At 43.3% G+C, this 72089-nt stretch overlaps 1 protein-coding gene and 1 pseudogene across 2 annotated transcripts; both read left to right on the top strand.

Annotated features, from left to right (window-relative positions):
- Positions 1–25689: 25689 nt before the first annotated feature.
- On the top strand, positions 25690–43841 carry PRSS23 (serine protease 23). Of its 2 annotated transcripts, none has more exons than XM_019739594.3 (2): positions 25690–25832; positions 40186–43841. In XM_019739594.3, the coding sequence occupies exon 2, from the start codon at positions 40199–40201 to the stop codon at positions 41339–41341; it is 1143 nt and encodes a 380-aa protein (XP_019595153.1). In that variant the 5' UTR covers positions 25690–25832; positions 40186–40198; the 3' UTR covers positions 41342–43841. The 2 variants fall into 2 exon arrangements, with proteins under 2 accessions (XP_019595153.1, XP_019595152.1); XM_019739593.3 differs by having other exon boundaries at positions 25752–26074.
- Positions 43842–62251: 18410 nt separating this feature from the next.
- On the top strand, positions 62252–63226 carry LOC109451398 (small ribosomal subunit protein eS24 pseudogene; annotated as a pseudogene).
- Positions 63227–72089: the final 8863 nt, after the last annotated feature.

Genomic DNA, 72089 nt, shown 5'->3' with positions numbered 1-72089 from the left:
CAAAGAGACCAGGACATTTCCCTGGGGGTTCCAAAGTGACCCAGGAGATTCATGAATCCACTGAAGTTGTATGCCAATGTTTGTGATTGCGTATTTTTCTGGGAAAAAACAACAACATAGCTTTTATAAAATTTTTAAAGGGGTCTGGGACCCAAGAAAAGATTCAGAGCCATTTCCATGGACAGTCTACTACCGTGGGTTTTCCTCAAGTGGCCTTATGGAGCTCATGGTTTAGAGAAGGAGAAAGTCAAGTAACCTAGCAATTACCAACCAACCTGACAGATGCAATGATGTCATGAGGTACCTGAGAGATTCTTCAGGGAGATACACAGGAGCCACTGAACACTGCCCTTTGGGCAGCTAAGAATAACAGTGGGGAGGAGGTGTGGGCAAGTTAAGCGGAGATGCAGCTGCTTTCCATGACCTGAATTCATCCTTTAACCTGTTTTCCCAACCCTCTCCTATGCTGCTCTGCCTCAGCTTCTCCCAAAACTACCTCTAGCTCTCCAATACCCAGGAAGCCAGCAGAGTACATGATGAGGGGCCCCCCTCCAGCTGTACCCCAAAGCACAGAAGTTTGTGACAACTGGAAATTTGCACATGTGGGAAACAGTGCTCAGACCAGCGACCACATTTCACTTTCAATATGATTTCCTTCTACTCTGTCTATTGCAGGCCTCTTAAATCATGTTGCCTACATCCAGACCTCCTTATCTTAGTGACTATCTATGTTTTGAATTCCTTGCTCCCGCCCACCACCCCCCGCCCGCCCCAAGTTTAATTGGAAATATTTCCTGTTAACATTTCTTCTATCTGTCCTTTCTGGTGACTCCGCCAGCCATTTTGTTATCTTGAGTGCATTTCATTAAAAAAAGATGATGAGCCTGTGTTCCAAGATCACTAATGGAGATATTAAATGAACTAAGATTGACCCTCAGGCTCCATCAGGTTCCCTGGAGACCTCCCAAAACCCAGTCTAATAACTGCTTGTATTTCTGTTTAGTCCATGGTCGTAGTTCCACACTGCGCCTAGACGGACCACATTGGATTCCTTCCAAAAATACGATTTCTTGCGACCAGTTCAATGTCCCGTTAAAATTTTAATCTGCCTCTTGTTACCCATAAATATTTCTAACCCATGTTTTCCAAATACCATTCAATCTTCCACAGAGTATCTATATTTTAGACATTTTCTCCCCGCGTAATTACATGGAGCTCTGCTGTACACAAGAGAGGATCCACGCATCTCCCTCTGGCATTCACGGCCCCACAACGTGCTGTCTTTTCCTTCAAGATGCATGTCCTCCCCAGGGACTTGAACTCTGGACTTAGATGACCTACATTCAAATTCTGGCTCTTATATTTTCTAACTGACTTGGGCAAGCTGAATGATGTCTCTGGGTCTGTTTTCTCTGTCATAGAGTGACTGACAGAATTAAATCGGGTAGAGTTATTGAGTGGATTAAATGCGATAACACATGGGAAGCATTTAGCAAAGTGCCCGGTGGATAGAAAGTGCTGTGGTAGGGAGAATGTCCCCCCCACCAAAAAAAAAAAAAAAAAAATGTCCATGCCCTAATCCGGGATAACTGAGAAACAAATAGTACAGATATAATTAAGATTAAGAACCTTCTAATGGGGAGATTATCTTGGATTATCTGTGTGGGACAAATCTAATTATATGAGCCATTAAAAGCAGGGAACTTTCTCTGGCTAGAGGCAGAAGAGGTACAGCAGGAGAACATGAGAAAGACCCACCATTGTGACTTGAAGAATGGAGTGAGCCACCTGTGAGGATTACCTGAGATTCTCCATTGCACCTGCGTTCTTCTGCCTCCAGTCCAGAGAAAGTTCCTTCCCTCAAGCAGCCACCTTCAAAGCCACCTCCATCATCATGCCTTTTACGATTCTCCCATGAGAACCAATCACCCTTGCTCTTCCAGAAAACAATATTATATGCTTATTCCTTCCAAAACCAGCTATGTTTTAGAGCTATTTACCTACTTGTCTTCCCAACAACACGGTGAGTACTGGAGGAAAGACTCCAGGCCCTGGCATCTATAGTTTGCCCTACGTATTTATCACAGACTCCTTCCTGAGATACAGGGGAGAAGAAAGGAAACTAACACTCATTGAGGGTTTTTTCTCTGTCAGGCCCTGAGCACATGGATCATTTCACTTAATTCTTACAAGAATTCTGATAAGGTAAATAGATAAATACCTCTTTTTATAGGTGTCTCAGTGACACAAACTTGCCCAAAGTCCAATAGCTGCTAAAATAAAAGCTATGATTTGCCTTTCAGTGAATTCAGGCCTGCCTGATCCAATTTGTTGTTCTTTCTACTGTCTTACGATGTTTTGCATAAATACCGCCTTTGCCGTCCTCACAAAGGACATCCTTATGGTCCCTTAGAAAGCACTTCATGTTTACAGCAACACTTTGAGGAAGGTTTTATTATCCTGATTTTAAAGATGAGAACATTGAAGCCCAGGGAAGCTTAAGTGATCTGCCCAAGTTCACACAGTCCCTGAGAGACACAATTAGGACTGGAGCTCAGGATTTCTGACTGCAAAAACACTTAAGTGTTCTTTCCACCAGACCACAGCTAGTGCCAATCAACGTTTACGAATTAAATGTTGTACGCTCTCAGGCTTGCTCTTTCTCTTTTCTAAAATTACTTATTGTGAGACAGTATTTCTAGCATCTCTGAGTCAGATTTCTGTTGTTTCTCTGTCTTAATGATACATGCCACACCTCCCAATGCTGGGCCAGCTGCAAATTACATTTGTGTCACACTGACTTCTTCCAGATTACACACCCAGATCAGAGATCGGGGAATAAAATAGATTCTGACGCCAGCTTCTGAAGCTTCTGGGCCCCACCTTCTCCTCCAACACAGGCAAACCAGCTCGAATTCCCCTTTGTGTAGGGTCTTTTGGTCAATTTTTAATCGACATGACTTTTTACAAGTGAAATAACACAGTAAGTGTTATTTTTTAACTGTTTTAACCAACTATTAAAAAAAAATTAAACATCACATTTAATCCCCCCGCTCAGAAAACCAAAGGAGATTTACCTTTAAACCGAATTGTTCCTAAAGTTACTTTAAGGATTCTATATCTAATACTGTAAATATGAATCCTTTAAATGAATAATGATGTTCTCCTTTGTCTACTTAGGGAACTAATATTTTAAAAGTAATTTCTTTTGTTTGATATCCTTTCTTTAAAAACAGGGGAAAAAAAGAAAACTTCTTCACGGAATTTTGCTTATTGTTTTTCCTCAAAGTGTCTAGGTTTCCTTTATAAGTTTCATAGTGGTTTCATTAATTTTGCTACTTGATGAAACAGGATCTACATTCCTCCTTGAATGTAAATCACCTTTCTGACTGTGACCTCTAGAACTGCCTGGTTTTCTTTACTTTATACACAGTAATGCAAATACCCACTTCTAAGGCCCCTGAGAACATACACATAGCTCTGCGGATTCTGCAAAGTTCTCTTTCCTAAGTTCTCCCCAGCCTGTTTTCCATCAAAAGTTACAACAGTGTTTTCATTACTTTCTAATTCTCTATACTACTGGGCTCTGGGTTCCTTGTGAGTGGAAGCAAATAATCAGTGCAATGGTGTTTTCTGTTATTTCTACTCTTCAGCTATAGAGTTTGACTTAATGCAGCATTTTCTGTTATTGTAATTATATATAATAAACATTTTCTCAAAGCTCTCAGCTCATGCTATTCACGCCCTCATTTTTTGGCAATCCCTGATCCTATTTCAGTATGCCTTAACCTAGGTGTGGGGACAGAGCCAGGAGTGCAGTTTCCAGGCTCTTGGCCTCACACAGAAAGGTGCTGGCTCAGGCAGTAAATGGCCATCAACTGTGATTGGATGGCCATCAGCTGTGGCTAGTTGGCCGTCAGCTGTAACCAGTGAGCCATTGGCCACTAATATAACTGCCATGGCTACGCTAGCAGAAAATGGGGGCTAGCAAGAAGATGGTGGCTGAGCTAGCAAGCACAGATTGCAGTTAGCACGGCGGATTGCAGCTAACAAGTGAGGTTGGTTGGCAGAGAGAAGCCGACAGCAGGTTGCAGATCGTGTGGCTCTTGCTTCCTGTATCTCCAACCCAGCCGCCAGTGAGACTATAGTGGTATGATCCCCATCTATGGCTCTGTGGGTGTTCCTTTTTGGCCTCACCATATCCTGCATTCTTATGTGGGGAGTGGGACTAGAGACCCCGCATGACACCCTGCATGACACTAGGTTACTAGGTTTTTCACGTTTCTCCTTTTTATAAAGTGAGGGCATTGCTTTTTCTACGTTAACTTCACAAATACGGTCCTGCTTTAATTACCTAAAAAGTGAACCGTTTAATCAAATTTTACTTGCAGAGGGTGTGCCTAACTGTTCAGTCACAAGAGTCTATTGAATAGACCTACTGATATTTATTGATGATCCAGCTTGTTCTTTATCATTTATTAAAGTATTCCATGAATATGTACTATATGCCTAATAACAACATTTTCTGAGTGTTTATTATGTGCCAGGTATTAGTCTAAGCACTCTACATATTTGAATTTTTTCATCACAAAGAATTTGTGATAATGGTCTTTAGTTTATAAACAAGGGCACTGAGATGCAGACATATGAAGTGTCTTACCCAAGGTCACACAGCTAGGAAGGAACACAGCCACAATTGGTATCCAGGCATCTGTTATGTTAGGTGTTGGTTCATGTCAATGGCTGTCTAAAAATATACACACATTTTCAAATAAGTATTATTTCAAGAATTCATTAGAGAATATATCAATTTGTTAAACAAAACAAAAAAACACTTACTGAGTACTGACTCTATGCCTTTACTGTCATAAACACTATGGAGAACAGAATTAGCAAACCACTATCTACTATTAAGGGAATTTAAATCTGAGGAGATCCAAGATACAGATATGACACAACTAAATAACAACAAAATCAACATTTGAGTAAAATACTATGTAGAACAGCTTATCTGTGATACTGGAAATTATAAAATGGAAAAATAATTGTGGGATCCATTTTGTCAAAGCAGTAGAATGGACATGCTGTAATTTACTACATCATGGGTAAAATTAAAAAGATAAAAAGAAAATATTGATACTATGAATTCATTCAATTAATTCAAACGATATTTATTGGGCACCTACTATGTGTCAGGCACTGTTCTTGGTACTGATTGCTAAACCACAGAATGCATTATTGAGAGAAATTATAAAATTACTTTCTCTTGGAGAACTTAAAAAGGTAGGACAATCTACATTTAGTTATGCCAAGGAGCAGGGAGATGAGCTGGGTGGTGATAATGGTACCTAATAATCCCAGGCTGATCTGAAAGAGGGATACTTCATAGCCCTCTCTCTTGCTGTCCCACTGAGGTCTACAGGAAAATGAGTCATTGGGTCATCTCAGGAGCTCACAGAAGTTCAAGGCTGATGCTATCGCGTGTTTCCCCAAAAATAAGACCTAGCTGGACAATCAGCTCTCATGCGTCTTTTGGAGCAAAAATTAATATAAGACCTGGTATTATATTATATTATATTATATTATACCCAGTCTTATATTATTGTATAATAAGACCGGGTCTTAAATTAATATTAGTTTTGCTCCAAAAGATGTATTAGAGCTGATTGTCTGGTTAGGTCTTGTTTTTGGGGGAAACAATGTATATATAAAATTTTCAATCATCCAACCCAATCTTTCACCCCTTACTTTCCTCCCAAATCCATTTCTAGAGCCCTCTGGAACTAGATCTGTGATCAACAAACTTCCATATGTCCTCATTGCTCTGATTGCTTCTTCTTCTCCTGGCTTTGTTGCAACCTGAGACCACTGTTTCCCTCCAGCCTCTCAAAGCCCTGTTCTCTCTCACACCACTTGTATCTCAGGGCTGGGGGTGGGATGAGTATTCTCTTTGCACCTATTGCAGTTTAAACAATTTATCTCCCTTCCTTTCTTAAAAACTACAGCTTCCTGCCTTCAGATTACACAAATGCCTTATAGCTGTCAAATATCTGCCCTCCAGTCACCAATCACTCGTCATCCTTCTTTCATTGAAGGCTTAGGTCATGGGCTCTAGGTCTTATTCTCCTGCCACACCTCTGTCATCTTCTTGATGTCTTCAACATACACATGAATGGACTATCCAAATCCCTGGCCTCTCTCTGTCCCTTGCCTTTCTCACCTTCCTCAGTCACAAACATCCACTGCCATGGTCACACCCTAGACCCAGCCTTGGTGGCAGCTCCACACTGATTCCAAACATCCTACTCTTGGACAACCACCTTATCAGAACTTCCAATCTACTGGCCCCGTTGCTTTTCTGCTACTATCCCCCACCCCGCCCCCATCCTCACCTTCTTCTACTCAGTTTAAACATTCCCTTGCAATCACCCTCAACTGCTTTGTTCAACTCTCTCTCTCTCTGTCCCTCTCTTCCTCCCTCCTTCCCTTCCTCTTTCCCTCCCTCCTCCCCTCCCTCTGTCTTCATCATACTAACCTAGGAAAACTTCAGCAATCATTGAACCAAGGTATCTGCCTTTTCTGTGCCTGTACTCAAGCAGCTGAATATTCCTGGGAATAAAAGCATAAAAACTAAGCCAATTGGTTTCTCTTTAAATCTGAACCCACAACCCTCAAATGATCACTGCCAGGAAAACACACTGTGCTTCGGCAGCAAATTCATTCCCTACTTTTAAAGCCAAAAGGCTCACACCTTTTCTTTCTCCTAAAACTTCCTGTATCCATCCTTCCTGTATCCGTCCTTCCTGTATCCGTCCTTCCTGTATCCGTCCTTCCTGTATCCGTCCTTCTTGTATCCGTCCTTACCACTTTTCCTTCTTAATCAGAGACCTTGACTTATACTTCACTGAGGAAGTACATGCTGTCAGAGAAGAACTGCCTCAAATCATTTCCAATAAAGCGTTTACTAATCTTCTTGCCTCCTCTCTTATTAAAATGGGAAAACCGTCACTTTTCTATCAGTGCTCAACCCTTCTGTGCGTACTCTCCACCTCATTCCCTCTGGCCCTCTTAAGGATCTCACTCTTGTTATTCTCCACAACCCCTACACCAGCAGTTCTCAAAGTGCGATCTGCAAGCCTGTGGTCCCGGAGACTCTCAATCCTGTTCTCCCCCCACACTCCCCCACCCTCCCATCAGTTGTCAGTGAGCAGCACCAAGCTAAAACCTCGGCCTTATCCTTGATTCTTCCCGTTCCATCTCCCCATTTCAAATCTGCTGCTACCTCTTGTCAGTGCTTCCATCAAAATAGGGCATGTGACCCCGCCTCTTTCTCTCCTGTCTAAGTCACTGTCATCCCTCCCCTGCACTGGCTTAACAGTCACCTCACAAGCTTCACTGTTTCTGTTCCTATCGCCTATAATCCATTCTCCACGCAACAGCAACAGAGTTATCTCCACAGTGATCTCCTGTTTCACTGGCTGAGCACAGACATTCTTCCTTCCCTTCTTTGGAGCTCTCCGAGCCCTTTCCACCTCCTGGATTTTGAGCTTCTTTTCTCTGCGTGAATCCTTGTCCAGCAGCTCCTCAGATGATTGGCATATTCTGATTCTTTTGGTCTCATTTCAAATATCTTGCACAGAGAGACCTTCCCTGACAACCCTATCTTAAGTGGCCTCCTCAGATTACTTTCTGTCCGATCATCTGATTATTTCCTTTGAGACATTTATTGTAACACATAATTATGTATTTCCTAATTTATCATCTGCCTCCCAAATTAGACTGTGAGCTCCATGAGGGCAGAGACCTTGTTTCTTTTGGTCAGCCCTGGATTTCCAGCATCCAGAACAATACTTGGCAGAAAGTAGGTACTCAATCAACATGTGTTAAATAAACAGTGTGAATGAGTGAGTTTTTTAACATTTATGTACTGGTCCCTTGGCAATGTTCCTCAAATGCATTATCTCATTTAATAACCATTACAGTCCTATGAGGTAGGAGTACTATTATCTACATTTGACAGATGACAAAACTGTGGTTCAGAAGAATATTTGCTCAGTCACATAGCTAATACCAAGTGTCTTAGCTCATGCGGCCATAACAAAATACCAAAGACTGGGTGGCTTAAACAACAGAAATTTATTTTCTCACAGTTCTGGAAGCTAGAAGTTCAACATCAAGTTTCCAGCTGATTCAGTTTCTGATGCGGCCTTTCTTCCTGGCTTGAAGACAGCCGCACGGAGACAGAGTGGAAGCTCTATGGTATCTCTTCTTCTAAGGACACGAATCCTATTAGATTGGCGCCCCCCCCCCCCATGACCTCATTTAACTATTTCCTTAGTAGTTAGTAGATCCCATCTCCAAATACACTTACGCAGGGAATTAGGGCTTCCACATAGGAATCTGAGTGGCAGGGAGACACAAGCATTTAGTCTATACCCCGACAGAGTCAGTATTCAAACCCACACTTGTCGAATTCCAAAGCTCATACTCTTAATTACGGAATCATATTGTCTCTGGGTCCCTAGCCCTGCCCTCATGCTGAACCTCTCCACACCAGGATTCATCCATAGCCAGAGGTTGCTTGTCTGGTTCTCTCATGATGCACACCTTCCTTGGAGTTAGGAGCCAAGGATGCAAAGCCTGGCTTCCCTCGTCACTGCCTTTGTGACCTGAAGCCAATAGCCTAACAACCCTGAATGTGCCTCAGTTTCCCCATCAATGAAATATGGATAGTCACAGAAGGTACATCTCCAAAGTTCCTTAAGGTGGTGAGAGAAGAAAATAATCCTTCTATGAATCTACTGGATGTACGTGATTCCAATGTTTGCTGTTATGACTATTTCCCTGAGTAACAGTAACAACTGCATGGTCAGGCTGTGAGAAAGCTGCCTCCACCCCAGCATGGTGATACAGCCTGTGGGAAGGGCCCTTACATGGCTGTGACCCATGTTTTCTTCTTCCTCCTCACACTGAATCATCCAGCTTTTGTTTTCTTTGAATTTAGTATTTTTCTGTTTGGCTCATTTGCTCTATAGCCTAAGAGGAATTGCCCCCAGGGGATGATTCCAACAGATAGCCTAATCCGGCTGAGACGGGTGTCACCCTAACTGGAAGTTCTCAGGAATGTAATTTACCCACTTAAGGTGATGGTTATCTGATGGCCGACTAAATACCAACCGTAACAATGATCATAGCTAACACACAGCACTAACTGTATACAGGCACTGTTCTAAGCACTACGTAGATATGAATCCACTTACTTTCGACAATGATCTAGAAGGAGATGACACTACTGTAATAACCATGCCCACAGCTAGTAAGCGGCCGGGGTGGGGTGGGGGTGTGGGGGGCTCTGGGGCTAGAGCCTGTGCTCTGAACCATAACAACACAAGGCCTCTCCTGACACCCGGTTCCTCCCCACCTGACCTGTAACCCCCAATCCTGGGCGAGGACAGGGAAAGGAAGCACAGGGCTCTATGGAAGAGGAGAAAGCCAGAGGGCACCATTCTGGGATTAGAAGTGAAGCAAGAAGTCTGTGGGATCTGCAGTCACCACCTAGGAGGGTTGGGGGTTGGTGGCTCTCTGGGGCTCCCGGGTCGCCCTGTACTTTCCCCCTCTCAGCACTAAGCAGCCTGCATCTGGACTATTATTAGCTCAGTATCTCTTCCAGGAGGTAGTAAGTTCCTCCAGGGCAGGGATGGTGTCTAGATCAGCTCAGTGGTCCCTCAGCAGCAGGAGGGCAGAGACCTGGTGAGTCCATCACTGAATGACTGATTCTGGGTCTAAAATAGTGCACTACGGGACAGGCATTCACGGATAAGTAGATGCGGAAGGCCAGCAGATACCACAATGACTACTGGTATAAAAGTTTTCAATGCTTATGGTTTCTTTATCTTTTGTTTATTTCCACTTAGTGCAAAAGCCCTGAAACTTGAATCAGCTGTGGAGTTCAGTAAGAATGCATATTCTTAGGCCTCAGACCCGTGAGATTCTGATTCATTTAGTTCATGTGGTTTTTTAAAACATTTTGCTGGAATATAATGTACAACTAGGAAAGTATACAGAAGTAGTGCACAGCTTGTTGGATTTTCATAAATTGAATATACCTAAGCACCCAGCACCTACATCAAGATACAAAACATTATTAGACTAGTTTGGGGAGTTTTAAACAAAAATCCTGATCATTCTCATCCAGGTCCCCAAACACTGAGAAACACTGGAGTGTGATGAGCAGCAAAACTCTTAAAATGGAAACAGCTTGTGTATATGTCCTTGAGAAAAACAAGGACAAGAGAACTAGGAAGGGTTCCCGGGTGACCAGAGCCCCAGGGACACAGTGGGTGGTACGGTCCTGGGGGTGGGGAGTGGAGAAGGTCAAATAAGTCACCAGCTGGCCTTCTGGATATAGGAGCAGAGTTCATAAACTCCCAATACCTGATGGGAGAGAAGTCCAAGGATGCAGGTGCAGGTCTTCCAGTTATTAAACCATTAAAGCAAACAAGCTTTCAGAGCAAAGACAGAGGGGCCTCATGGACCGTAATCATTGAGTTTCTCATTTCCAAAAGGATGAGTGACCTTCTTACAAATTCCATCTGAACCAGACTGGAAGGAGGCCTTCAGAAATTCAGTCTCAATCTCTCTCTCTCTCTCTCTCTCTCTCTCTCTCTCTCTCTCTCTCTCTCTCTCTCTCTCTCTCTCTCTCTCTCTCTCGCACACACACACCCAAGACTTACTTTGGAATGTTCTTTCCCAAGCTCCAACTATAAGGTCTTTCATTAGGGTCAGATTCATTTTGATTCTTGAAATACCTCTGTCTTTTTCTTATTTTTCCTTTTCTCAAAAATTTTTTGACTCCTGGTGTTCAGACCAAATGAGAAAACTAGAAGTTGTAAACCTCCACAAAAATAAAAATAGTGGGTGGTAGGAAAAGAAGAGAAGGCATTATCCTGATTACCTCTTGATCACCCATCTACACGTTCTCAGAGGTCTGAAATGAGCCTGGGTATCCAAGCCGAGTCTAAAGCTTTCCTCCCGTTTTTTACGTCCTCTAGAGCCCAGCCTTTTAACTGGTACAGATATAGACGGGGGTGAGGGGAGGAAAGTCCTGTTGGCATTAGACCTTAAACAGTTTCTCTACCTTCTGTTGTTAATCACTAACAATTTTTTCAACTTCTAAAAATTTTTAAGTGTTGTATATTCAACAGAGGGTTGGACCATTTTGTGGTTGTTTTGTTTACTGGGTTTGGCTCCTGAATTCTTTTCCTAAAATTCTCTTTTCTGTGGGAAAAGAGGTTGAAGCATTTCAAGATAAGTTTGGAAAGGAGCTGCCTGGGTCCTGTAAAGATTTAAGATGAGTAAGATAAGTAAGTTTTCTGCATAACTCCCTGTCTCCCAGCCAACCAGTAACCAAAACGACAGTCTCCATCCTGTGGGCCTACAAAAAGTTCAAGTATAGCCCACTCCCAGAAGGAACTTTTCACATTCTACTATCCATTCACCCAATCATTCATCCATTCACTCATTCATTCAACAGATTGGTACTGAGTGTGGACGATGTGTCAGACACTATGCTCGGTGCAGATCACCAAGTGCAAGCTCCCTTCTCTGGTCCCTCCTTGTTATTTCTTGGTGGGGGCACTCAAATAAAAGGGAATACAGATCCCTTCCAGCTGCCTCCAGTCTTCCCAGTCCCCAGCTAGAAAGCTGCATAATTCAGGAAAAAGGATTCCCTCCCAGCCTGGGGCTTCTCTCAGTGTCGTTGTTAATACCTGTGCTTGTTTCAGGGTGACTTTTAAGAGCCTAATGAGGGCCACTAGTCTTCCAGGTTTGCAAATCGAGCTGACACATTATAGCAGGCCCATAGGCTCCCAGGACCTGTTGATTGTTAGCGGGACGACCAGCTTTGGCTAGACCAGTGCACCTACCTACTTTGCAGAATCAAAAATCAAGGGTTCCACCCAGATCGTCTTTCCTAATTTTCCAACTTTTGATCTCATACCAAATCTCATGTTACAGCAATTCACATCAGCAGGATGACGTTCATTCTGGAAAGCTGGAAGAGCAGCTCGGCCATGTGTCTAAAAATGTGCACATGGCGGTGTGATTTTTGCATAATGACTTGATTCAGGCTCCATTTGTGCCTTTAACACTCACATTGACATTTTCTCCTTCATAAAACAGACCCCGAACTTAAAAGTCTCATAAAGGAATTCAACAGTTTTCCTTAATGCTGTTCAGGTACGTGTACCTGGCTTTAAAGCAAACCCAGTAACGTGAGAATGGATGTGCACCCGTCAATCAGAGGGCAAGAGATTCACTTTACAGGCTGATACATTCACGTCACAGAATGATTCTTTTCTTCACCAAAGGAACGTCCATAGGGTCCTTGGAAGGGATAGTCTTTCCTAGTATACTTGAACACTTTGCAAAGTTTTAACCTAAAACGCTGTTTAGACATCACAAGTACTGCGGAAAGAGAAGAGTTCTCAGATCAGGCAGATGGCCCTAGGTTATTTTTAGCCATTGCCCCCTTTCAAAGGGAATCCAAATGACTTGTCAACATCTGGTTGGCATTCGGTGCCCTGCCTAGGGCAAAACTCAAGTTCTGAAGCAAAGCTTATACTTGGATCAAGACTTAGGTCAGTAGCTACTCCTTTCCTTTGTCCAGCTCTCTCAGACAACCCTCACCGCTTTCCCAGACTTGAAATCTTTCTGGGACTTATGTAGCATTTTGTACTGCCCAATTTGAATACTGCCTTAGACATGGTCTTGATTTTATTCATTCTATGAGTTCAGCTATGTGCCAGGTCTTCAAGAAATTTGCCTAAAAAAATAATAGCAGTCGAGGAAATGGAGTGAGAAGGAGCCATCACTGTGTTGAATCAGTGTCTTTCAGTTAGCAAGAATTTATCAGAATGAGAACTGATTTTGGTCACAAAGCAATGTTTCATAGTGGCCCACAGTTAGGCTGTCTTCATGGAAACATTATTAAAATAATAATAGAAAATAAAAGACCACATATAGATCTCAGCCAATCAGCAATAATGTCTTGCAGCCAGAGGGACTGCTTAAGGAATCTGCAATGGGAAACAGACCCGGGATGTTTGTTGGAACTGATGGGGAGACAAGCTCTCTCTTCCACTGGATTTAACCCTCAGAAAATATAAATTGGCAGGTTCTGGGGGTTGCCCTAAAGTGAAATCAACACAGAAGAAAACCTGAGCAGTAGAGAAGCCCAAGTCCTGATGGTATCATTTGAGCCCTGGCATCCACCAGTTCCTGAGGCTACACCTATTTTCAAGAGTTTTTAGTTAAGTGAATAGGCAAATTCACAGTATTTATTTAGACAAGTTTGGGTTGACTTTTTGTCATTTGCGAATGAAAGACTCCTGACTCCCCCCTCCCCAAATGGTCTTTATATCAATTACCAAGATCTATGGTTTTTCCATCCAAAATATCTCACATTTATTGGCTCATCTCCATTCCAATGACTGTAATTTAGTGCAGAGTTCTCATGACTTTTTGTTTGAACATGCAAACTCTGAGTTTGTCTTTCAACCTCCACTTTCTCCCCTCCTGTCTATCTTCCCAGAAGCTACTCACTTAATCCTCACAAAGCACAGATATAATAAAGGTATTCACTCCACTGCCCAAAAACTTTCACTGACACCCCGTTGCCTAATGAATGCAAAATCCTACAGTCTTTCCCTCCTGTGTGTCTCCTTTACTACATACAGAACGCTTTACTTCTGACACTTTCGGTAACCAAATGTGGGGTTGGGGGTTCCCCACACAGAGCAATTTTCCATGGCACCAGTCTACTATCGTAAAATTTATTTCATTTCTGACACTGTCTACCTAGAAATGGTATCAGATCCCACAGGTTAAGGGCTCAGTCCCCAAAACTGACCCCTCCCACTTCAGATGCCAATGGCACATAGTAAGTCCGCAGGCTACCCATAACTTCTGTCCCATTTACCTACAAATGGGAGGTCCCCACAACACCCTCGCTAAGTTTGATTAATTTACTAGAGTGGCTCACAGAACTCGGGGAAACACTTAACTTAGGTTTACCAGTTCACTAAAGGATATTATAAAGGACACAGATAAACAGATACATAAAGGCAAGGTCTGAGAGGGTCCTGAATGCAGCAGCTTCTGTCCCCGTGAAGTTGGGGTACATCACCCTCTTGGTATGTGGATATGTTCACCAACCTGGAAGTCCCCTGAACTCCATACTTTTGGGATTTTATGGAGGCTTTATCATGTGGGCATGACCAATTATCAACTCCATTTCCAGCCCTTCCCCCTTCTCAAGAGAAATGGGGGCGGGGGCGGTGAAAATTCCAAGCTTCTAATCATGGCTTGTTCTTTCTAGTGTGAATGGCCCCTACCGAGGTGCCATCTAGAAGCCCACCCAAAATCACCATTAGAACAAAAGACACTCTTACGTATCACCCAGGAAATTACCAGTTTCAGAAGCCCTGTATCAGGAAGCAAGGTCAAAGACCAAATATTAAAACAAAAGATAGGAGTGCCTTATAATTTAGGAAATTACACGGGTTTTAGAAGCTCTGTGACAGGAACCAGGGTCATAGACCAACATATAGATTTTTTCTATTATCTCACAGCTTCTGAATTAAGTTCAAATTCCTTAGTCTGATATTTCAATCTCTCTATAATCTAGCTGCAATCTCTAGCTTTCCAACTTTTATTTTCTGCTATATCTCTCATGCAATTTATACTCAAAGTTATGCATTCTGGTTGGGTATTCAAGTCTTCAGGGCAAGTTTGATGTACAGCCAGGTGAACTCGCTATTCCTGTGTCCAAATCCTCCAATTTCCAGGTCAGATGTAGCCTTGTCTTGAAGCCTTCCCTAAATCCTACAGCTGGGGACCTCCTGCACTCTTACAGCCCCTTATCTCTTCACTCCTTGGGACTTTACATATCACTTCCTTTTGTCTTTCTACATTTTATTGTAGCTACTTGTAGATTTGTTCTATCTAGTCTGCTCTCTAGAATTCTTCCCTACTAGATAGCTACTCTCCTTCAGACAGGGTCTGTTTCAGATTTATTTTTGTGTGTATCCCATCCCCTGCCCCCAGTAATATTCCACATATGTTTATCGAATTGGTATAAATGAAGGAATCAGGAAAGTTACTTAACAGATTCTTAGGAAACTTGCCTTTTGGTGAATATTAAAAATAGAATAAATAACCTAAATGTATGTAAACAGATGCTATTGGAGTTCGTGAGGATGCTTGAAAATTGACTTTCTTAAGTACTAAATTTCATACTTTCCCCCTATTTTTGCACTACTAATTTGCCAACACAAAAGTAAAATTACGGTAAATCTTTGACAAAGCCTTAAAAATTCTATATGATGATCAAATACCACATGAGTGTAATTGAAAAAGTGTCTCGTGACTAACAGTCTTCTTTGAGCCATGTTAATAGAAGCAATAGCATGTATTTAAGTCATGTGTTAGAGTTTACAAAATACTAGTACAGACATTACTTCACTCCTGTTTCACAACCCCATGAGATCAGTAGCACAGGAATCATCAGCCTTCAATAAGGAACAGGTAAAGTTGAAGAGAGGCTAAGCAACTGGCAAGTTTCCATAACTAAGAAGATGACAGAACTAGAACTACAGCCCGAGATTTCCGACCCTAGTCCAGAGCGCTTCCCATTATTCCATGCTACTTATCTTAGGCCAACAGATAACCTCGTTCCCTTGTCACTAAGTGATTTAGGATTTATGACCATTGAATTCTGGCCATTGCCATATGAAGAGAGGCCTGGGGACTGGTATAATTCTCTTGCTCCTAAGAGAGAGACATAGGAGGAGAAGTCCTTCCCCCCACCCCGCTCTTTTTTTTCTTCCTGGATATAACTATACATCGAATTTGCCTGTTATTTCTCCTTCCATCTTGCCACAAGCCTGAGTACTTTTACAAAAAAAAACCACACTTTTTTAAAGTATAACTTTACACAAAACGGTTTTATTGGTTCACTCATCCTTTCTCCATTAGTCAGGCAAGTATTACCGTGTTTCCCCGAAAATAAGACCTAGCCAGACCATCAGCTGTAATGCGTCTTTTAGAGCAAAAATTAATATAAGACCCGGTCTTATATAAGACCGGGTATAGTATAGTATAGTATAGTATAGTATAGTATAGTATAGTATAGTATAATACTGGGTCTTACATTAATTTTTGCTCCAAAAGATGCATTAGAGCTGATGGTCCAGCTAGGTCTTATTTTCGGAGAAACGGTAATTTTCATACAAAGGTTGAGTCCTTTCAAGCTTAGATCAAGAATACCCAACCTCTGAGTGAACTTCATTTCCCTGATGCTTTGAGATCACTGGGCAGGGGATGAAAGAGTTGACATTAAAATAACGATAGAAGCTGAGGTGGGGGGGCTGCTACCAAGACTGGAGCTGGCCTTGAAGTCAGCAATCAACCCTTCAAAGTGTAGTCTAACAAATCAAAGACTTGTCATTTATTTGTTTTTAATTTTTCTGCAGAAAGGGTCTTAAGGATTTAATAGTTCAATTTTATTGCACTTTTAAACAAAGAGAGAGAGAGAGAGATTGCCATCTCTTGTCCTGAAAGATAAGATTGTTCCGATAACCTCATTTTACCAATATGCTATTTATACACCTGTGAGGTCATAGTAGTCTAGGACTGGGCTGGGCCTTCCTGGATCTTCCTGGATTCCAGCCAAATGCCCTTTTCATTTCAACATGAAAACAAAACATATCATGTCATTTTGGAATGGTGTCACATTACTAGGAGGAGCTAATTTTTATTGGCAGTATGATTCCCAGACTACCCTGCTCTCTACTCCCCCTCTGCTAGATGGAGTGGACCCACTGCTTATCTGGAGAGGATGCCCTCACCCTGGCTGCACACAGTTGTCCAGACAGGACCTCAATGGCCCTGAGTAAAGACAGACAATGTCTATGTGCAAAAGCAGGGCCCACAGAGAGTGTGACGCTTGTGGACGTAGTGACCTCAGAACCATTGCACAGTGTTGGCTTACGTCTTGATTTTCCAGGACAAGACAATAATGTGAACAACTACGTATAGACACCACAGGATCTAGTGTTCTTCTCCCTAATTTTAGTCTGCTGAAAACCCGGATAAAATGTCACTCCTCCTTGAAAGAAATCCCCACCTGCAGCTGCTGGTGTCAGTATTGGAATCTCCTCCCAGCGTGACCTTCGTTGCTCTGTCAGGGTGACAGGCTCTCCAGAGCTGTCACCCTCTGGACTTGCCCTTCCTCCAAGAGAACAAGCTACAGTGGAAGGCACCAGTGTGGCCACAAACTGTGATATCCTCTTGCCTTCATGTGGGTAAGTCCTACCTCACCCTACCCCCAGCTCCTCTGAAAGGGCTTTCTCTCAGTCTGACTTCCTGGTATCAGGGGGAGAGCTAGCCCTCCACATTGTTCTGCAGGCTTTGAAGTGAAAAGAACACGGATGATTATTCTGTGGTGTCCCTGATCTATGTACCCAGGGCATAAGGAACCGGTGATCCTGTGTTTGAACTAAAACAGGTTACTGGCCTGAGACAGCAGGAAGCAAATTGCTTCTACAGATACAAACCCTCCTGCTTTACCCTTGGGCTGGTCGTCCTTACTTTGTTTTCAAAATATGAGAAACTGGCTGCCATTCCCAGGGATGGTGGTGAGGTGCTAGTCCTGGCAAGCTGGCTTGTTTTTCAGTAACTCTCCCTTCCACCAAGGTAAAGGAAAAACCAGAGGCTTCCGACTATGTCTAAGAAGTGCCCAAGCTTCTGAAAACTAAAAATAAGTCTCAAATTTAGCTCGTTGTGTGTTTTCAAGGTCAGATTGGCTGATGGTATCAGTCAAAACAGCCAAAGTAGGCTTCCCCATTACCTCGGTTCCAAAGGACTCCCCCATTGTCTACAAAATGCTGTCCATTTGGGGCCTTGCTAGGGTGAGTGGGGTTGCGTGCTGGATGTGTCAGGGCTATAAAAAAACCAACACATGATACCTTCCTCAATTAGCTTTTATATTAGTAGCTATCCATAGAGTTGTTATAGTTAAAATAAAAAAAATAAAAAAATAATGAGTAGCTAACGTAGTTGGAGAATCAGAGAGCATATAGCATGTTAATATTTTGATACGTGTCCTAATTTAATCCTCACTATAGCCCTATGAGGAGGGTATTGTCACTACCCTATTTTGGAAATACGGAAATGGTGTGCTTGCTGGCTATTCTCCATCTGCCCCCCCTCCCAGCAGCTCTCCACCCATCACTGCCCTGCTTTGTGCCCCGGAGGCTGAGCCTCGCAGACAGCACAACCTGGCTCCCTTGTGAACTGACTTTGGCAGGCTCCAGAGAGCAGTGGGTGGAAGGAGAGGTCAGAGTATGTCTTTCCCACTCCCTCCCTCTTTGGCACCAGATTCCTCGCAGTAGCTTCATCCTTCCCTGGACTGTACAGGTCCTGGCAGCAAAACTCCTCTGTGATGCTCATTCTCACCACTTGCTTCTTTTATGGCATCTCCTCCCATCTACCTCCTGCCCTAAAAGGAGCGAGGCCTCCCTCCCCACCCCCCCACGTTGCTAGGTCCCGGGTGCTCTCTGCTTTGTTTGTTCCTTCAGCCCTGTCCTCACTTCCATAAGTAGCCACTTCATTAAAATCTCTTCATTTGAACCAGCCAAAGGCAAACTGTGTTCCTGTCAAGAGCCCAGCAGAAGAGGTGCAGCTCAGGGATTCAAACCCACAGTAAGCAGTAGTCGGGGAGAGGAAAAGTAAACTGACAATAGAAATAAAATTATTAGAGTCAAGAGAAAGTTGTCGAAAGTGTTATGGGAAATCAAAGGCCAACAAAAATACTCTGTTGAGGATGTGACATTGTTAGGCCTTTTAAAAATGAATAGAATTGAGACAAGTGGATATGGAGAAAAGAGTTTCAAATGCAAACAAAAGCATTGTGGCCAAAAAAAAGCATAAGCCACATGTTGGGAACAGAAATGGTTCAGTCCCAGAAATGGAGTAAGCTATGGATAGTGTTTCTCAAACTGCACCCTGTACAACTCTGGGGTTCTATGAAATGTTACTACCACACTGAAAAAAAAAGAGTCCACAGTCAAATAAGTTTGGGTCACTTTGAGATCAATCGGCTTAAGCAGGTTTTCCTACACAGGACTTGTCAGAGCATTTGAAGGGCTAATATGTATATTTAACTACCTTTTTTTCACAGATAATCTATTGATATCTTCCAGAGTATGGGAGGAAACAGAGTTTGGGAAACACATATTGTCCAATAGGATTCTACAATCCTTAGGAGTTCCAGCGGAGAGATTCAGAACACCCTATCACAGCCAGAACTGAGTGCGTATTCCAAAGGGTTCTGCAGAAAGTCGCTGGGAATGTCACAAGTCAGGGATAAATGATGCCTAAAATGTCATCATATAGCCATAGCATAATTAGTGAAATGTAATTAGTAGGCCAAGTGTCAAATTTGTTATTTTGACTCGACCCATAAAGAAAGAATGGTGAATGGGCATCAAACAGGAATTCTCATTTATATCCTGGAAAATACTGCAGCCCCAGTGGTAAAATTTCATACACAATGGACCCTGTTCTTGTGGCTGGCAAGCCAAGTTATTTCAGACCTGATATTTTAAGCTAATTAAAATGAGCCAGGTTCTGTGCTAGATTACAAAACCAGACAATAACCACAAAGATTTTTAAAAACTATAAAGACTAGAAAATCATAAAGACTAGAAAGAAAAACAGAGTTCCTGTAAGGAACTCTGGACCACTTGAGGTTGAACATGTAACTATATAACTACAATATAAGATATCATTTCAATACAATTTTCTGAAAACACAGAATGAACTTACATATCTAGCACTGAAGGGTTTCAGAGAAGAGTTGATATTTGAGCTTGAAGGACGAATAGAATTTGCCTGCAGAAAAAGGAGAAACTTCATGAAAAATGCCAAATTTGAATATCCAGACCCCATATTTAACCATGTAAAAGCTTACTCCTTATAAGACAGAAAAGAGAGCGTCCAATATTTATGAATAAATATAAACATAAATTAAAAACAAAAGGATTTTCAAAAAAAATGCCTTTTAAAGCATTGGAGGTATGGTAGAAAATTGTATAACGTGAATGTAAAGAGACTGCCAAAAGTTTATTGAAGTCTATTTCAAGGTCAGCAGCTCTGCTGCTTCTTAAAGAAAGAAAAAATATCTTTATTTTCTCTTTTGTTCTTGATCATGAGATCCAGTAGGCAAACAAGTACATCAGAGAAGTCCCCTGCTGGTCTCTGGAGATTTTCTGAATTTGACCAGAGAAAATGAGAAACACAGTTATTTCAAAATGTTTCTAATTTTTTAGTTTAAAATAATGCCCACAGTATACAGGAAATTGCTAATGCCAAAGCCTGTCTTTCTTCCTGATAATTTTAGATTGCTATATTCTATTAAGTAGGATTAGAGTAAAACTTTTTTTGCTGTGTAGCTTTTTTTTTAAGGTACCATATGTACCAATATGACAATTTAACTGTACAACTATTTTATATATTAAGCTTTTATATATTACACCTTCACATATTTATATTCAGAGTGTACTGACTACTTTTCTTTCTATACACTTAAAATGAGTAATCTATATTTAACAAAAACAAGAATTTTAAAAAAGTTTTAAGTGCGATACAAATACATTTGTTTTATTAAGTGCTGTAAAGATTTTTTCTAGTGGTTCTTTTTGTTAGCTTTTTATTAATGACGGGAGTTTGTTGTGGTTTCATTTTTACCACGTAATAGTTTAGATCTACCATCATAAGAAAAAAAAAATCTGGTTTTGCCCTTAAAACACTGACAAATATGTGGGTCTGACAATATTAGTTGGCTCAATAGATGTTTGTTGAATAAATAAACTGATGGCACCCAATCTCCATAGGGGAGATTAGGAGACAAGACAAAAAAATACAACCCTGGCTCCGATTTGAATCTATAGTTTTTCCTAAGTTCAATACTAAGAAACTCTTTGTTGCCTACAGACCAGACCTATGACAAGAAAGTTTGGGGACTGAATAGGAATCCCAAGATAATTTCATTTTACAAAGACTGGATTAAACTTTTTAGCAGTGATACTAAAACAACTTGATTCATTCATTCATTCAACATATTTTAAAACGTTTATTGAGCATTCACAGTAGTAGTAATAATATTAATAAGAGGCAATGCCAATTTAGAATTTATTTTGTGCTGAGTCCTGTGCTGTGTGCTTTGGACTGATTATCTCACTGAGTTCTTACAACAGCCCTGAATTAGCCCCATTGTATAGATGAGAAAAGCGAGGTACAGAAAGTTGCATAGCTTGCCCATGGTCACCCAGCAATTATATGAATTCTAAATTGAATCCAAGTCCGTCTGACTGGAGTTCCACATTCTTTGCTCCCCGAGGACCCCATGGTAGAGGTTCTCCCCCCAAAAATGTGGATGATCTTCCATAAGGATAAAAATGTCATGGACTCAAAGACTGTAACAGCAGGTCATCTAGTCTTTCTTTTTACAGATAAGAAATCAAGGCCAGGCCAGAAAATGAGGTGATTTACCCAAGGTCACAGAAATAGGTTTAAAATGCCCCTTCTCAACCCTCTGGGTTGTTTCTCAGTCCATTTCTCTTTTCACTCACTACATGGGGCTCAAAATCCCCTTACTGAGTAAACCACTAGATCCATATTATCACAGAAATAAGAAACCATATGGAAATGATTTTTAAATATGTCATTTTATCTACTTAGAAATAATCCTCATTGATAACTTTCAAACTGACAACTTATTGAAGCTGCATACGGATCCTGGCCTCAGGAAAATAAGCACTAAAACTGAGCTTAGCAGTTTAGAGTTGGCGTTGGGTCTCTCACCTCCCCGCCACCCTAAGTTTCCAATTATCTTTCGGTGCCATCTCATCTCCTGCTCTGAGACCATTTAACAGCCTGTTACTAAGTGATTGCACAATTGGAGCAAAAGCAAGATAGAATCAAAAGGATGTTTAGAGCTGCAGCAGACATCAGCAACTGATTCAACCTTGTCATCGTAAGCTCCAGAAAAGGGAGGTCTGGGAAGCAATATAACACAAAACAGAACCTGGTAAAAGAGTTGGACAGACTGAGCAGAAGTCACAACTGTGTCACTTAGTAGTAAAGCACTGAGTATCCTATTTAACCGCTTTGAACCCCAGTACTCTACAGCTCTGTCATTGCAAAATGGAAATAATCATAGTCTCTATTTTTCTGTTTGTCTCGAAGATTACTTGCAATGAAGTATATTCCACACTACCTGACAAACAGCATACATTCAATAAGCATACCTATAATTATTACAGTCTAATCCTCAGTCTATCCCTTCCATTCACTTAACTGATTTTCTTATGTCTCTAGTGTTAAGAACCCAATGAGATAATATTTGGTAAAGTCTTGCTCAGATTTTCATCCTTTGAGCTTTGGCTCAAATTCTACCACTTCGCAGAAGGCCAAAATGGGAATTAATGATACCCTCCCTCTTCTATGCCCTTTAGCTCTAGCCTGATCCAGCCTATGTCTCATTTTCTCTTCTCTTTGATTTTGCTTTGTTTATATCCATAGCAGAAATCCCTAGAGGTGAGGGATTGCTTTCTCTCTCACACAGCCCCTGTACAGTCACCTAATACATAGCACAAACTCAGTGAACGTGTGGGCCTTACCCTGAATGCATTTTTAACAACTCAATTTCTACGCAGATGAAAAGTCTTTGAGAATTACAATAATGGAGTTGAACTGAGTTCTTAAGAAGCAGTGAAGGTTTTCTGGGTTTTTCTTTTTCTTTTTTTTTTTTTCAGGGAGGGAAGAGGACAAGTACAAAAAGAAAAGCAAATATCTAGCGAGGCTCAGCCTGATGACACCTGCTCTTTACGCAGGACTTCTCTTAGAAGTCAAAGTACTCTATAGATCTGTCACTGTCCTTACAGCAATCACAGTGACAACCTAACAGCCAGGTAGTAACCTCTCATTGTACTATTGACAGCTCCAGGAAGCAAAAGAAGCTAGCGGTGCTTGTTCAAGACCTGAGCTCCCCTGGGTCATCTGTAGTTAGAACTCCTGTCTGGGTAGGGGGTGAGGGACCTGAGACTGGCTGTGGGAGTGGCCATAGGGGAGGGATGTGCTCTTTGGTCCTTCTGTGCCTCGGTTTATCTCTCTGAGTGATGGGAATAACTATCTTATTGTCTATGATTGTACATTCCCAAACAGGTTACTATGTAATTTTTAAAACTGCCAGGACAAATGAGCAATGACTATCAAAGTGGTTGAGGTGGTGCTCCAAAGCAGAGCTAAGGTACGTTCTTGTTGCCTAACAGATATAACAAGAGCTAACATTTAATAAGTCCTTACTGTGTGTTAGTCAGTGTGCAAAGCATCTTATGTGTATTATTCACTCAATTATTAACACAACCCTATGGGGCAGTCTCCATTTTACAGAGGAGGAAACTGAGGCACAGAAAGGGTAAGCCAAAGGCTACACAGCTGGTAAATGGCAGAGCCTTGAACAGTACTCACATAGTTGAACGCCACTGGCATTCTCTTAATTATGTTGCTATTCTGTCTTCCTGTGGCCATCTCTTTAGTTTGGAGCCAAGCACGATGCTTTATGTATAATATGTGCTAAATAAATATTTGTTGAGTTGGAGTAAAAGTAATAAAACTCAAGCATAATTGGGACATCTCTCCCTTTTTCCTCTCCTTCCAATTCCACCTTCGGCTCCTCTATTCAGTATTTGACTTTTAATGATGTTTCTCCAGTTGGGAGCTACAGGTCCTTGGAGGGCGATAATTTATTTATTTTTCCTATTTATGATAATAAATGAATATAAACACCTTCTCCAGTTGGGAGCTACAGGTCCTTGGAGGGCGATAATTTATTTATTTTTCCTATTTATGATAATAAATGAATATAAACACCTTCTGGACCATTGGGATAAGCTTCTGATACAAGTACTGTCTCGTGATTTCAGGGCCTGTGTGTGCTATGCCTTGGCACCAGGAGTTACCACTTCAGTCATTGTGCTAATAAGAAAGGAACAGCTCAAAGTTAATCGCTAAGTGATTTTTTAGAGTCAAGTGAAAGTGAAATTCTGTATTCCAGTGACACAGGGTATGAGGAAAGAAGGTGTGATAGCTGGAACAGGGAAAAAGGTGAGAGAGTCAGGTCATTACAGGGTACCCCACACACCATGAGAGTGGTAGGGCTACACAGAACTCAAATGTACTCAACCTAGGCAGTCAGCACCACGTGATGCTAAGTAGTAGTTGAGTAAACTACTAATTTAAAATTTATAGTTCTGGGAGGAGATTTTTATAGTTATAGATTTGTTTTGGTTTTATTCCAGAGTTGTTCAAAAGCTGTAACATAAGCTTATACGTGGTTTTACTCATATTATATACAGAGGGTGCCAACAAAATGTATACCTTTTAAGGGAGAAAAACTGTATTAATTGTAATACTCAATATATACCGATAACAAAAGATGAATACAAGTCACGGTTGACCTCTGCAGTTACAAGAGGTGCTCAAAGTGGTTACCATCAGCGTCCAGACACTTCTGATTGTGCTAGGGCTTGAGCATAGATAACCTCTCTACCTTTTTTGGGCACCCTCTGTATTACTACAACATTTAAAAAATAAACTAAGCCAATACTAAGCAAATTGCGCCCTTAAAATGGTGGAGAATAGTGGTTTCCCTCACTTTTGAGACTCACCACACAGTAACATGTATTGAGGGCTTTCCTATTTAAAGTAGATTACATACCTGGCTCTTAGGTTGTCACAAACACATTCGGCATGTCATTAAAACTTGGGTGTGAGATAGTGTGCTAGGCCCTCTTTTTGAGAGCAGGTGTTGATGGGAGAAAAGAAAGCTAAAAGGCCTGACAGTAAAAAATGTGCCCTCTGTGCTTTGGGACAAGTCATTAGACCTGTAAGACCCCTCAGGTTCCTTACCTGTAAAATAGTGGTGATCTGTACCTTCACCAGGACGGCCTATCTGCAAAGCTGGTTCACAGAAGGTGCCCAGCAAATGGTCATCTACATAAAACACTGATGTACCTGGGAAAGAATAGGAAGGTTGTAGCACTAGGTTCTGAAGTGGCACAGTCACCCGCGTGACTGGAGGAAGACCACGAATGGTGGGCCCTTGGAGTGGCTCTAGGAAGCAGGCCCACTGGCCGAGGAGGTGGCTCCACCAGCTGGTGCCTCGGTAAAGCGCTGAGGCCGATGGGCTCACCAGCCAGCCTGCCACTCAGGAGCTGCCCAGCGCCTGCCTTGCTCCGGACCCCAAGCGCCGCACTGGGTGCTGTAGTGGAGCCAAAGCACTGCTGGTCCTGTCAGCAGAACGCAGGTTTCCGGTTCCTTGGAGGCACCTGAGAGACTGGGTGAAGCGGGAAGGAACTCGGCCATCACCTAAAAACTCCCTAAGCGCTTGCAGGGGAGCGCACGGGGCTCCCCATGCACCAGGTGTGGCCTGCGTCCCCAGTTCTGTCGAACTTGGGGAAACCTGGATTTTGTGAGCCGGCAGCGGACTCCTAGGCGCGCTCAGGAGGCTGCGCCCCTGCCCCGGGGTGCGCGGTGTTGGAAGGGTGAAGGCGCGTGGGACTTGGGCAGGGCCGGCCCTCCCCGAGAACCGGCGCTGACTGGCTGCAGCCGAGAGGCCGGGACAGGAGAGTGCGATCGCGCCGCCGGGGCCCACCTGCGCGGGGCCGAGCGGCCCTCCTCGGGCCGGATGCGGACAGCGAGTGGAAGGGGTGCGAGCCGTGTGCGGGGTGGGAGTGGAAGGCGGGCGCGCGGCCTCCCCGAAGAAGGAGGCGGGGCGGGCGGGCCTCGGGAGGCGCGGGGGGCGGACCCGCTCGCTGCCGGCGCTGCTTCCCCGCCCGCTAGCACTCTGTCTCGCCGCGGGTCAGGCATGGGAGCTGCGCGCGCCCTCCCGGCGCCCACACCTGTCTGAGCGGCGCAGCGAACCCGGGCCCTGGCGGGCATCTCGGCGCGGGTGAGTGCGGGCGCGGCTGGGGCTCCTTCTCGGACGCGGGGGAGCGCGGCGCGGGGAGGAGCCGGACAAAGGGCCGGTGCGCGCGGGGTCGGGTGACCTCGCCCAGGCCGCCCTCGGAGCTCGAGGGCTGGGACCCACAGCCTGAAGGAGCTCCGCGCTGCAAGGCACTTGGATTCACGCAGTGTTACCCGCGAAGCGGATGGGGAAAGACGGTTCTGCAACTGCTATCATGGGTACTTGGTGGGAGTAGAGAAAGAGCCGGCTCTGGGCAAACCCTCTGGCTGGACGGTGGCAACTGCCCCCACCTCCTACACACAGACACACACCACCACCACCACCACTTGTTTTCCTTGAGTTTTGCATATGTGTATCCCAGCAAGATCTGAACATTAATGTTTAACCTTGGGCACGTGACTGTGAACACACATTAGCAAGCAAAGAAAGTGCAGCAAACACAGGTTGGGGAATAGGATCTTTTCTTTGGAGCCTTGATTGATGACCGTTTGTTTCCCTAGAAAGTACTGTCTGAACTATCAGTGGTTGAAAGCAAATGTTTCTTCTTCAGCCTGTGGCCATTCATCACGAGTTAACTTTTAAATAAAAGTTTGAAAAAAAAAGTTTTAAAAATGTTTTAAAAGAGGAGAAATAAGAATTGTTTAGGTGAAGGAAAACCGCCACTCCCCTCCTGAGTACAAATTAGGTTTGCTTTCCAACGTCTTATGAGAAATCCTATTTGTTTTATTGCCCTGTGGGCGACACCCACAAGACTTCAGAAACAGCCCCTAGCGGGTGGGAAGCTCCCGGTTGGTGTTGGCATGTGGCTGACTTCTCTCAGCTCCTGAAATTGAACTTGAGGGGTCCCGGAGTGCTTTTTAGGAGCAGATAGGCCAATGCCAGAATTGTTTTAACATGGCTATGTGAGAAGGAGTTGAATTTATAGTTTGAAGTCAGCTGTGGCCAAAAGCCAAATGCCAAATTAATATCAGGGTATTTATTGCACTTGTTTCAGGATTCTACTTGTGTATAAGAGCATCTAAAATAGACCTTACTTATCACTGTGTCTCTCAAGAAGTCTGTTAGATGTGAGCAGATTGGAAGTGGAGTGGGGAGAAGGAACTTAGGAAATGCCACAAAAAAGCCATCGTATTTACTTATGAAAGTGTTGTGATGATATGCACGCCATCTGCATTCGGATGAATTGTTTAACTTGTGTTTGTCCCACTTAAAGTCAGGAGATAACTTGTCATGCTTTCCTGTGCCTGAACTGGAAAGAAGCATTTTTCCAGGGTAACTAACATAGATCTTAATTTGTAACACTGACAACTTATTCAGGTAGATGGTGAATGGTGGGCACATTTTTCTGTCTGTAGCATAAGTGCCAAAGTGCCCATTAGTGGATCTGAGAACATTACAGGCCCGTCTCTGCAGTATTTAATAAGAGTCTCAGTTTCTCCTGCACATTTCTTCTCATAGATCCCTTCGGATTCAATCCACCAGGCATTATTCATGCAGAACTCCCACTGACTCCCGGGAATTTGTTTCTCATGGACTCACAATTGACAGTTTTATACACTCAGTTCTTGTTCTGCTTCCAGGTTTGTCACAGGTCCCTGGGATAGTTCATTTTGCCTAAAATCTGACAGAGAAGAAGTCAAGCTTCGTTTGACCACAGGATTATGTGCAGGGTGACTGGACTTGTAAATGCCTTGCATTTCTTTCTTGTACAAGACTATAATTTTTAAACCATTATGTGATCAGGTCCGTTTTCCTTTAACAGGTTCTGTGACTTTGGAAAATGAGAGCAAGCCTGGCTGCAGAGTATTCACAGAGCTTTGTTCATTTTTAGGTCTTTGCTTTAGGAATTAGCATGGTTTCACTCTTCAGTATCCCTGGCCACGGATTCCATGGAAAACCCTTTGTCATCCTTCCAACTGCTGTTCAAAACTTTTATCTTCACAAATTTTCCCACTGTTTCTTTCTGTCTTTGCTGTGTCTAGTGCTCAGAGGAGTTCATACATTGTACAATAGAGAATGTATGTCCTAAGGATTAGATTTCCCCTCCCAGCACTTACTTGATTTAGGAGTTAGATCAGTCTCCCAACACTTGCCCTCTTGAGGAGACTTGTGTTGTTGCAGTTTTGAAGACTAAGGTGCAGGGAGGGCTAGGAGACCGCAGTCTCGGTGCCATCTCAAGCAGAAGCGTTGATGTTTTCACATCTGATAATGTGCAATGTCCCTTCACCGTAAGGTTAGTAGAGGTCTTATGAGGTGGCACCATCCTCATAAGGTATACGTATTTTTAGATAGTGGACAGCGGAGCCGTGGCTCATATTGAGTGATGGAGCATGGAATGTGTCATCCTCTTGTGAGTCAGATGTACAGAGTTGGAAAAGGAATACAGTTTCCATATTACTACGCATGGCGAAAAAATATTTGCCTACCTTCATTTTCCATTCTGCTCTGCCCTTTAGGTGAAGGGATGCATGAAAATACTTAGTTGGGAACTTTAAAAGATAATTATGTATAGGAGGAATCCTTATCCAGTAAAGGCTTATTCCTAGAAATGAAATGTTGTAGACCCGAATTTTCTACATCAGCATTTAGATATAATGAGGATAAGACGTGGAAATCTTCATTCCTTTTTGAAAGATGGGGTTTTTCCAGACAGTTCTTTATGGATAAGGTGACTCATGTGTAAAGGCAAAAGAGAATTTAAAGTTATGTAACCCATTAGGTACCTTTCCAGTTGTGCGCTTATGAATGTTTTTATTACATCTGTTTGCATCCCAGAGTGTTTATGTTTAAATAAAGTGAAATGGGCATAGTGCAAGCTTACCTAGAGTTTATAAAAATGGAAACAATAATTATTTGTTTCCTGGGGAATTATTCTATTATCAGGTGAGTTGAGAAATTAGTGGAAAGCCACCAACCTAATTTTAAAGCATCACAGTTATTCTCGGTGTGTTATTAGTGGGGGAGGGGTCAGGAGAAGGTGGGAATTAGTGGGTAGTAGGATTGGGTCTCCCTCACACTTTCCTGGCAGCACTGACATCCAGCCATCCCATCCCTCCACTCCATTCTTAAAAGCTGCCCTCTGCTGGAGGCCTTTGTTTCCTTTGAAGACGAATCAAGGAAATCTTGTCACCCAGATAAGTGAGAGATGAACATGATAAATTTTGCTTTTCCTTTTTCCCAATGCCTCCACCCTCCATAATTTTGTGGTTAAAAGCTCCTGAGTGGCAAATGACAGTGCAGCCGCTGTCTATAAACAACATCGTGCCTGACCTGGACTTTTGTGACCCTGGGAAATGACAAAATTAGAGAATCCTGGGCCTGAAAAGACGAGAGCTGAAAAGCCGTAAGGAGATCATCTGGCTCAGGTCACTATTCATAATTTCTCAACCACCTCAAATACATATTTGACAAAGGAGTGAGCAGTTTATGAAGCTTGTAACTTTAATCCAGATGTCAGTTTAAACCCTTCTGGGGACCTGAGAACAACTTTACCTCCAATTTCTGATTAGGTACTTAAAAACCAAATCAATCTGGAATATTTTTTTTTTTTTAAGATTTTATTGGGGAAGGGGAACAGGACTTTATTGGGGAACAGTGAGTACTTCCAGGACTTTTTTCCAAGTTAAGTTCTTGTCCTTTCAATCTTAGTTGTGGAGGGCGCAACTCAGCTCCAGGTCCAGTTGCCGTTTCTAGTTGCGGGGGGCACAGCCCACCATCCCTTGCGGGAGTCGAGGAATCAAACTGGCAACCTTGTGGTTGAGAGCCTGCGCTCCAATCAGCTGAGCCATCCGGGAGACAGCTCAGCTCAAGATGCCATGTTCAATCTTAGTTTCACCATCCCTTGCGGGACTCGAGGAATTGAACTGGCAACCTTATGGTTGAGAGCTCACTGGCCCATGTGGGAATTGAACCAGCAGCCTTCGGAGTTAGGAGCATGGAGCTCTAACTGCCTGAGCCACCGAGCCAGCCCTTGATCTGGAATAATTTAACTGTACCAATTTTTAAATCTGAATTACAGTTTGTTTGTTTTTTAATGCAGTTTTATAGCTTTTGGAGTTACATAGAAACTTTAATCAAGATAGAAAATGTCAGAACACGGTTTGATCCCACAAGATAATGAATGGAGTTTAATACTACAGAGAACTTGTAAGCAATGTTTCAAATGAATAGAATTAGTGTTTTATGAGGTATTTGAAAAGTTTATTTTTAAGAGATTAGAACTTCACTCTGCCCTATGTTTTAGCAGTCCTTTACTTACCTGGCTGACTTCTTAACTGGTTAAATGACTGGAATTTAAGTTGTAAGGAATCTGAATTAGTAATATCTAATATCAGTCTAGAAGAGTAATAGTCTAGTAATATTCTGTGGTAGACTCTTCAGCGTTCTCTAATAGCATTTTGTGATTTTTAAGTGATCCTGGGGGGTCCTTGGCATAGTCATCCATCATTTTTGCTAAAAAACAAAGTTGATCCTCTATATTGAGATGTTGGAATGAAGCTTTGGCCAGTGAGAGAGCCTAGCTGACCGCCCAGCACTCACACCCAAGAAAAGGCTTGTTCTCATTTCTCCATACCCATTAACTTTCTTGAACTGGTTTCTAAAAACGTTGTTTCTTTTCGAAAGACAGACATTTAAAAACAAACAAGAAAAGCGGTAAGTCATGGTGGCACTTGTGAAATGAGGCATGCTTCAAAGCCTTTGAAAGTACTTTTTAAACAGGGGTTTGCTATACAGGCAAAGCCCTTAGAAAAATGAAATTAGAGTTAATTTTCCCTGAGAGGGAGTTCATTCATTAATACAAGGTTCCTAATACAAGGCTTTTTAAAAGTGTATTTGAACTAGTTTCAGACTCTTTCCTGCCATTCTCTTGCCTGACACCCTTGCCAATGGACTGTGGGGAGCCATGGTTACAGGAAACTCTGAGCTTTGCAGAATGGCTTGGTTTATGCTACCTGTTTCCTCCCCCTGAGGCAATTGTCTCTGCCTGCACCTGAGGGGAGCTTGAGCTTGTAAAGCTGCTGAGGAATTTGGTGGGAGCGGCCAGTTCCCGGACACAGAAGGCTGATGCCTATCAGGGCAATTGATAAGATAATTACTTGTGAGTTTCGGTGAATGTTGTATCCTCTATGTGAAAGCTAAAGAATTTACATTTGTTATGTTAATACATACTTGCACGTGCTCAAACTGCTTATATGGGTGCAGTAAAATAAACTTAGTGTCTTCAGGATCACTGAAGTCCGCGATCGCCATCATATGTGAGAGTGTCTTTTATTCATTCCCACTCCCCCATTCGGGAACCCACCGACTCGTGACGGCTGGCCCGTCGCACTTGGCGCCCAACGTGGGGCTCGAATACGGGGGTAACAGTGAGGAACACCGCGTGGAAAGGGCCCCGGCTCATTAGAGCTGAATCAGTGGATGCACGGTGAGTGAGACACGATCCCCTCGGTTGAATGAATGTGTGAATGATTGATAGTTCCACGACTTTTTGTCACGGAGCTTGATTGGGCCCCAATCCAGAAGGGCACCTGATTGTTTCTTTGTTTGAAAGAAGGACCGAGTTAGGGAAAAGAATGGGTCACGCTAGCAGCAAGGACCTGTATGTTAGAGGACTTAAGAAATTGCTTACCGCCCGTGGCTGTCGGGTGAGCAGAGAACAGTTAGATAAGTTTTTAGAATTTGTAAAAGAAGTTTGTCCGTGGTTTCCTGAAGAAGGAACTGTCAGTCTGGGAACCTGGCAGAAAGTGGGAAAACAATTAAAGGATTTTTACACTGTCCACGGACCTCAGCGGGTCCCTGTGGAAACATTTGGACTGTGGACTTTGATCCGAGACTGTTTGAACCTTAAACATGAGGAATGCAAATTAGAGAAAGTGAAACAAGCCGGTGATGAGGAGGGAGAGAGCGCAAAGTTGTTAGAGGGAGTTCTTAAGGTTAATAAAGAGCCTGTTTATCAGGAAACTCCGGTCGAGCACCGGGAAGATTTAAAACCTCAGGATCAGGAAAAATTAGAAGATGAGGGAGTCAAATATGATAGAGACAAAAACCCTCCTTTAGTGGCTGTGGCTCGGGAGGACGAGAAACTTGCAGATACTGCACTTTCTCTTGCAGATCAAATAAAAAAGATTCAGGGACAGTTGATAGAACTTAAAGTTGCTGTAGACGGAGGAAATTGTCCTCGGGGTAAAGATCCCCCCATAGTTGATCCCTCTGCACCACCTCCTGAGGAGTCCTGTAGGTGGAGACCTCCGCCGCAGTCCCCGGTTTGGGACATGCCTGCAGAGCCTTCGCCAAGTTATGTTAAGCCAGGATCGGACTCTGTTGTACTATCCCCTCTTCAAATAGCTTGTGAAGAGGCTCACAAGCAAGGGGAATCTACAGAGCAGTTTGGCGTATATCCTATTTTTGAAAGATATGATCAGGCAGGACGTAGGGTTAGGGATTGGAGGCCTTTCCAGTGGAAGCAGATAAAAGAATTGAAAGAGGCTTGTGTGCAGTATGGGCCTATTGCCCCTTTTACCCTGGCAATTTTGGATATTCTGTCTACTGAAGCCACCCCTCCAGAGGATTGGAAGCTTATTGCTCATGCTTGCCTTTCGGGAGGCGATCATCTCTTATGGAGATCTGAGTTTTATGAAAACTGCAAAAAGAAAGCTAATCAGAACAATTTGAGGCGAGTTCCCATTACTTTTGAGATGTTGGCCGGTGAAGGCATTTATGCTGAAATAAGAAACCAAATGGGCTTTGCGGCAGGAGCTTATGCTCAGACTTCTGCCGCTGCAAAGGAAGCCTGGCGTATGCTACCAGAAACTTCCCGCAAAGAGGAACATGTATCTCAGATAAGACAGGGAGCGGATGAGCCGTTCCAAGATTTTGTGTCCCGCCTTACCACTGCGGCTGGACGGATTTTTGGGGCGTCAATGGCTACCCAGTCCTTTATAACGCAGCTTGCCTATGAAAATGCCAATTCGGCATGTCAAGCCGTTATCAGGCCAATTAGGAAGAAAGGAGATTTATCTGAATACCTTCGCCTGTGTACTGATGTGGGCCCCTCTTTTACCCAGGGCATAGCAATAGCGGCAGCTATACAGGGAAAGCCTATGAGGGAAGTGCTCAATCAACAGGCAAGACTTCATACAGGGAATCGTACTGGAGCATGTTTTACTTGCGGGAAAAGGGGACATCGAGCAGCCCAATGCCCCGATAAGGGAAAAACAGGGACTGTAGCTGCTCCTGTTAAAAAACCTCCAGATATCTGTCCTAAATGTAGGAGAGGAAAGCATTGGGCTAATGAGTGTAAATCTAGGATAGATAAAGATGGAAAACCGATTCAGGGAAACTGGGTGAGGGGCCAGCCCCAGGCCCCGAATCAGCAATGTTATGGGGCTCTGCAGGTTCCCGAGCAGAAAGGGAACGAACCTCAGAAAAGAAATACATCACAGATTTATTCCGGGCCACCTCAGGCAGCGCAGGATTGGACTTGTGTTCCACCGCCGACATCGTATTAACTCCTGAAATGGGAATGCAAGCCCTACCCACAGGGGTTTTTGGGCCGCTGCCGCCAAAAACCGTTGGGCTTCTATTAGGGAGAAGTAGTACAACCATGAAGGGAATTCAAGTTTCCCCGGGAGTTATTGATGAGGATTTTACCGGAAAAATTAAGATTATGGTTCATTCACCACTGACTATTTCCAATATTCCCTCTGGAACTCGGATTGCTCAATTAATAATTTTGCCTAGGATGAAAATAGGGAAAAGTAGACAAGACCAAGAACGAGGAGATCGAGGCTTCGGTTCCTCGGATGTGTATTGGGTTCAAGAAATAAAGAAAGATCGACCTGTTTTACAGCTTAAGATTGCTGGGAAAGATTTTCAGGGGCTTTTAGATACTGGAGCCGATGTGTCTTGCATATCTGCGCAACATTGGCCATCTAATTGGCCGATGCAAAGTACGAGTACAAGCCTGCAAGGTATCGGTCAGTCTCACGCCCCACAGCAAAGTAGCAATTTGTTATCATGGCAGGATGATGATGGTCATCAAGGAACATTTCAGCCTTATATTATTCCCGGTTTGCCGGTGAATTTGTGGGGACGTGATATTATGAGCAATATGGGAGTTTATCTTTACAGCCCGAGTGTTCAAGTTACTCAGCAGATGTTTGATCAGGGGTTTCTTCCTGGGAAAGGCTTAGGGAGCGCAGGACAAGGACGTCAGGAACCTATATCGCCCAATCCCAATTTACAGAGGACAGGTTTGGGGTATTTTCCCCAGGGGTCATAGATTTACCTGTACTCCACCAAAAAACAGCAGAGGCTATTACTTGGAAATCTGATACGCCTGTGTGGATAGATCAATGGCCCCTTACTAAAGAAAAAATCTTGGCCGCTCAAGCGCTAGTACAGGAGCAGCTTGAACAAGGCAACATAACTGAATCAACCTCTCCTTGGAATTCACCCATTTTTGTAATTAAGAAAAAATCAGGGAAATGGAGATTGTTGCAGGATTTGAGAAAAGTGAATGAAACTATGGAAGTTATGGGGGCTTTGCAACCAGGATTACCTCATCCCTCTGCCATACCAAAAGACACTTATAAAATAGTCTTGGATTTGAAGGATTGTTTTTATACTATTCCCCTTCATCCGCAAGATTGTAAGAGATTTGCCTTTAGTATTCCTAGTCCAAATTTCCAGGAACCTATAAAAAGATATCAATGGCGAGTCCTCCCCCAAGGTATGGCAAACAGCCCCACTTTATGTCAAAAGTTTGTTAGTGAAGCAATTGATAACACCAGAAAACAGTTTCCTTCTGTGTATATCATTCATTATATGGATGACATCTTATTGGCTTGTAAGAAAGAAGGAATGTTGTTAGCTTGCTTTACAGATATAAAAAAGAATCTTCTAGCCTCAGGTCTTATTATTGCACCTGAGAAAGTACAGCGAAGTGAGCCTTATTCTTACTTGGGATTTCAGTTATTTGCTCAGTATTTCACTCCACAAAAAATAGAGCTTAGGAAAGATCATCTTAAGTCTCTTAATGATTTTCAGAAACTGTTGGGAGATATTAATTGGCTGCGCCCTTCTTTGGGACTAACTACTGGAGATCTTAAACCACTGTTTGAAATTTTAAAAGGAGATTCTGATCCGACCTCACCCAGGTCTCTTACTGAGCCTGCACGGAAGGCTCTTTCTAAGGTTGAGGAAGCTATTCAGCAACAGCATGTTTCTTTTTTAGATTATTCTAAACCTCTATATGTGTATGTTTTAGACACCAAGCATACACCCACAGCAGTGTTGTGGCAAGAAGGGCCACTTAGATGGATACACCTCCATGTGGCTGCAAAAAAAAATCTTACACCTTATTATGAATTTGTGGTCAGTTTAATTCAGGAGAGCCGCTTGGAAGCTCGAAAATATTATGAAAAGGAGCCAGATTCTATTGTTATTCCTTTTACAAAAGCACAGATTCAAGGCCTGATGCAGTTTATTAGACATTGTCTTGCTGCATTTGCCATGATTGGAACTCCTAAAAAACTTAAAACAGATAATGGCTCAGGTTATACCAGCAAAAAATTTGCTCTATTTTGCCAGCAATTTTCGATCAATCATGTTACTGGCATTCCTTACAATCCCCAAGGACAAGGGATTGTTGAACGTACTCATGGTACATTAAAAGTTAATTTGCAAAAAATAAAAAAGGGGGAGTTATATCCCCTGACACCTCATAATTATTTGTCTCATTCTCTCTTTATTCAAAATTTTTTGACCTTGGATGCCCATGGCAAGAGTGCTGCAGAGCGCTTTTGGCATCCTTCTACTGCCCCACAGGCTTTGGTCAAATGGAAAGACCCACTTACGGGCTCTTGGCAAGGCCCAGATCCAGTCCTCATATGGGGACGAGGACATGTATGTGTTTTTCCACAGGATGCAGAAGGCCCTCGGTGGCTGCCAGAAAGATTGGTGCGACATGTGGACCCTCAGCCCATTGATGATGCTACTGATGCTTTGCCAAGCGGAACCTGACCAGACGTATTGGGCCTATGTACCTGATCCACCAATCCTCCACCTCGCTGTGTGGGACGGTCCTGAGATTCCAGTCTATGTTAATGATACTCAGGCCTTAGGATTGCCCTCTGATGGACACATAAAACAACAACTAGAAAAGAATTTTACTTATAATGGTACAGGAACAGGTTTGCCTATTTGTATTGCAAATAATAGGTCAACATCTTGGTGCTTGCGTAGTTCTCCTGTCACTATGCACATTAATGACTCTTTAGTTGGATGGACTGTTCGTCTTAATAAAAGATTGAAATTAAATATTGAGACTGTCCCATGGAGAGACTGTCCTGGCAATGATCCTGTTCGTTATGACATCCCTGGAACAGGCAGATACATCATTAACTGGTCAAGAAGTAACCAGTCAAGATGGGACTAGAGATTAGACTACTGTTGCTAAGACTGTTAATATTTCTGCTTGTGTTCCTTCTTCTTATGCGCTGTTGATTGGAAATGTTAATGTACACTTTATAGGAAATCAATTTAGTGTATCCTGTAGTAATTGTTCTTTAGCAAATTGTATTTCTTGGGTACCATTAGGAACTCATGTTATGATACTTAAACAACCATCTTTTGTTATGCTTCCTGTTAATATTTCTGGACCTTGGTATGCTAAAAGAAGTTTGTAGGTTTTTAAAGAAATTGAGTATGCTTTGAGTAGGTTTATTGGGCTTCTGTGTCTGTTTGGTTCTGTGCCTACTCCCCATCCTCATTAGACATCCATCAGCTTGAGCTTAAGGCAAGTCTTAAGACTCTCACCCCTGTGCATTTATGAGGGACGGGTTAGTCAACGACGGGCAAATACTTGGGAGCCGCTTCAACACCTAAGACAGGGCTTGTATGATAAAATATGAGTACCAATGACGGGTAAGTTGAGGCAGGCGTCCTGGGATGCCTAAGACAGGCGCCGTCACCTCACCATCCTGACTGGATGGATTTTGTTCATATAAAATAAAAAAGGGGGAGATGTGGGGAGCCATGGTTACAGGAAACTCTGAGCTTTGCAGAATGGCTTGGTTTATGCTACCTGTTTCCTCCCCCTGAGGCAATTGTCTCTGCCTGCACCTGAGGGGAGCTTGAGCTTGTAAAGCTGCTGAGGAATTTGGTGGGAGCGGCCAGTTCCCGGACACAGAAGGCTGATGCCTATCAGGGCAATTGATAAGATAATTACTTGTGAGTTTCGGTGAATGTTGTATCCTCTATGTGAAAGCTAAAGAATTTACATTTGTTATGTTAATACATACTTGCACGTGCTCAAACTGCTTATATGGGTGCAGTAAAATAAACTTAGTGTCTTCAGGATCACTGAAGTCCGCGATCGCCATCATATGTGAGAGTGTCTTTTATTCATTCCCACTCCCCCATTCGGGAACCCACCGACTCGTGACGGCTGGCCCGTCGCAATGGACTATTTTAGTTTTTGGATAAATGGATAAAGCCAAAGGACGGCTGCCACTGGAGCTGCAGTAGATAATTCAAACTCTATGTTCCCAGGATCCAATTAACATACAGATTTCAAGTTTGGGATTTGAAAATGCATGATCTAGATAATAATGTGAGCGTACGAGTATGTTAACTGTCATGTTTGTCATGCACGTAGAAAATATTATCTACAACTTATGATGATACATAGTATAATACTATCTCATCTCCTCTCTCTCCCCAAGAATCATATTTTGAAAACAGGAATAGTTGGCTGCTTGCCCCTCTGTCTGGATTCTGTGTTTTCTTTCTTAAGATAAGCTGAAGCAAAACTTGGCTTACCACATCTGCTGCACAACGCTAGCTAGCAGGCATTAACATTCTCTGCGTTAGTCAAAGGGAGGAGGAGTGGTGTCTAAGGGTCCAAGATACAGCCCGAATGGAGATACATGATTCCTCTTAGTACACATCACATTTGGCAGGGATTCTGGTGTGTGGGGGCTTTAGTCACCTAGACAGCAACGTACATAGAGAAAAGGTAGTCCAAGCCCTAGATACATCCACGCGCTGAGTCCTCGGCCAGGAGATGTGAATAACCAGATAAAGAGCCGTCCCCCAAAGTCTCCTCAAGGGTTGACCTCACCATACCTCCCCCACCTGTAAAGTTCCCAGTGGGGAGGAGGCCTCTACTAGCATTAGCATCCCCTCCCTCCCTCAGTCTTGACAATACCCTCGACAAGCACATACAAATGTGTGTATGCACACACACTCCATGATTTCAAGGATTTAGAGAAATAATTAGATGTGTTACCTCCCCACAAAAGGGCCCAGGAACCCTTCTTATTTGGAAAAAGTGGAGAGAATCTGTTTCAAGGAATCGGGAAGTCCCAAGGAATTGGCTTTTCCAAGACCCCATTCCTTTCTTTTCCCATCCCTGTTCTCCCTGACAGCGTGGAATCAAAGAGAGAGATAAGCTAAAAGATCCCAGAGGTGCGTGGGGCACCATACATCTTAGAAATATAGTCTGTGGATGTGGGTTGGCACGCTCAGCTGGACTAGATCAGCTCAATGGGATTTTTCAGTTTTATGTAAAAGAAAACAAAGGCACCCCAAAGTTGCCAGCAAGGCTGTATTCTCAAGGAGGAAGAGGGTGAGAATAAGGAAACAGTCTCCTCCTGACTCCTGCTAGATGCCACTAGCCTCTTGAGACCGACACGCTCCTTGTCCTTGTTTTGGGATATTTGATTGTGAGTGAATTATCCCACCTGCTAAGTCAGCTTCCTTCAACAGAAGATTCAGAGCCAACTGATGCTTGAACATTTATGAAAGTACTACTTCCCATCTTTTTGTTGTTGTTGTTTTTCTTGTGGGGTGATTGATCTTGATCTTTAAACATATCTTTCAGGATAAAAATCCATAGCCCTTCATAATCTAGCTCTTGCCTGCTGCTTCCACCGCGACCTCTGTCCCACCCTTGCTCAGCAAAGCATAATTCCTGGAGGGAGTCGCACTTTTGCAGGTCTCCCTGCTCTTGCACAGACTGTTGCCCCCTCTCTCTAAGAGTTCCCTTCACTCTATCATACGCTGTATAACTTCTGTTGAACTTCAACACCCATCGCAAGCATCACCACCCCTGGAACACCCCCCTGTTCTTCCTCGTCCCCACAACTGATTTCGTGCTCTTTCTCTGAGCTACCACTCAACGAGCATCATTCAAGAAAAGTATTTTTTGAGCCACACCATTCATCCACTCCCTCTTCCACTAATACAGGCCTTCATTCACTAAATCTTTGTTGAGCGCTCGCTAGCATCGGCCCAAATTCAAGACATGTAGACTAGCTGGGAACGCAGATACAAAGAGCTGAAAAAGTCACCAACAGTAACCGTCATAATGTGATCAACCTTGGACAAAGGTCCTGGTACGATATGACAAAATCCAAAGGAAAAAGGAATCTTTTGTTAGAGGCCTGACTACTCAGAAACTAAATTTGTAATAGTTAAGGTTGTTCAAAATGCAAAGAAAAGAAATGACAGGAGTCCCAGTAAGTGGCACTGTGGAGCCATCCTTGATGCCTTGTCACTCAGTAAGCTGAGTAATTTAAATTTACCCTCTCACATGGACAAGTTGCTCTGAACATTATCCAAATAGAAGCTATAATGAGAACGAGAGAAAAGAAAGGCAGGGGGACCAAAGCGGTAGGAAAACACAAAGGTTTAGAATGAAGTACAAAAAAGGCTCAGAATTACATGGAAATTGGGGCAGGTCCTTCAGTTCATCTGGGGATCAATGAACACATTACACACACACACACACACACACACACACACACACACACACGCACTGCGCTGCAGTGGGCCGTCACCTGGGGCATCTTAAACATAGAAGCGAATGAACGCCCGATTTCATTTTGGGCACCCAGCCACAGGAATGTTCCAAGGTCAAGCCCTTGCATTGTAAGTGAGACCATTATCTAGGGATTCCTCTCTACACCCTGATTCCTGAGGAGGGTTCACAGACTTAGAAACAATGACAGGCATGCAGCCGACCTCTTCCGCGGTAAACCAGTGCCCAGTCAACCCTCGCCCTCCTGACCCGCTTGTCTTTGTTCCTACAGAGTGGTGCTCAGCATGGCGGGGATTCCAGGGCTCCTCTTCCTCCTCCTCCTCCTCTTCTTCCTCCTCCTGTGTGCTGTCGGGCAGGTGAGCCCCTCCAGTGCCCACTGGAAACCCACTTGGCCTGCTTACCGCCTCCCTGTCGTCTTGCCACAGTCCACTCTCCACTTAGCCAAGCCAGACTTTGGGGCCGAAGCCAAATTGGAAGTGTCCTCTTCATGTGGACCCCAGTGTCATAAGGGAACCCCACTGCCCACATATGAAGAGGTCAAACAGTACCTGTCTTATGAAACGCTCTATGCCAACGGCAGCCGCACAGAGACGCAGGTGGGCATCTATGTCCTCAGCAGTGGCGTGGGGGAGTCTTCAGGAAAATCTCGGAGGAAACGGCAGATTTATGGCTACGACAGCAGGTTCAGCATTTTTGGGAAGGACTTCCTGCTCAACTACCCCTTCTCAACGTCGGTGAAGTTATCTACAGGTTGTACCGGCACCCTGGTGGCCGAGAAGCACGTCCTCACCGCTGCCCACTGCATACACGATGGGAAAACCTACGTGAAAGGAACCCAGAAACTTCGAGTGGGCTTCTTGAAGCCCAAGTTTAAAGATGGTGGTCGAGGGGCCAACAACTCCAGCTCAGCCGTGCCCGAGAAGATGAAATTTCAATGGATCCGAGTGAAACGCACCCACGTGCCCAAGGGTTGGATCAAGGGCAATGCCAACGACATTGGCATGGATTATGACTATGCTCTCCTGGAACTCAAAAAACCCCACAAGAGAAAGTACATGAAGATTGGGGTGAGCCCTTCTGCCAAGCAGCTGCCCGGGGGCAGAATCCACTTCTCTGGTTATGACAACGATCGCCCGGGCAATTTGGTGTACCGTTTCTGTGATGTCAAAGACGAGACCTATGACCTGCTCTACCAGCAGTGTGATGCCCAGCCTGGGGCCAGTGGCTCAGGGGTTTATGTGAGGATGTGGAAGAGACAGCAGCAGAAGTGGGAGCGAAAAATTATTGGCATCTTTTCAGGGCACCAGTGGGTAGATATGAATGGTTCTCCACAGGATTTCAACGTAGCTGTTAGAATCACCCCTCTCAAATATGCCCAGATTTGCTATTGGATTAAAGGAAACTACCTGGATTGCAGGGAAGGGTAACACAGGATACCTTCCTGGCGGCACTTAATGGTCTTCACGTACTTATTTTAGGAGAGGCCAAATTTTGTCATTGGTGTGTGTGTGTGTGTGTGTGTGTGTGTGTGTGTGTGAGTGTAATGTGTCATAATATCTTTTACCTAATTTTTTAAAATTGCAAGATGACTGGCTTTGTTATTTGAAAATTGGTTTGTGTATCATAGCAGCATTTAAACAGTTTGAAAACATACTTTGCATAGAAATAAAAAAGCATACTGATGTTTGGGGCAATAGGGAGTATTTAGCGGTTAAGTTAATCTTTTACTTTTTGAGAACTTTGATTTTTATTTCATCTGAACTTGTCTCAAAGGTTTATATTAAATATGTGGCATACAGGAGATATAAGTTCTTATGTGTGTATGTGTGTATTTTCTCCTGAAACTCATCTTGGTTTTGTCACCTTTTTTTCCCCCTTTTTTAATGCCTAATCACTAATGTTTCCTGATGGCAGTGTTCCCTACCACATACAGCGCTTAGGAACTTTCACAATACTTCTTAGATCGGCAGTTGTAATATTTTGGATTTGGGGGTGTTTGCACAGTAGTTCTTGATCAGTAAAATAATTTGCTGACCGTGTTGGTACACATATTAAACTAGATCTTGCAGTCAGTAAGTATCAAGTTGCTTTCAGTTTTGAAATAGTTTCTCTTCTGAAGACTGTTGTTCTTCTTTTGGGGAACATTACATATGGCTCTGCCAGCTGTGCAGTCACACCAGAGCTGGCAAGATTGTTTATGCCAATCCTTCCATTTAACAGGCTTTCACTCAGATTTCTTGAACTAGCTGTTTTTCAGAAGACAATAATCAGGGCCTAATTAGAACAGGCTGTATGGCTTCCCAACTAACAGTTGTGGTCACACTAAAAACAATCATCGTATTTTACCCCCGGAGTGTAGCACATCTCATGTTTTATCATTTGGACGGAGTAATTTAAAATGAATTAAATTCCAGAGAACAATGGTTGCATTGCTCGGCAGATGTCACAACAGAATAACCACTGTTTAGAGCCTGGCACAGTCATACGGCCTAATCAAAAGTATTCCTCATGGTTTTCAATGTGCTTTTGGGGATCTGTGTACGTGAACTATTTGGAGACTTTTCTCTCCTACGTATTTTATAGTAACAATATTTGGAAGGTGCTTTAAGGAAAACCAATGTACCTTTTTTCCCACTAGCTTTAAAAGGGATACTTTTACTGGACTACTCTAAGCTACAGGCACATATAATCAAGTACACTAGTAAAAATGAAAATTGGGAGAATGAAAAATAGATCAGAATCATCACTCCCATAAATGCCTTTATGAATGTTTTATCAATGTGATAACCCCAGTATATAAAGAAAAGACTTTGACTTATTTTATGTTTTCAGTTTATGCCCCTCAGCCTGAGCACTTCTTTCAAAATGCATCAGTAGAGAAAAAAAGCCAATGAACTATAAACAGATGTACGCTGTTCTTACACCCAGGGTAATTTTGAATCTGTTTGTGAGGACATTTGAATACAGCACTGATGCTTCAACTTCCTCCAGGTGGCTTTTGGCTTGTGTTTCGTGAGCTTTTTGGAAGGCTAATCCTGATAAGGCATTCATTATGAGAAATGTATAACCATAGTGCTTTCGTCAAATCACATAAGAAATACTTTGTGTAGCAAAGAGATGCAGGGCTGCCAGGAATTTTCTGAGTTCCAGTACAATTAGCTTTGGAATCTAGCAGGAATCTAGCCTGAGGAATAAGAGAGGTCTCCATCTCTATGTCTGGTATTTGGGGTTTTTGTTTGGTTTTGCTTTTGCTTGGTGTGAAAAGAAGTTCACTGAACACCTAGATCAGAAATGATATTTTAAAGTAGATGCTCCTTTTAAAAAGCAACTTGTTTTATTTTGATTTTTTTTTTTTTTGCAAAGTTGAAACTTAATGAAACTTCCCTCAGCAAAGGTGGGCAATGGCACAAAATCAAAATAATGTCAAGGTTTAGTTCACAGGTAGCTGTAATTTACTAAAGAATTGTACCTACACGATCTATACAGCGTAACTCAGAACTGTAAAATGAAGACTGTAAAATAATTCAGTATGTCCATCTTGTCAGTGGTAATAAAAGGAAGCATGGTATTAAACTATCATGGAAGTGGAAATAAAAAAGGGCTTTTAACATTATTAATGATATTAATATGCTAATGTAATTAGTGCTTTACATGTATTAGTTATACATTGTAAGGATATATTCCCAATAAGGCGAGTAGAACGTTTCCCAAAATGTGTGCCTTAAACACTGATCCCTCCAGATTTTCTACCAAAAATAAAAAGGACACCATCATCAGGGAGGAGGGAGATGCCTCTCAGTACCCCCCTCTCTTTATCAGGGATTTACATGCTTGTTTGCACATTGAAAGCTCTAAGAAGTCCTGTAGTAAAGAGATGTGTTAATGTTTTAAAAATCTGCATTGCAATAAACATCTTTGATCACGGAACCCTTGTTTCCTCCTCTGATGCCTGTGAGCAATTTAGTGTTCTAATAAATACATTTTGGGGATCACTGTAAAAGCCTTGGGGTCAAGGCGATGATGCACAAAGTCTGACGAGCCCTGAGTGGTGTCATGTATCAGTGCCTTTGGGATTTAACCAGAACCTCGTATCCAGATTTGAAAATATGCAGAGGGTAAAACAGGAGAGAATAAACTTGAAAATCATTTGTGGGTAAGAATCAGAAGGTCGTGGCAGAATTTGGGATCCATTTTTTTCATAGACTTTATTCAGAATTTTGAATTTTAGAAAGGAGTTAGTCGCCCCCACCCCCAAAATGGGAAAATGGGATGAAAGGGGGAAGGAAATATGAGCCAGTCGGTGGCAGAGTCATACGTGTATTCTTTCTGTACTTTCATTGGACTAAAAATGGATTAGAAAACAAAACACCTAGGGAGTAATTTGGAACATTGAGATCATGCTTTTCACTGTGTACGACTCCACCTGCCTGTTCTGTGGGAGCGCAAGTCCCCAGTGACACCTGGGCCTATAAGATAGCAGTCTCTCGCTAATACCTACAGGAGCCTTCGGTTTAGAACTTGTTGAAGATGGCAAGCCTGCACTGGAAAAATGACTCTCTAGTCTGCACACCATGTGCTAACTGAAGGGTCAACAACAGCCATCCAGGGTGTCCAGAGGAATTCTGCTCATGGCCCTCAGCACTTCCTCTCTGAGGGCTGGTTGCAGCCCTGGCCAGGGAGCATCTGGACAGCCCCTGCACTGGCCTGGCTCTCCTGCATGCTTTGTCTGAGTTCTCCTGTTCATGTCTGCCTTTTCTTAGCCCTTGTCATGAACTAGCTCAAGGGTGCCTTGAAGTTGCCTCTGGCACTTAATGTCTATGGGTATTAGGTAGAGTGCCCATTTAATTTATCATCTAGAATGAAATTCTTTTGAGACGGAATGAAAGGGAATTCTATTAAAAATGAGGCTATGATGGCAGTATACCCCAGGTATGTCCTGGGACATCCAGCATGTCTGGGCACCTTCATTGGTAAACCTGCAAAGCACTGCAGGGAATGCAGACTGACAGCCATCCTTTGTAACCAAGGAACAACGGTGGGGCTGCAGCTCCCTCTGTGTCTCATCTCAGGGCTTTCACGTTGGTTCCTACTGCATACTTTCTTGGCCAGGATCAGCATTCTGTGGGCCTCCAATAGGGGAAGGGCATTTAACAATCCTTTTGATGGGGTGGGGTCTAAGGATATACGTGGTCAACAGGGACCATTTCTAGCAGGAACAACACATCTGTTTTTAGTCTGATATTTCCCCAGAGGAGGAAATAAATTAGCTTCCAGGACAAGAGTAAACAAGGCTGAGAGCTGGGGCAGCAGACTGGTATGGAAAGATGACGGCCTTGGAGCTGGGCAGACTGATGCCATAGTTTTCTGATTCTTTTTAGTGAATAAATGTCAAGACAGATTAATTTAAAACTGAAAACCCTCCTATCTGATTCAAAGATCCTCTCTTCTGGGTTCCAGCTCCTCCAGTGGGCTGGGGGTGGAGAAAGGGCAAACATCTGTGTCCTCTCCTCAGTGGTAACACCAGCTCTTTCATCCTCCTTAGCTTTTACATCTGGTGATGTAACCGTCTGTCTCCTGCTGTTGGGTCACCTTTACCTAGCAGACAGCCCTCTCGAGTAGTGAACTAGCACAATATCCCAAGGCCAGTTATCTTTTCTTCCATGCCAGCATCACCCCGTGGAAACTCACAGGCTTGCTATACTGACTGTGAGCTGCCCATTGATAATCTGAGTGGAAAATAATCCAGGCTGAGGGAGCTGCAATGCAAAGGACCCTGGCAGGATCAAAACTGGTCTATTCAAAAGGTGAAATGGGTAAAGGAGGATAAAAAGTCATGGGATATAATGTAGAATATGGTGACTTGTTAATACTGTGTTGTGCATTTAAAAGTTGCAATGATCTTAAAAGTTCTCATCACAAGAAACATTGTTTCTAACTGTATGGTAACGGATGTTAAGTAGACTTGTGGTGATCATTTTGCAATTATACAAATATCCGATCAGTATGTTGTACCCCTGAAACATAATATTATATGCCAATTGCATCTTAATTAAAAAGAAAAAGAATGACACTTAGGTTTGGGGCCTGAGCATCCAGGTAGATTCCAGGTACCATTTGCTGAGATGGGAAAGATTGAGGAAAAGAGGATTGGGGAGAATGAAAAATAAACAATTTTTGTGTTGATCACGTTAAGTTTGAAATGCCTTAGTAGACACACAAGTGGAGATGTGAAGTAAACACTCCAGTTGTGAAGTAAGGACTTCCGACTGTGGAGCTCGGTAGAAAAATCTTGAATCAGCATGTCGATATCACTTAAAGCCACATAGTGAGATAATATTATCTGGGGAGAGAATGAGTAGAATGAGTCTTGAGAAGAGGGCTGAGACAGGTTCCCGGTCCACCAGCATTTAGAGGTTGGATTCAAAGAGGAAGAGGAGGAGGAGGAGGCAGCAAAGAGGCTGAGAAGCAGCAGCTGATGAGGTTAGAAAAAAACCAGGAAAGTGTGGCCTCACAGAAACCAAGAGAAAAAAGTTTGAGGCCAAATAGGGGAGGGGGTGGGCAAAGAGCAGTACAAGATCTGGTTGTGCTGTGTTTTAGGTTGTGTTGAGAAATGTCCCTCCCTGCCGTGGGCAAGGTGCGTGGAGGGCAGGAGACCCGGACAGGTCGCTTAGTCCTCCAAGCAGAGCCTCCCCTGTGCCTCCCTGTACTCCCACTGCCTGAGCACAGGCTCTGCTCCGTCCCCGCCTGACATGACTGGTTGGTTAATGAACCGAATCCTCCTCTTGAGCCTGGGACAGCTCTGCCCACAGGAAGTGCAAGGATCCAGGGCCACACCCGCCCTGGGAGAGTCCGGGCTTCTATGGGTCCTGAAAACCTGGGCTCAGGGAGGGCCACGGCTGTCCCCTTCTGTCCAGCCTGATGTTTTCTGAGGGTGGAAAGTGCAGCATGACTCTTCTGTGTGGTATGTGTGTGTGTGTACAAATGTGTAAAAATACCCCAAGTGCTCTCTGAGTCTTGATTTATCACTGCCCCTTGTCTTCAGACTCTGAAAGGACTAAGGCTCTTTAAAGAGCAAGGCTCATAAAGAGAAAGGACAGTTTTGAGAAGTGTCGAGTTCCTATCCAAGAAGCAAGACAGAAGTGTTTACATTGGAGAGAACGAGGGGAATCTCAGAAAATGAGATAAACAGAGCAAGTGGCTGGAACAGGAGCAGCAGCCGTGGGAGCAGAAGCTCAGCCTTGCCATCAACTGCTCTGTCTTGTCAGAAAGGCCTTCCCTGGCCATCTTCTCTACAGGTTCAACCCTCCCCAGCCCCTGCCTCGGAGGGTTCTTACTTCCCCTCCCTGCTTTATCGCCTGCTTGGCACTAATCACTATCTCACAGAATATTTATTGCTCTTATGAAGGCAGGGATGTTTGTCTGTTGTATCCCCCCACCGAGACCAGTGCCTGGGACATAGGTTCTCAGTACATACATAATGTTTTTTAAATGAATGATTGAACGAATGATCCCAGTAGCTTTGTACAACTTTTAACACCACGACTCGGGATTACCTGGGCTTGGATATTTCTTGCATCCAAATATACACCAGAATAAGATTCTGGTAACGTACCATACGTATTACATTGCTGTTGTTATTTATGTGTCTCTCTCTCCTATTTGAGTCTGAGCCTTGTACGAGCAGGGGCTGAATCCTATTCTTCCCTATATCTCCCGTTGTCTGGCCCCCAGTCTAACACAGGAAATATTTGGTGAGAAAATGAACGGATATCTGTTATGACTTAGCCTGTGGCCCAGAGACTGCTTCCCGCCCTCCCCTCCCCCACACCTCACATGTAATCAAGTAGCATGTCCCTTAGATGTCTATGCTATCACATCCTCTCCAGCTCCTCTGCCACTGCCCCGATTCTGGCCCTCATCCTCTCTCCTTTAAACTATTATAGTAGACTCGGAACTGGAGCGTGAGCCTCCCAGTTCACCCACAGCTGCCCAAGGCATGTTCTAAAGCAATGACCTGATCCAGTCACTCCCCTATGTGACCTATTGACTCGACTCTGGCCACTAGAAGGTAAATCTTAGTTTTCTTAGCCTCGAATTTACCACCCATCCAATACGGTGGTCAGCTTTATCCACCAGCCATACAACCTGGCCTCCCGCAAGTTGTACTGAATACAGCTGTGTTTTCAAGCCTCTCCCGTTGCCCAAGTTCTCCTCCCCTGCCTAGGTTGCCCTTCTCCATCTCTTCAATTATTGAATCATTCAGTTATTCATTCAGCAGTAAGGCCTTCTTGATGCCAGTCGCTGCGCTTACACTGGAGCTGCAGAGATGAATGAGACGCATCCCTGCGCTTGGGATATGCACGTGTCTTCTCCTTTTGAGGCCACTGTAGTCATGACTCCTGCTCTACCTCCCAGAGTGGTGTGGCTCAGTAACTTCCCTCTCTACAAGAATATCTTGAGGTGTCACTGATACGGAATTGCTACTTTGTAAACTGAACCAATTGAGTGTTCCCCTCACATTTTAATAACTCTTTGAGTTAGATTGTCCTGCCTGGTTACTGCATTTCTTTTCTAATACTTGCCCTGTATCCAGTTCCTGGATGGAAAATGCCATGTTTGGTAAACCAATGTAACTCAAGCATGACTAATATCCTCCATGGATAAGCCATTCTTGGACATAAGGATGTGGTCCTTTAAAAGTGACACATTTAACCACTCTAGGATATTTGCCAGACCAGCCAGAGTTAGAAGATCCCACAGAAAAGTCACCATTCGTTTTCTGTCCTCATGGGAAAAATGTGTTTGCTCATTGACTATAACATAATATCAGGAAGAATTCATTGAATTCCTTCATTGTATTTTTATTGATCAGCTTCTTTTATGCCTCAGTAAGTCCTTCCTGCTGTTGACTGGCACGCATTCTCTCGTTTCCATTCATCTGAAATCTCAAAAATGGTAAAATGCTATGGACATTCATCTGGAAAAAAAGAAGTTGACTTGAAAATCTAATTATTTATAATACCCACTGTGTGAAAGGATAAGACTTATACTGATCACACTTGAGTCTATAAAGCTATACATTAATATTTGTGACCAGATTTCTTTTTTGGTCTATATTTTCTTTAGAATGACCCATTTTTATTTGAAAATATTGTTCTTTGGAGTAAGAAAGAGCATTTTTTTAAAAAAAGATTTTATTGGGGAAGGGGAATCAGACTTTATTGGGGAACAGTGTGTACATCCAGGCCTTTTTTCCAAGTCAAGTTTTTGTCCTTTCAGTCTTAGCTCCAGGTCTCGTTGCCATTTCCTAGTTGCAGGGGGCACAGCCCACCATCCCTTGTGGGACTCGAGGAATCAAACTGGCAAGCTTGTGGTTGAGAGCCCCTGCTCCAACCAACTGAGCCATCCGGGAGGCAGCTCGGCTCAAGGTGCCATGTTCAATCTTAGTTTCAGAGGGCGGAGCCCACCATCCCTTGCAGGACTTGAGGAATTGAACTGGCAACCTTGTGGTTGAGAGCCCACTGGCCCATGTAGGAATCGAACCGGCAGCTTTCGGAGTTAGGAGCATGGAGCTCTAACCGCCTGAGCCACTGGGCTGGCCCCCAAGAAAGAGCCTTTGATTTGACTTTTAAAATTACCTTCTTACTGTGAGTTTCTATTTACCTAGACATTTTCTATTTCATGTATAGTGTATCTTGGATCATGTTTCTCTCGACTCTGGAGGTCTGTAACCCCGTTATATAGTATTTCCTTTAGATGCCATTTTAAAAACCTTTTTTTTTTTTGAAATGTTATCAATCTGTCTAGAGAGTCAAGTTGGTAATTTGGCCATTTGTAAGTGCTTTAGATGATTACAATTGAAAAGATGAAAAACAAAGCAAGAAATTCTATGACTACAGATAGAACTCTCCTACGTGGCAGCCTGGCATTTTTGAAACAAAACTCTACACTTTTATTGAAGTGCCCTATATTTCTGGCTCACTGGTTGTCACCATATTCTAGAGATGAGACAAACAGCCTTGTCTGGTGGACCTGCCAGTTACAGTGTCTTTTGTAGAGGATATCACTATTAAGTTCTCCTGTTTGCCTCTGACCCCTTGACTTTGGATAGCCAGTGAAAACCCACCCAAAGATCCTGTAGTTTCCTCATGAATTTGTTCTTTTAATGAATTTACATTAGTTTGAGGCAAGTATCAGGTCATTCATTCATGAAATCAAGAATTTATTATATACCTATATGTATATCTAGAGATACAGATAGATATTGTATATCTATATGCAAGACTCTTTTCCAAGGGCTTTACAACATTTTCGTTTATTTACTTCTCAGTACAAACCTATGAAGTAGGCATTGATTTTATCTCTATTTCGGAGACGGGGAAATTGAGGCACATAGAAGTTAAGTAACTTGACAAAACACACAGCTAAAACTGGGAGTCTAGCAGTCTGCCTCCAGAGCTCATGTTCTTGTTGTATGTATAGCAAAGTGCCACGAACCTGAAGAGAATGTATCAAGTAATCATGTCTCCAGGTTGGAGGAGGGGGCATCAGGGTATGCAGCGTAGAGCAAAAGATGTTTGATCCTTGACAGAGCTTCCGTTTTAATCCCTGTGAACAACTGGTTACCATATACTGAGTTATCTGGAAAGAAAATGCACTAGAGAAAAATATGTGCACCTATCTGCAAAGCTGCATTACATACCTAAGAACTTCTAACATTAGTACAAGTATAATACAAATCATGCATGATTCTATTCCTTTTATGTGCTAATGAAATACTCTCAGATTTCCTTACACTCATGTATGTAACATCATATGTATATCATTAATTCAAATCTATTTAAAGTGTCCAACATTCAGAAGTTTCTCAAGTGCCTTGGAGAAGGGATCTAAGTTTTTAATATAAGCTGTTGTTCTAAATTTGTTGTTTGTCACGATAACCTAATTCTGAACTATTCTTATTTAATTAAGTGTTTCTGACCATTTAAGTAAAAAACTAACCCCCAAAATAAATGACAGTTTGAAATACCACCTTGGTTTGCAGATTCAGACTAAACGATCTCAGATTTCAAGATTTAAAATATATACTGTAAAAAATAATCTCTCCCCAAGTGAACTTTCCTTTGCCAACTGTGCTGACGTTTGCACATTCTTGGATCGCCCCCTAGTGGTTTATTTAACTTATGACTATTTCTCAGATATCAGTAGGTAACTCCTCGGTGCTTTGGATATTTGTTTTTAGTTTTGCCCCTTCCACACTGTCTCTCATTTGCAGAGAGAGGCCTTCAAAACAGTATCTTGAAATGAAAAGTGAGTAATGTGAAAAATGGCCCAGACACTCAGTAGTGACCAAGACATGCTCTTGACAATAATGGCTGTGAAATCCTTCCTCCAAGTTTATGTTCTCGCTTTTCCCCTTTGCACCATGATACCATGTTTTTGCTTGTCCACTTCTCACTCTCTTCCCTTTGTCAACAGCCCACTGGAATGGTGCCAGGTAATCCTGGGATGCAATGATGGTTTACAGGCAATGCTGTGCCTTGAAAATGCCAATGAGGCCCCTGGAATGCTGCTGTGCAGAAGCTTTATACTCTCACCCACATATACAAGCCACCAGTCTAGAGACCTCAGTTAACCCCATACTTCTCAGCTTCTTCTGGGCAGCTATGGCTGTGACTTGATGGTCCAGCCATTTGAGTATCATCCAAATAGCACGAGAAACCTTTGAGGTTCTTCAGAAAGCTAGGGGGGTGGCCCAGCCCCCATCATGGACTGACCTTCTGCAGAATGCTCGGTCCCAGGCCCTGCACCAATTAGACCAGAACCAGGAAACTCAGTGAAACATACATTATTCCTCCAAACCACCTTCTTTAATAAACAAAAGCTAATATTTGCCTCAATTCAATAAATTTTTAAAAAGTAAAATGGTTTTATTCAAAGATTTTAAAGAACACTTGCTTTTATCTGAACTTTGAAGAAGGATTGACATTACCAATGAAATGAAGATGAGTGAAGAAGAGAGGGTCCTTGAAGATCCGAAATAATGTCTATAAAATGGGACTATGTGATGAAAGCAACACCCTGCTTATAATCAGCATGGACCAGGAACGGGATGGGGCTGCCTCTGAAAGCAGAGGGAGGGTGGGCTCGGGGTTGTTCTGTTGGAAGAAGTATATTCTGGGCCCTGTAGGACCTGCAGTGGCCTCTGCAGTGTGGGCCAGGTGGGGGTACAGGGAATAAAAGTTTCCTTCTACCTCTTTGTTCCAAGCTGCTGGGACTGAGATGGAAAGCCAAGGTCATTGGCCAGAATCAGGCTGCAACTAATAAGGTGAGTTGGGGGTATACATGAAAGGTCTGTGCTTGCTACACAGGAACTAGAGCCACAGATTCCTGTCATTTTCTGCCTCCAGACATCAAGCACCTTAGGTCTGGATCTGACTTGGTGGGGGAAGACCTTATCAGGAGGTGGGGGCAAGTTACTTTTCTAAAAGAGTCAGGAGGGCACATCTAGCAAACTGGACACAAACACGGAAGTAGAGAGTGATAATGATTATACCTACAATTAATTCAGTGCCTGTTTCTCTTACTATAGTATTTCTAATCTAAACTACACCCTGAAAAATAGGTGTAGTTAATCCCGTTTTGCTGCACAGAGGTTAACTAATTAACTAGTTAATTAATTAACCTTAGGTTAACTAAGTAACCTAAGGCTATGTTAGTAGTGAAGCCAGGACTTCAACTTGCTGTCCTGTTTTTCCTCTACCCCATGATGCCTCGCTAGTGAGTGGAATGAACACTGAACTGAGACAGGAGACCTTATTATGAGCAGTGAGCTCCCCTCTTGCTCTGGACCTCATTTTTTATCCCTCAGTGAGAGGGGTAGGTTCAACAATTTCTAATTCAATTCAGCAACCACCTCCTGAGTACCTACGAGGTTCCAGAACCTGGCTAGAAGCAGAGGTACCAGGCTAGAGAAGACGGAGTTCTGCCCTCACGGAATTCACAAAAGAGTAAAGGAGGTCAGTGCATAAACAGACCATTGTGAAAGAATGTGTTTGTGATGCTTACATCTGTTCATGCTTCCATACTCTGTAATTCATTTCACTAGCGCAAAGCTTGCTCACTAAGGTTACATGGAGAATTCAGAGCAGGGGGTTTGGGGAAAGAGTGGTTGAAGCTCAAAGAGGGCCCTGCTCAGGAGATGAGAGGGGGAATTGTGGGGCCTTTGAGCTCTGAAATTGTGATGGAACCCACTCTTTTCTCTTGAGTTCCTATGCCCACAAAACCCAATGAGCAATGGCAAAGGACCATGTGTGGCTATCGGACCCTATTTTAGAGGTGCCTAGATTATTTACTTCATTGTAATTTAATTCTCACCTTTTTCTACCACGTCTCTTCTCTTGTCTCCTACATTGAATCCTAGTGAATCCTTATTATGAGCAGTGAGCTGAGACAGAGTCACTTACCAGTCCTGCCAGGGTGTTGATTTGATGGGTTGTGGCTCCTTAACCCTGTCTGTGTTACAAAGTATTGCTAACCCAATAAACCCATCTTTCTGAGCCTTTGCAGAGTGGGATAGTGGGAAGCCATTGCTTCCCTCTGGAGGCAAGAGCAGATGGGACGGAGATTACAGTTAAATATCTACATGAACAGAGCAACTTGGCAAACAGATTAGCATAACCAACAAGTTTCCAAAACAGGAGAAAGTGCAAGCCTCTCCTTGGTCTCCATGGATGGTGGCCCAAATTCTTCTGGGGAGAAACAGCTATGTGGAGTCACTGAATCTAGAATCCAAATATTTGCTTTAGGAGATTCTAGAAAGGCTGTTAAATCATAAATGATGTCCTGATTTTGTACTCTCATATACAGGTCCCTCTTTGTGTTTATTGAAATGGGGGAGGGTGTTATGTCTCTATCACTCTTTATTCTTTAAAATGTTTATTCCAGCCTGTCTATTCACCATTTCTCTTAATTTGCTATCTAGATTTTATAGAATCATTTACAATTTGACACCTCTTTTGCTCCCCTGCCATAATGGCCCTGATCATCACCTTCATAATCATATTTTCTTACAACCATATATTGCTCTTCACAGTTCATAAAACACATACTCATGATCTCATGAGTCCCCCAAAAGCCTCACGAGGCCAATAAAGCAGTTGCTATTATACAGATTTTACCAGTGAAAAAAACTGCAGGCTAACGAAGTTAAATCATTTGCTCTAGGCTGCTAAGCTCAGTGTTTGAGCCTGGTCTTGAACCCAATTCTCCCACTGCCAGACTCAGTACTTTAGCTACTGCCTTACACCAACAAGGTCCCACATTTAGGTTGTGACAAGCCTTATTCGGGGTTTAGTTTCTTCCTTCATAATTCTTTTTTAAAATTTTAAACAAATCATGTGATTTATAAGGCAAAATATGTATATTAAAAGAAAGTTACATATGTAGAGCTAAATAAACATTTTAAGGTGCAAAATACCCTCTCCCCTCACCCCCAAGTCTCCAAGATGGATTAGCATCATTAGCCATTATTCAGCACTATGTAGTAGCTGCTCAGTAAATATTTTGTTGGGTGGCTAGTTGGGTGGGTGAGTGGATGGATGGATGGATGGATGGATGGATGGATGGATGGATGAACGGATAGATGGATGGATGGATTGATAGCTGGATGGATGGATGGATGGATGGGTGGATGAGGCTGACCCCATTCTCGGTCGTGGAGATACAACATTGGGCAAACCAGGGAGGTACCCTGCTCCATATCACTCGTAGTCAAGTGGAGAGATAGGCCTCCCACACTCAGTTATGTCTGATGAGTGTAATAATGTTAAATGTTAGCTTCAGTGTAGGGGTCAGTATGGGCCTCTGAGGAAATACTGTTTACTCTGAGACCTGAAGCCTAAGTAGGCATTGTCCAGAGGATGGAGATGGTGGGCCTGGTAGGGACTCTCGAAGCAGAGAGAACAACATAAACAGCAAACAGGAAGCTCCAGAAGTGAAAAGAATGTCATGAACTTAGAGGATTTTAATGTAAGTCCAGAGTAGCAGGTGGGTGACGAGTGACATCAGGTGGGCCTGGGAGGAGGCGGGGCCAGATCAGCAGAGCCTTGTGGACCATGGTAAGAGCCAGGACTATAGACTGACGAGCCTTAAGCAAGGGGCTGACTTGATTCTCTGTGTTTTGGAAGTGTCACTGTGGAGAACGGAGCAGAGAGGAGCAAGACGAGGGGCTGGGAAACCACTAGACCAAATCATACGCGGTCTTTTATAAAAGCAGGAGCTTTGGAATGAGGGGTTGGGAAATGGGAGTGGGGAGGATGGTGACCTGGGCAGAGGGGGCAGCACGAGCAAAGGACGGAAGGAGCAAATGTGCAGAGGGTTCCAGAAAGGGTGAGCAGCTCACCGTGTTCAAATGCAGGTGTAGGGAGGACAGCGGGATGGGAGGCACATCATGGAAGGTCCCGAAGGCCAAGTTAGAAGTGTGCAGGCAAGGGTGCATAGAAAGCAGGGCGTCACTGAAGCTGTGGGACCAGGGAAGTATTATGATCACATCTGCTTAAGGATAAGAAAAATCCACCAGACATAATAATAGTCTTCACATGCACATTGTAGTTCGCTAAACATTTGCACATACTTGACCTCCCAGAAGCTGCAAAATAACCCCATGTTGCTAATATTTTTTGTAATTATTAACAATAGCTACTGTTTACTAAGTGCCTAATATTTGCCTGGCACAGAGCTAGGTAGGGCCTGTACCTGTATTATCTCATGTAAATCATTTGTGTGTGTGTGTGTGTGTGTGTGTGGTATTTTTATCCCAATTTTAGATGAGAAAATTGAAACTGAGAGATGTTGAGTGACCGACCCATCCAGGGACACACACCTCATAATCACACAGCTGTGACTCAAAGTGGGCCGGGTCATTCTATCCATTAGGCCTACAGGTACAGGGCCTGAGTCCCCCAAGCCTTTTAGGGAACTATAAAAACATTTAAGCCCATTAAACAGCAACAGATACAGTATGCAATGGTTCTAAAATACTATAGGGAATTTGCAAAATCAAAAAGAATAAAAATCTGTAAGATGTAATATATCAACCTTATTAAATGAGATTTATTAATTTTTTTCTTTATTATTTGTTGACATTTTCGTTACATTTGTAAACAATGTAAGGTTAAACTTTCTCAAGTCATAAGATTTCCAGAGACTGCACAAAGATTTCCCAGATACCACAAGCAATCCTAGAGTAAATAAGTAACATAATCAAATAATTTCAAAAGCGTAACTATAAAAAAACTCAAAGAATTTACATGATGGGGATGAGGGGAGAAGGTGAAGGGATTAGAAAGTACAAATTGGTAGTCACAATAAAGTCACAGGGATGTGAAATACAGTATGGGGAATATAATCAATAATGTTGTAAAGATTATGTAGGGTTCCAGATGGGCACTGGACTTGTCAGGGGGATCACTTCATAGATTGTGTAGATGCTTGACCACCGTGCTATACACCTGAAGCTGAAGTAGAATAATATTGAATGTCAACTATAAATATATATATATATACACACACACACACACACACACACATATATATTTATATATATATGTGTGTGTGTGTGTGTATATATATTTCTTTTCTTTTTTCACAGATGTAAAGTATAGCATAGGGAATACTGTCAATAGTATTATAATTGCTATGTATGATGTCAGAGGGGTAGTAGATTGGGGGATTATCACTTTGTGAGGAGTGTAAATGTCTAACTATTACACTGTTTTGTACACCTGAAACTAATAAAAAATTTTAAAACTTACAAGATGTGTACATGCATTTTGTATGTTTGGTACAGCTACCAAAAGTGAGAGTACCTGGGTTCTGGGTTTAAAACAACCCCTGACCGATGGAAACAGCCTAACTCTGGGCTTCTCATGTCAGAGAACCATTGGGTTTAGTTATTCAGTTAAGATACTCATAAGGTAATCTTTGAACTCAGAAAACTAAAAGAAAGGAGAGAGGGAGGGAAGGAGGAAGGGAGAGAAGGAGAGAGAGGGCGGGAGAGAGAGGGCGGGGGAGAGAGAGAGAGAGAGAGAGAGAGAGAGAGAGAGAGATTTTAACATTTTTAAAAGCTTGACTTTGGCTGCTGCCCTCAGTGGCAACATATGTCCTTGCCAAGTCCAAAGGAATGAGTGGCAAAGATATGGCTTTGTTCTTAAATAAGTATGGCAAATGCATAATTTACTTTTCTTAGCTCTAGTACAGGATGCCCTGGCCATGCAGACACCTCACAGGCACTGGCATGAATCCAGCACCTAAATAGCTGCCCCCCAGCCATACGGGGAGGGTGTCACACAGGATGATTTATTGTGCTGAGCTCTTTCTCCATGCCAGAGAGCAGGGCTGCAGGGCCCTAGTGGAAAGAACAAAGGGACTGAGCATCAGCTCTGTGCAGCCTCCAGATTAAAGGAGACTACGGAAGTGACAACTAAATGCCATGCCTAATCCTGGACTGGCTTCTCACCATGGAGGGAGCAGGGGATCATCACAGGGGCCATTATCAGGGTGGTTGGAGAAATTTGAATAAGGACTGTAACGTACAGTATTATAGCATGATAGTTTCCTTATTTTGATAGAGAATATTGTTGTTTCTCGGAAAAGTGCTCTAAACTATTCGGGGGGTGGAGGGATTGGACCTGTTTGTTACTATCGTGGTAATAACAATAATGATGATAATGATGGTTCTTGTACGAACGTGGACACCTACTTGCTGGAGGCTGAGGACGTGGTGAATACCATTTTGTGTCCAGAGACTGCCATCTACGCAATTGTCAGAGAACAGACTCAGCAAGTCCTAGTCCCTGTCATGATATAACTTGCTGATGAGGAGAGTAGGTGGGACGTTCCAGAATTTGAGGAGTGGTGGCCAGAAATTCAGACATTCGGGGCAGTAAAAGTAGGTCACTGGCCCTAACAAGGCAGGATTTGTAAGTGGCAGGGACTTTTCTGGGAGTGGGGAGACAGGACAGGCCACGTAGGCAGCACCCTCTTGTAAAGAGAACAATCTCGAAGTCCTCTGTACTTCAATTGAAAACTCCTTGTTAACGCACCCTGTTTAAAGGAGTACGACGTAAGGTAACTGAACTGTAACACCACCTATGGCCAACATGGTGGTTAATTTTATGTGTCAACTTGACTGGGCTAAAGGATGCCCAGGTAGCTGGTAAAACATTATTTCATATGTATCTGCAAGGGTATTTCTGAAAGAGATTAGCATTTGAAGTGGTAGACTGAGTAAAGAAGGTCACCCCCACCAAAGCAGGTGGGCACCATCCAACCCGTTGAAGGCCTGAATAGAACAGAAAGGCAGAGGAAGGGAGAATTTGTTCTCCACTTGAGCTGCGACATTCATCTCCTGCCCTCAGACATCAGTGCTCATAGTTCTCAGGACTTTGGGTTTGGACTAGAATCATACCATTGGCTTTCCTGGGCCACCAGCTTGCAGACAACAGGTCATGGGACTTCTTAGTCTTCATATTCCATGAGTGATACAATTAAAATTGTAATACTCAATATATACTGATAACAAAAGATGAATACAAATCACATTTGACTTCTGCTATTACAAAGAGGTGCTCAAAGTGGTTACCATCAGAGTAATTTTAATACAGTTTTTTCCATTCTTAAAATGTGTATACATTTTCTCTCTCTCTCTCTCTCTCTCTCTCTCTCTCTCTCTCTCTCTCTCTCTCTCTCTCTCTCTCTCTCTCTCCCCCCTACACACACACACACACACACACACCCTATTGACTCTATTTCTCTGGAGAACGCTACCTAATACAGCCAGGTATTGTGCTAAGCACTTCACATGCATATCATTTCATCTTTAATACCCCTGTTTCACCCATGAGGGGACAGAGGCTCAGAGCACTTAAGTTCACACAGCCAGTGGGTGCCATAAGAGTGTTCTAACCCAGCTACGTCAACTCAGGCCTCTAGCATTTTTATGTGCAATGAAAAGCAAGAAGTCACAAATGTATAGTTGAGACACGGCCTTCAAGAACCATGGCAGGGACTCAGAAAGTCGTTGGAAGAGAAACAGAGCTGGGCTTTCCCTTGCGACTTTGAAGACTGTCTAAATTGAAGCTAGCAAACTGAGTCCACAGCTTCTGTGTCCCATTGGAAGAAAACAAACCCCAAATGGGGGCTGAGGCTCCTGTGTGGTCACTGCTTGGAGGACATCCAAACCAACAGAGTAAGTGAAAGCTCAGGAGAGTCCTTTTGCTGTGAAAGACAATGAGAGCATTTTCCAAAGCACGAGGTCTCACTCTGCCACCTACCCACCCTCTGAGAGCTTATGAGAGTCCCCCATCTGCAGGTCCCCAGCCAGAGGGCATGGACGTCAACCATGAGGACGTTCTCTGTCGTCTTACTGTACAGCCAGCACCTAGCTCACTCATCCATCCATTCATTAACGCATTCACCAAGCATTTACGGAGTGCCCATCACGTGCCAAACAATGAGATAGACGCTGGCGTGAAGCAGAGCTATACCTAATGTGGACACGCCTTTGTGCATGTTTAGGAGTGAAGTGGTAGTAATTATACTAAGAGTTAGATTTAATCTGTGATGCTGTGATAACTGCATTCTGTTAAGAGCACACTGATACCAAGCATTTTGCTGACGATACATGTAGGTATAGATCGTTGTATAATGGCCTAATTACATATGTGTGTATTCATATAATTATATTATATATCATTTAAAACTCTCTACAACACTCTAAGTTAGATGCTATGGTCATCCCTAATGTATAGGTGCGGAATTTAAAATTTGCTGAGTGAACCTAAGTTATTTGTCCAGGGTCACATAACTGCTAAACAACAAAACTAAGATTTAAAAGCAGGTCCATTTCACTCCCAAGCCCAGGCCTAGCGCTATGCATATGGGGCACAGAGGCTTGAGAACATGAATTCTGGAGGAAAACTACCTGGGTTTCAATGCCAGCGCTGCTATGTCCAGGTTGTGTGATCTCAGGCAACTGACCAACCTCCCTGTACCTCAGTTTCCTCATCTGTAAAATGAGGGCAACAGCAATATCTTTCCCATGAACGTGTCATAAGGTTAAAATGAGTTAATAAATGCAAGATGCTTTAAAAGTGCTATGCTTTGTATAGAGGACCCATCATCTGGGAAGGAGACCTCAAAATCTAAGCAGGGCTAAGACCAGAGCTAGAAGAGAAATCGGGACCAGCAGAAAAGGAAAGGTATCAGGAAATGGGAATGTGGGCCACACACATTGGGCAGTTAAATTCAGATCAAGGGGCCGGTCCAGTGGCTCAGGTGGTTAGAGCTCCATGCTCCTAACTCTGAAGGCTGCCGGTTCGATTCCCACATGGGCCAATGGGCTCTCAACCACAAGGTTGCCAGTTCAATTCTTCAACTCCTGCAAGGGATGGTGGGCAGCGTCCCCTGCAACTAAGATTGAACACGGCACCTTGAGCTGAGCTGCTGCTCAGCTCCCGGATGGCTCAGTTGGTTGGAGCGCGTCCTCTCAACCACAAGGTTGCCGGTTCCACTCCCGCAAGGGATGGTGGGCTGCGCCCCCTGCAACTAGCAACGGCAACTGGACTTAGAGCTGAGCTGCACCCTCCACAACTAAGACTGAAAGGACAACAGCTTGAAGCTGAACAGCACCCTCCACAACTAAGATTGAAAGGACAACAACTTGACTTGGAAAAAAGTCCTGGAAATACACACTGTTCCCCAATAAAGCCCTGTTCCCCTTCCCCAATAAAATTAAAAAAAAAAATTCAGATCAAGGAGGGCAGGCAAGTAGGGATAAGAGATCTGAGGTAAAAGACTGGGTTTAAAGCAATAAGTTATATTACAGTTGCCAGAGAATATGTTTCTAGAAATTTTTTCCAGCATTCTGGATATGTTCAAAAAAAGCTCATTTAGAAGAAGGAATCCCATTTGCTTGAGCAAAATGAAGTCACTCTCTTCTGTATGCAAAGTTTCTTCCTGGGCATGTTCCCCATGATGGATTAACTGGGAATGGACTTTGTGTCTCGTTGTTTCTAGTTGTCCCACCATAAACATCTAGAAACCTGGACACAACATGTGAAACCACTGTTTTAAGACATTGAACTATAGGCAGCACAAGAGTATGACCCCTGAAAAAGGGAAACCGGTGAGATGAGCCCGGCTATCACCCTTCTCTCAGCCCTCTCTCCAGACCATGGTCCTATATGGGGGCGTGAGGGGGTGGGTGGAACCCAAGCAGAGCAGGCCTTCTGGCTCAGGAGGCAGAGATCATGGAAGCTCAGGTGCCTGCATTGTGGGTCCAAGTACCAGAACATTGGATGGTATGTAGAGAAAGAGCCATCAAAGTTTTCTGTAAGCTGATATGGCATCACTTCTAGGATATATTATTAAGAGAAAAAAAAAGCAAAAGGCAAAATAATATAGAGAGTATGCTACTTTTTGTATAAGAAATAAGGGAAAATAATGCATACGTGTACCTGCTTTAAAAAAAAATCACAGGGAAAAGCACCAGAAATCTGCATAAGATCACCTTGAATCTGTTGTTGAACGTATGTAGTGAGAAACTGCAAAAGTAGGGAAGGTACCAAGTAGCCTAAAGCATTCTGGCGGCCGGAAAGTAAGGATGTGTTCAATAATAATAGGGGCAGACCAGAAAGACACCAATTATAATCCTCAAACTGCCATATATGCTACACTTTGAGGATCATAAGAACTAAGGACTATAAAGGCTTATAATTTATTGAATAAATAAGAATTCATGAGATCATGCTGATATGAAATAGACAATAAATCAAAAAACTAATTAATTAATAAACAGGGCAGAAAAGACAGCTCTTTCTTATAGTATACGCTGAGTGCCAATTGATCAATATGGAAGGAGAGGAGGAGTTAGGGGGGGAAAATATCTATTTTACAAACATCATAGTAAAGTATAGTACAAGTAAGACTCATCAATAGCTTCTAAATCTAGGAGGAAAAGTTTTGTGAGATGCAAAATATTTGCATAATTAAAAAGTGACTCCCACGGATTGCTAACCAGTTGCAAGCGGGGGGGGGGGGGGGAATAATAATCTTACAGGGGAGAAACTGAACAACATCATCACCAGGTCCTCAGCGTTTTCCTCACCTGTGAGGGACAGTCAGGTAATGTGTGCCTCCAGACAGGACACCCAAGAAGAGCATGTGACCTAAGCAGTCAACCAGCAGGGGACGCATAATCTCAATCTACTCTTGAGAAAACATTGGACAAAATCATTGAAAAAAGCTCTATGAAAGCTTGAGGGTCAGCTGCTGTCATGAACGACACAGTAACTATTCAGACCAGGAAGTTCATGACCAATCGACTACTTCAACGTAAACAAATGGTCATCACTGTCCTTCCCTCTGGGAAGGCAACAGCACCTAGGATAGATTTGGAGAAAACTAGTCAACATGTAGAAGACCACACCAGATGTCATCTTTGTATTTGCATTCAGAACCCATTTTGGTGGTGGAAAGACAACTGGCTTTGGCATGACTTATGATTCCTTGGATTACGTCAAGAAAAATGAACCCAAACATAGACTTGCAAGACATGTGCTGTATGAGGAGAAAAAGATCTCAGGAAAACAGCGAAAGGAACGCAAGAACACAATGAAGGAAGTTAGGGGGACTGCAAAGGCCAACGTTGGTGCTGACAAAAAGTGAGGAGGAGATTGGACGACAGAAGGAGTGAAGATTCCTCAGTGACTTTATCTGGGGTGATTGAGCAGATTTTTCATTAGGACTAATAAACTAAAAACTTAAAAAAGAAAGTTCTATAAAGTAACTGGACTATATTCTTTAAAAATGTCAGTATCAAGACAGACAAAGAAGGGCTGAGGAATTTTCTTATTTATTAAAAGAAACTAAAGAGACATAACCGTTAAATGCAATACTAGATCATGAACTGCAGGGAGAGAAATGCTATAAATGATATTGGGATAACTGACAGAGTTGGAGTCTAAACCACCAGTTAGATTATATCAATGGCGTATGAACTGTAGAAAGTAATATATAAATGCTAAGTTTACTGACTATGATACCTGCATTGCGGTTTTATAAGAGAATATCATCGTCCTTAGGAAGCACACCCTTCAATGTTGAGGGGGGCGTGATGTAGCAACTGGTTTCAAATGGTTCAGAAAAAAATTGTATGTAGGAGGGTGTGTGAAGAGAGAGAGACAGAGGAAAACAGAGGGAGAGACAGAGCTGATTAAAATACAGAGAAAAATGAAAATTGATTAATCTAATTAAAGGATATGTGGGAGTTCTCTTTGTCTTTTGCAGCTTTTCTGTAAATTTAAAATAACTTCAAAATAAAAAGTTAAAAATAGTAGAGACTGGCCTCTTGCCTCATGGGGAAGAAATCTGTGGTCTGTGGAGCATTTATGTTCTAGAGGCCACTGTTTGTGTGTCAAGCCAAGACAAAGGCGTGTGACCACATCCCTGCTTGTCCTGCTTCACTCTCTCCTTGACAGAATTCTCCTGAAATACTATATCACATGTTCCCAAATCCCTGTCTCAGGCTCGTTTCTAAGGATTCCATCTAAAACGCCCATCCTGACCAGCTCCGTCTCCTGCACTCTTAATTCCCTGCACTCCTGTGGTAAGCTGAAGAACGGCCCCCAACGTGTCCACATTCTAATGGCTGGAAGCTGTGAATGTCAGCGTACATGACAAAAGAGACTTAGCAGATGTGATTAAGTTAAGGGTTTTGAGGTGGGGATATTATTCTGGACCGTCTGGGTGGGCCTGGTGTAATGACAGGGATCCTTATAAGGAAGGAGGCAGAAAACCAGAAGGAGGATGCAATGCGGTAATAGAAGCAGGGATTGGAGTGATGCACTTTGAAGATGGAGAAAGGGACCACAAGACAAGGAATAAGGCAGCCACAAATAGGTGAAAAAGGTAAGGAAGCAGATTCTCCTCTCAGAGCCTCCAGAAGGAACCAGTCCTACTGACACCTTGACTTTACAGCTGGGTGAAACTTAAAACTGATTTCTGGCCTCCAAAACTGTTGTTTCAAGCCACCAAGTTTAAGATAATTTGTTACAGCAGCTATAGGAAGCTAACACATTCCTCTACCTTTCCTTTTTTCTATTGCACTTATCACCTTATATTATGCCATATAATTTAATTGTCATGTTTTTACTTTGTTTCTCTCCTCCCACTAGAATGTAAGTTCCACAATGGCAAGGATATGCGTCTGTTTTGCTCTATTCACCCACCTAGACCAGCGCTTAAAATGGAGCAGGTGCCCAGTTCTTATCTGTTGAGTATCTGATGTTCCTGCCTTTCCTCTCCATCCTCCTCTCCAGCTATCCCAATTCTAGCCATCCTTCCAGGCTCAGCTAAAACCACATACTCCATGAAGCCTTCACTGCACTCTTCAGTTCACGGTTGTCTCTCCCTTCTCTGAACCCCAAGAATACCCTCTGTTCCATTTGTTCACACTTAGTCTTAGGGGCTGGCATGTGGTGTGAGCGTAGACTGAAATTACACAACCTGGTTTCAGAGCTTGGCTGCATCGCTAATTCATTGTGGGACATGAGCAGAGGGCAAATATGGGCATTAAGCAGTTCATAGAGGTAAAATTGTTGGCACGTAGTACACGCTCAATAAATGTTGGTCTCTATAATAGACACCCCATAATTGTTGCTAAGAGTATTATTTCTGTCTTGTGACCTCTCGTTTGATGCTTTTAAACTCTCCTGCTTTCCTATAACCTTTTCTTCTCACTAGATCAGGAGCTTCTAGGAGAGAACCTTGGCTTTCCTAGTACCCTCACAGCACCCAGCGGGACCCAGGAAATGCACCAAATCCTCATGAAAGCCCAACGGCAGGCCTCCTGGTCAGTCACCCTGGAGGCAGGTTAGGGAGCCAGGAAGTTGAATGGACCTGGGTAAATCAGCCCTGGCTGTGCACTGACTCAGAAAGGGCACACCTGGGGAGCTTGGAATACTTGAGGTCACAGGAACATCCCTCACGTGGCAAAATCTTAACTTTCAGAACCGAGAGTCCCACAGCAGCTCCCATAACTAAAACACTAAGTCCTTTCCCTCTTTATTCTCCATTTACCAGATTTTCCCAGACCTGTGTTCTCACCCACAAAAATCCCTTCATAGACTTCAAATTACCGTGGCAAACCTCCACCAAATAGGTAAAACATCTTGTCTTTCTAATGATAAACCTAAAAAAAAAAGATAAAGCTATGAGCTGTCAGTAGAAAAATTGACATCCCAACGCAATTCTGTGTTATGGAACGAGCCAGCCCTGACTGACACAAAGGACTCACATGCTTTCCACATACCTGCATGGGTATGAAACCTGAGATCACTTTGCAGTTCACGTCATGACTCATGTTTAAAATGTATAATCATAACAGTGATAGCTGTCATTTGGGGGGATTGACTTGGGACCTCCCACTGTGCAGTATACTTTGCATAAATCATCTAAGTTTCCCCAACAGCTCCATGAGGTATGTGTTCTTAGCCTCATTTTACAGATGAGATCACCAAGGCTGAGACATTAGAAAATCTGGCTTTGGGCCTGTGATTGTAGCCATTACACATGATGCATAGCCCACAACAGTGATTATTTTAACTGGATTTTTTTTTTTCCTCTAAAGCCTAGTATTCCTGGCTTGACACAGGATCTGGCAAAGGTGGAAAGGGAGTGGGTGGACGAGACAGTGCTGGAAATGAGGCAGCTGCAACAGGCTCAGTCCTGGATGGGAGAGACAGGGTCACGGGAGGGAGCCAAGCCTAACACTGGGAGGTTCCTGAAAGCCGAGCAGCAGAGGGCTGAAGGGGGAACCCAGAGGAGGTGCCATGCAGCTGAGCCTGAGAATCATGGAGGTGGTGTCGCCAATTCTAGCCAATGACATTGGTCTCTCGGGCTGCCTTTAACAATCACCCAATCTCATGGTGGCCCCTGCCTAGCAATGACCTTCAAGTCACCTCTTGTCATTGGGCAATTAGTAATATTTTCCAGGGTATGTTAATTTCCTATTGCTGCTATAACAAATGACCACAAATGTAGTGGCTTCTACAACACAGATTTACTATCTTACAGTTTTATCGATCAGTAGCCCAAAAACGGGTGTTATAGACCAAATCCAGGCCTGTGGCACTGTGCTATGTCAGGAGGCTCTAGGGGAGAATCCATTCCCTTGCCTTTTCTAGTCCAAGAGGCCAGCCTCATTCCTTGGTTCATGGCCCTGGTTTTCATTTTCGAAGCTAGCAGCATAGCATCTTCTAGTCTCTCTGATTCTCCTTCCATTATCATTCTGCCTTCTTTTACGGTGACTCTCCTGCCTCCCTCTTATAAGAACTCGTGATTACATTGGGCCCACCCAAATAATCCAGGATAATCTCCCCATCTCAAGATCTTTCACATAACAAAGTCCTTTTTTTCCACATTAGTTAAAATATCCCAGGTTCCAAGGATAAGGACTTGACTGTCTTTGGTGGTAGTGGGAGGGGCAGAGGCATTATTCTGTCTTCTACACAAAGGAAGCAATAGGAACTCAGTGGGTATTTTTTTCATTTTGAAGCTGGCCCTCCTGCTCATCATGCTGCAGAGGGGAGGCCAGGGGTTTTAGAACCGGACCGATGCGAGACTTGGTTTCCAGCTTCACCATTTATGTGGTCTTGGGCAAATTACCACACTATTTGACTTCTCAGAATTTCAGAACCCTCTTGTAGGAATGGCTATAGGACTTAACTCCTGGCTTGGAGATAATGAATGCAAAGGACATTCCTTAATAAACAAGGAACCATCATGATTGTCATTCTGAAGGTGTTTAAGTGCCTACTGTGCAGGTAGTAATGGCAATGTTAACTCCAAATGCGTTGAGGCAGGGTGGCGCCCTGGACCTCCTGGAATGCCACCATAGCCTTCCTTTGCCAGACGATAGGCCTGTGGAACAGCAGGAGGGACGTGCTAAGCTGTTCTACAAATCTCAGGATAGAGTCAGACTCTCTCTGGTCATCAGTACTTATCTATTTGTTGGCAGTTTCTGCTCAGGCGGCCAATTCCTGATTTTGGTCCCACTGAGGACTCCATGGACAGCGCTGGCAGCTCAGGTACCTTCTCCTACACACCTAATGATGCCAAGTTGTCCTCCAATCAGTGGAAACAGTGGCCAATTGCAAATTCATTTTCCATTAATGGAACAAATGGAAAAAGCTAATGGCTTACATATAATATAGTCCTTTGAACTGAAGTTACAAATGTTTCTCCGAGAAGTCCACATGGTATTGAATATCATAGTCATGGCTGGGACACTGGTCATCAATCATCACTCCTTCCATTTTATCGATGAGAATATCTGGGCGTCATGCTTCGTGTTGCTGGAACAGTAGAAAAGCCTTCTCTCTTCCCCTCTTGCAATGCCTCCTAGATCTAAATTGAGCTGGAATGTTTCACAGGTTGAGAACCAGCCTGATGTTTTCCAGTTATTCTCTTGTATTTATAAACACAGCCCTAAAGGGGTGAAATCTGGCCCATCCAAGTGACATAACCCCAGGTTGATCGTGCAATGCAACACCATAGAGTAACCCCAACATTACTGCGACCCCTCCACCCCAGAGAAGCATATGACCAGGGGAATGTGAAAGAAATTACTACGTGGAACTGGGGTAAGTGGAAATAACTGTAAGGTCCAGGAGTAGGAGTCAGTGCAGGCAAGGATGGAACGAAATTAGGAGAGATTGGCCTCTTATAGCTGCACAGAGAATTCCCCGCACATTTAAGCAGTAGTGCCCTACTACTAGATTCGTTTGTTTAAAATTCATCCATCTCTTCACTCATTAATAAGCTCTCCAACATTTATTGAGCACCTTCTATATGCCAAGCACTGCACTGGTGCTGGTCATTTAGGGGTGAGCAAGACACCATGGTCATCGGTACCGTAGAGAAGGAGACTCAGCACCCTGATGGTGTGGCATTCACAGAGCGAGGATATCTAATCTACCCTCTTCCCAGAGCATAAATATTTCACATGCACTAGCAAGTTTCCATGCCTTTGTTTACCTCACTCTCACCACCGTACCCCACAACTTCTCTGTGAGAACATCACCCTCGTTCTGACGTCCTGGGACAAAGCCTCCTTCTCCTTAAAGCCTCCCCAAGTTCTCTCTCAGAACTGTTCATCAATCTCTCTCGCTCTCTCTTCTTTCTCTCCCACTTTCTCCCCTGTTTCTCTCACCTTTTCCCTCCCTTTCTCCCTTTCCATCTCTTTCCCTCTTTCTTCCGATCTTTCCCTTCTTCTCCCCCCTTTCTCTCTCTCTTTAGACATAGACATAGATGTAGACACATGGGTGAAGCGCAAAGAAAGACTGTAGGGGTCCCAGGAGAGGAGTATCAAGGGATTGGAAAATAGGAAAAGCCAAGATGCAAATGTTTCTCTCCCTCACCGATTGTTTTCACAGAGCATGCTATGCTCCAACTAACCAGCAGAGGGCAGGCTCGGATGGCCCGAGCATCCCAGTCCGGCGGACAAACATCTTCATCTGAGCCTTGGTGCGGCAGAGATGAAGGATTTTTTATCACAGGGGAAAAACCACCAGAACTAAAAGTCTTTTCCAAAGTATCTCACCGATGTCCTGTTTCTTAGAGAGTTGTCAATAACGTAGTCGCTCTTTAATAGGAGAATGATGGAAGGAGGTGTTTGCATGAATCAAGTTCCTTTGTCTGTGTACAGATTCTGAAGCCAAATCAGTGACATGGTGAACTAGCTGGGACCAAGGAAAGAAATCTGTGCTTATCTTTTTAAGTTTAGAAATTTGAACTACAAGGGACTCTTAAAAACCATTTTACTGAGGACTAGGAAAGTTTCTCTGATATTACCCAGGAGATCAGGGGCTATAGCGGACACTCACCTATGATATTATCTATCCAACCTTCTCTGTCTTTTGGGGAGTAGTTCTTTCCCCAATTGCTACCATGTAATTTTCCCAGGAAATGCTATATTCTTACAGACCCTACGCCTGTCCGAAGTGATTGGTCCAGGGGTGGGCACCTAACCTAAAAGTGAGGGAGAGAGTAAACATCTCTCTGATGGTGAAAGTTGCAAGATGCGGAACTTGGGGATTTTCATGACCATGTCTCCTTATCAGATGAAGGAAGCCAGTCTGTAGAGAGAGGAATGAACTTATGGGCAGAGAGAAGCAGAAAAGGACACCAGAGAGACAGACCTGTGGAGGCATCCGGGTTCTTGGCCCTCAGCTGCATCAGAGCCGTTTCTGTGATTTGGTTTCTCAAAACTTCTTTGCTTCAGTGTGAGTTTCCTGTGTTATTCCTAGTCCTGCGAGAAGTAAATTCTGAGATGAGATGAGAAGTGCAAGGCATTGATGACGGAAAATGCTTGTGAGGGGACATTGTGCAGGGAGACAGAGGGGGCTGGAAGAACCAGTAGGCCAAGATGTAAGTCTACCTTTTGTGAAGAGAAGAAAGGTGGGGAAGTTGGGTGGAACAGTCTTGGACTGCAATGCAATTCTAAAAAGGTCAGCAAGATGAATGGAGAGTCCTTGAGCCAAAGCCACCAGTCAGAAGGAGTCTTGTGTCTTCCAGGAACAGTCCACCATAGGATCCTGCCACATCCAGTCATTGGTTAGGAACAGCTTGTGTAAGGTTGCCCGATTAATATAGGACACAGTTAAAGTTAAATGTCAGGTAAAGATGTCCCAAATATTGCTTAAAATAAACCTCTCTATATATACATACACATCTTATCGGCTCTGTTTCAGTGGAGAACCCTGACTAATACATAAGAATCTTTTCCATTGGCATATGCATTGGCTCTTGCATGCTGCTAAGAGGACATAGATTATTTTAAGGGAAGAATTCAGAAAATAGATCTAGTGGCTTCTCTACAAACGAGCAATTTATTATATTCTTGCTGACAAGACAGCAAGTATGGTGGTGATTGATGATGATGATGATAGCAGCTAACATTTATTGAGTGCTTACTCCTTGACAGGCATTGTGCTAAGTGTGTTACGTGTTATCAATGTGTGTAATAGGCACTTTTGAGAGTATCAGACCACCGTGACAACTTTCCAAAAATTGCCCTCAGCTGGAGAGAACAGGCTCATCCCAGGCCATACTCCCTTCGGAAAGGGGACAGCTTCCTTCCAATAACAGGTCAATGCAGGAGACCCCAGCTCCCTCCCTACATTTCAAGACAACTCTGAAGAGCCACCCAGCTTGAAACTATCCTGTAGGATGGGCTGAGGCCTTTGTCAAGAGTGTATTGCAGCCCAGCTTCTCCCTTTGCTCATTCCTGCTTCCTTTCCTCCCTTCCACTATTAATCCCCAAAGCACTTCCCTAATAAACCTCTTGTCTGCTAATCTTCATCTCAGCATCTGCTTCTCAAAGAACCCAACCTGCAACAATCCTAATGTGAAGATGAAATGAAATAATCCCCATAAAGTGCTTTGCCCAAGGCCTGCCAGAGAACAAATATTCAAAGAATGAATTGATTGTTATTATTAGCCACCTACCTACAGAGGTAGGTCCTATTGTTATCCCCATTTTGGAGATGAAGAAAGTCAACTTTAGAGAGGTTAAATAATTCACTCAAGATCACTCTGTAGTGAAATTCAAGATGGAATTCAAATCCAGGTATGACTGATTCCAAGACGGTGCCCATCGTTATTAGGCTGTCATCCTGTCTTCTTTCAAGTTATCACCCTGGAGACTCTCCAAATGCAATATCTAGAGGAAAGTACGTGGCAGGTGGGGACTGGGCTGCTGAGCCAAAGTTCAGGACCAGCTTGTGTTGGTAAAGAACTACAGTGAAGTACCAGCTATGCCCAAGATGGGAAAGAGTAAATGGGAAACGATCAGAAGGGGACAGGAAAACAGTCAGGAAAACCCAGAAACATGGAGGACTGGGAGAAAACCAGGAGCATCCCAGAAAGAAGATTTCACAGCCCCAGAGGCAAAGGTGAGGGAGCAAGTGAGAAGGTTCAGGGAATGTTTCCTTCAGGGACTTAGATCACACCTTTATGAAAGTGCCTTAAAAAGTTATATACCCCTAACACCCACTGTAACAAAAAAGAAACAAAAACAAGAAAAACAACAACAAAAAAACCTGAGCCGGGATTCAAATCCAATTCCCCACATATTATTTATTGGTAATAATATTACCTCCGTGATCCCTGTCTTCAAGGAGCTCATAGTCCAGCGCATTGGGAGTGGAAAGGACACGGGCACACATGACAAATGACTAAATATTACATGATGCAGCTGAATGTCAAGGGGGTAGAAAGACTGAGCTGCCATAGAAGGTGAGGTTAATTCTGCCCAAGAGGACCCTGGACGCCTTTACAGAGGAGGTGACATTGGAACAGGGTCTTGAAGGATACCAGGGCTTTCTGCCATCAAGGAGAATTGGAGAAGACTAGATTATTTTCAAAGGGGAAGGATACATGCTGTGGTTTGCTTTTCTCCGGGTGTGGAGAGCCCTCCACGAGGAATAATCACTATATTGTCTTATAAGCATCATGGGCACTTGGCACTTTTCATATTTCAACAACTGGGGGAAATCACCATACATTCAAGCACTTCGGCCTCTGTAAAGCTTGTCCTGGGGCAAAAGAAATGGTCCTTTGAATTTGCGTGTCATAAAACGCCAGCGAGAGCAGCATGTGCATGGGGAAGGCAGCGTGGGTTCGGTGGAGCTGCACAGAGGAAACAGATGTGCTGTATTCCGAGAGACTATTGACCATTCCTGAGAGATTGCGTGAACATTTCTGAGCCATGTCCCCCCAGACTTAAAGGAGAGCCCCATCTGTAAGTCCTAGTAGCAGCGTTTATGTCTGGACCACAGGAATTCTATCCTCAGGCTCTGACACTGGGGCACTTGAAACCAAACCGGGAAGGTAGCGTCATGCTGACAGCACAGTTACCAACCAGATGCTTTGACGGGGGAGGATTCATCTGAATTGCTTCAGAAGAAAGGGTTTTCCAGTTCCCAGGACTGCCTAACAGATGGCAGGTTTGCACTTGGGAAACATTTGCTGCAGGATGAAGTCACGTCTTTCAGCAGTTACGGTCTCGTTAATTTTATCGAATGTTGATGCATCGATGCACCTTAGAAAGAC

This window comes from Rhinolophus sinicus, chromosome 14 (genome assembly GCF_057876585.1).
Source record: "Rhinolophus sinicus isolate RSI-liver-muscle chromosome 14, RSI-T2T, whole genome shotgun sequence".
Lineage (NCBI taxonomy): Eukaryota > Metazoa > Chordata > Mammalia > Chiroptera > Rhinolophidae > Rhinolophus > Rhinolophus sinicus.
Note: the sequence above shows the minus strand (reverse complement) of the source record. Positions and strands in the feature narration are given on the sequence as shown.

Excerpts from the sequence above, each read along its gene's own strand:
- PRSS23 (XM_019739594.3), top strand. The coding sequence starts at position 40,199 with ATGGCGGGGATTCCAGGGCTCCTCTTCCTCCTCCTCCTCCTCTTCTTC.